Source organism: Sphaerodactylus townsendi, linkage group LG08, assembly GCF_021028975.2.
Source record: "Sphaerodactylus townsendi isolate TG3544 linkage group LG08, MPM_Stown_v2.3, whole genome shotgun sequence".
In the NCBI taxonomy this organism is placed as follows: Eukaryota; Metazoa; Chordata; class Lepidosauria; order Squamata; family Sphaerodactylidae; genus Sphaerodactylus; species Sphaerodactylus townsendi.
In genome coordinates, this window is record NC_059432.1 from 114,317,734 (window position 1) to 114,388,533 (window position 70,800).

The 70,800-nt window shown below is 55.0% G+C and overlaps 1 protein-coding gene across 1 annotated transcript; it reads left to right on the forward strand.

Annotated features, from left to right (window-relative positions):
• The first annotated feature begins 20,654 nt into the window (after positions 1-20,654).
• BCL6 (BCL6 transcription repressor) lies at positions 20,655-45,690 on the forward strand. Its single transcript, XM_048506981.1, has 9 exons — positions 20,655-20,750; positions 20,926-20,984; positions 32,408-32,629; positions 33,623-34,600; positions 36,876-37,057; positions 38,626-38,793; positions 40,702-40,832; positions 42,380-42,517; positions 44,380-45,690. The coding sequence occupies exons 1-9, from the start codon at positions 20,655-20,657 to the stop codon at positions 44,521-44,523; spliced, it is 2,118 nt and encodes a 705-aa protein (XP_048362938.1). The 3' UTR covers positions 44,524-45,690.
• The last annotated feature ends 25,110 nt before the right edge of the window (positions 45,691-70,800 follow it).

Sequence of the window (70,800 nt, forward strand, 5' to 3'; positions counted from 1 at the left end):
GCCCAGCAAAGCGTTGCGCTGCCAAACAGGCGCAGCAGCCGACGGTGCTTTGGCAAAAGCGGGCCAAGCGACTGCAGGAGGGGGGGACGGGGCCCCGCCGCGCCTGCCTCCCTCCCTCCCTGCCGCGGCTCCAGGAATTGCCCCCTTGGCCCCCTCCCTCCTCAAAGAAAAAACAGCCAAAAAGCCCCGACTTCACACTTTTTTTGTTTTGCAAAGGGGGGGGGTTGCTTGCCCACCGCCTGACGAGCCCTTCTCCCTTCCCTCTCCCCCCCCCCCGGCTGGGTCTTTTGGCTCCTTCCACCCCACCGCGCCCCCCCCCCTTTTGCAATCCCGCGGGTGCTTCGGCTTGGAAGGGGGGCGGGGGGGGGGAACTGTTTACACGGGGCAGGCAAAGCGAAGCGGCGCCGCCAGCCAGCTTTCCCAGGGCCCGAGCGCAGGCCCGGGCTGACGTCACAGCGGGCGGCCACGTGACGCCAACCCCGCGGAGCGTTCCACCTGCCGCGGGGGTGCGCGGGCCGCGCGTCTCGGCCGGAGGGGCTCTAGAGGGGGGTTTGGGGGGTCGGAGGCGCGGGGGGCGGGGGTGCTTGTGGGCAGTTTCCCCCCCCTGAGGCGGCTGGCGGGGTATGGGAGCGCGGGGGCCGCGGGGGCCGGAGGGGCGTTGCGGGTCCCCCCCCGCGCCGCTGCGGATGGTAGGGGCGGCCGCTCAAATTCCGAGAATTGCGGGGCGCTGATTCTTAGAACTGGGCTTCTTAGAAGGGCTGATGCCAGGAGTTTCTAGGAAAGCGCCGCCGAGACCAGGTGACGACGCGCGCCCGCCCGACGCCCTGCGCGGCCCCCCGGCCACACTCCGCCTCGCTCGCTCGCGCTCCCCCGGCCCCTGCCCGCCCGCCCCCCGGGCCCCTCGGCCCGACCCTGCTCGGCTGCTGCAGCCGCGCGTCGCCCCTCGGGCTGCCTCCGCCGGGCAGGTGTCGTCGGGGGGAGCCGGAGGGGCGCCGCTGCGCCGGGGAAGGGAAGGGAGCCGCGGCGGCGGCGGCGGCGGCTGCTGCTGCTTCCTTCTGCTCCTTCTCCCGGCCGGGCCTGTCCCCGCTTCCCTTGCTCGCCTCGCCTTTTTGCCTACGTGCGAACGGCCTCGACGCGTGTTGCGCGGCTCCTGCCAGGCCGAGCGGCGCCCGGCTCCGGGGATGCCGGCGGCGGGAGCGCTGCCTGCCGGTCTGCCTGCGCTTGGGAACGGGGGAGCCCCGTGAAGGGTCCCCGGCTCGGGTTTGGGGGGGGGTCTTTTTGGTTCCTGGGGGAGACCTCGGGAGGGGCTCGGAATTTCTCCCCCCCCCCCCGGTAAAAAGCTGTCCGGGTTTTTGATCGGCTTCCCGGGCAAGTTGGCTAGCGGGCAGAGGGGTCGCGGCTCTAAGGCTGTGGGGGGAGCGCGGGCGGCTCTCGGGGTCCGGGGCGAGCTGGGGTCCCCCAGCGGCGGCGGGGGGGGGGGGAGATCGGCTGTTCCCAGGCCGGCCTGGCGGAGTCTCTGCCGCGGGGGGGGGGGGACACCTTGCCCTTGCATTTGGGGGAAGCGGGGGATCGAACCGGGCATCGGCTCGATCTGGCCGCCGGAGCCGACTGCTGGCTTCCCTTGCGCCCCCCCGCCCCCCGCCCCGGCGACTGATCCGTGTCAATAAAATCGCGTGGAGCCTGTTTCGGGACGGGCGGAAAGCTGGATCGGGTTGTTTGGGGAACAATTTTTGGATTGGTGTTTTTTAGGACAATTTTTGTTTTTTTTGGGGGGGGAACGATTTTTTTGGGTTTGTTGTTGAGAACCGGGTTGCGGGGGGGGGGGGCGAGTCGGATTTCGCAACCCCGGAACGACGTCGGGACGGTGAGGTTTGGAGCTGCGGGGCTTGTTGCGGGGTGTGGGTGGGTGTTTTTTGGGGGGGGGGGTCAATCTCTCTCATGTATTCGCTTCGCGGGATGCGGAGCGACTCCTTGCGCCCCGGCTTGCTCCGGGGTAAACCAGTGCGGAGTAACGCCGCCGCGAGAACCTGCCCTGGGTTCGAGTTCGGCGCACTTAGCCCTCTCGTCCGGCGGTCTGGGAGGGGGTCCGGCTTCGGGTCACCCCAAAGCGGGGTAGTTAACCCGGATTTTGCTTTTCTCAGCTCTCTCTCTCTCTTCCCCTGCGGGGGTGTCAAGAGGCGACTGTCAGGCCGACCCCTCGGAGTCTGGCTGGAGGGCGAGTTGGCCCGGGGGGGCCGCAGCAGAGGAGGCTCTGCGGGTCGTGTGTCCCGCACCCGTGTGTCCCACTCCGGAGTAGCGGCGGAGTAGTCTTGCTCAGAGAGAGGGGCAGCTACCCGGGAGTCTTTTCGTGGCTTCCTCTACCCCTTAACGCCCTCCTTTCTAGCAGAGAAAAAATGCAAGGACTCGAACTCGGCACCCGGTCGGGAGACGGGCAGAAAAGCGAAGGCTGCTTCTGCAACAGAGTGGGGGGGGGGGGAGGAAAAGTGTGAACATCCCAGTTTTGTTTTGAAATTGAACGCTTCCCGTCTGAAGGGCAGGAGGGGCAGAGCGGCCCTTTCCAGGCACCTCCTCCTCCTCCTCCTCCTCCTCTTCTGGGAGGGAGGGGTGAGACTTTGTTGTGAAAACTTCATTTCTCCCCCCCCCCCCACCGCTCCGTTTTTGTGAATGGACCAATAGCGACCTCTGGCGGCGGACCGGGGAACAGCAACCCCCCCCCCCCTTCCCATCCCCCACTCCACTCCTTCCCTTTGCTCTTTTTGGCAGTGCTGTGAAATGACTTTGCTGGGGAGGGGGATGCTTGCTGGGGAGTGGGGGCTGTTTGCAAGATAATTTCGGGGGGGGAGAGAACAAGCCCCCCCCCCCCATCCAAAGGTGACGCTTTTGTACAACTTTGAAAACTTGCAAAATCCTTTACTGGAGTTGTTTGGTCTGCCTGCTGGGCAGCGTGGAGGCTGGAGGGGGGGAAACCGAGTCACGGATCAGGCTGTCATGAGAAAATAGGGATTTGCACCCAGGTCAGAAAGGGACTGTGCCTCTAGGCTTTCAGAACGTCTCAGGTTCCCCGCCCTTCAGGGATAGGGCGGTATACCAAATTTTATTATTATTATTATTATTATTATTATTATTATTATTATTATTATTATTATTATTATTATTATTATTATTATTATTATTATTATTATTATTCCTGGCATCTCCAGCTAAAAAGGGCCAGGTGGTAGATGATGGGGAAGGACTCAATCTGTCAGTCAGAGCAGACAATGTATTGTCAAAGGCATCTCTGAAGGTGCCAGCCACAGATGCAGGCGAAACGCCAGGAGGGGACGCTGCTAGAACACGGCCATACAGCCCGGACACCACACAGCACCCCAAAGTAGACATACTGGCCTTTACTTAGCCCTTTAGTCCGGCGGTCTAGGAGGGGGTCCGGCTTCGGCCCCCACCCCTGGGTAACCCCAAAGACTAAAGGTCTGGTTCAGTGTAAGGGAGCTGGGTGTGTTCCTATTGGGCAGGGCTGCCGTTCCGTCCCAAGTTTGGTCCTCGGCATCTCCAGTTAAAAAGGATTGGGTGGTAGTTTTCAGGGACATTTCAGGGAGCTGCTTCCAGTCAGAGTAAGCAATAGTGACTTGTATTGTCAAAGGGCTTCACGGCTGGAGTTTCAGGGCTGTATGGCCGTGTTCCAGTAGCATTTTCTCCCGACATTTCACCTGCGTCTGTGGCTGGCATCTTGAGAGGATCCTCTGAAGACGCCAGCCACGGATGCAGGCAAAACGCCAAGAGACAATCCTACTGGAACACGGCCGTACGACCCGGAAAACCCACAAGACCCTAATACCGACTTGGATCAAACGAGGGCGTAAGGTCGCTTTGTCAGTTCTCGCCGTTTCTCGGGCAAATGCGTCCTGCGAACCCCTGGGTCTGCTCTGAAGGAACGGTTTGCACAGTCGTTGCAAAAAGAGAGGAGAGATACCAGCAGTCTGCCGGAATCCAAGGAAAGAAGGAGAATTTTTGCTTTTCGGGGATCTCGGCTACTTCGTTTTGCCGTCCGGTCCGCCTGCTTTCAGAGTCCCGTCCTGAGAAGTTAAAATTTTAATTGTCGTGGGTAATATTGAACCAGATGAGCCCAGAGATGCCGGTTCCCTTTGAGCGTGCCCGGGTGGCTTTTTTCCTTTTTGCAACTGATGAACGGCTTGAAGAGTACCTTGGACTACGGATGGCTTCGCCCCTCCGTTTACCCTCCTCCCCTCCCCTCACCCATGCAATCTTCTATGCCACAGGTGTCAAACTCGTGGCTCTCCAGATGTTATGGACTACAGTTCCCATCAGCCCCTGCCGGCATGATGCTGGCAGGGAATGCTGGGAACTGTAGTACATAACACCTGGAGGGCTGCGAGTTTGACACCTATGCTCTATGCTGATTAAGTAGAAAGTTTGGGAAGAGAGCCGTTCACCTGAGAGTATTCCTGGACCAATTCTGTACACGGGTATCAACTTTACTAATTATTTACTATGCATTGCAACGATAATAATACTTTGCTGCTGTAGTTTTCCCACTGCGTGGATTAAATTTTAATTCACTGCAATTCTATAAAGTATGCATGGGCATGTATTGAAAACCCTCCTTCCTCTAAGACCAGGGATTGTGGTTTGGCTTAAAAGCACATGCAAAAGGTCCCGGCTTTAATTTTCTTTTTGGATTAAAGATAGTAGTAGTAGTAGTATTACACTGGGTAACAATTAGTTAAGTCAATATCTGTGTACAGAATGAATTACATACATTTTGAATGATTTGTTTGTATTCTTCACTGTACGTTTATGATAACTCTCAGCCTGAGTTCCATTTTTCTTATCAAAAAGTTTCCTTTCAAACATTTATTTCTGATTTTTTTTCCTTTTAGCTTTAATTTGCATTTGAACTGCTCACCGCAGGCATTCCATTTTCCCCCAAAGTCCAGTCTTGGACTGTTACGTATATATGATGTTAAACCTGTCATGATTCCATATGCTGCAGATATTATTCTTCTGTTACCATATAACTCATTATATATTTTCAGCCCGTTGCTTGGTGATGCATTTAATAGCACACTTTTAGGGTCCATCCCAAGCTTAATTTTTTAACATCTTTTGCTTCTCATCACAGATCTCTATCCAACGTTTTCTTGCTTTCTTGTATGATGACCGCATGTAACAGAAAGATACATCTCTATTTTGCTGTTGCCAACAATTGGTTTTGGTTTTTGCTATATCTTTGGGCAAAATATACCATTTATAAAATATTTTGTACCAATTCCTTCTGAGAGGTTGACGTTCTGTAAACTTGATTTCTTTCGCCTGCTTTGTTTCAGTATCATCGCAGTAAAATTTTGGTATATTTTCCTAAAAATGTCCTATATGTGTGACTATTGAATGTTCAAAGTTTGTTTTCCTTCTGCAACCGTATGTTCTTTTTACCTTGTCATCATGAGACAACACAAAAGCCATTAAATATTTTTTCTTTCAATTTTTTTTACCAACTATTTATTTTTCCGTGATTATCATGTTCTCTTTGGTTGTAAGGTCATTAGCTGGAAATATCTATGGCACTATTAGAGGTCTTGTTTTATTTCTGTACTGACACCGTATACTTAGAGAGCCAGCGTGATATACTAGTGAAGAGCAGGTGAACTCTAATCTGGAGAATCAGGTTCGATTCCCCACTCCTCCACATGAGCGATGGACTCTTATCTTGTGAACTGGATTTGTTCCCCTGTTCCTGCACATGAAGCCTGCTGGGTGACCTTGAGCTGAGCCAATCACAGTTCTCTCCGAACTCTCTCAGCCCCACCTATATCACACGATTGTTGTGGGGAGAGGAAAAGAAAAGAAGTTTGCAAGCCTCCTTAAGTCTCCTTACAAGAGAGAAAGGGGGGGTTATAAATCCAAACTCCTCTTCTTCTTAGCAAACCATGGCCCCTTCCGCACATGCAAAATAATGCGTTTTCAAACCACTTTCGCAACTGTTTGCAAGTGGGTTTTGCCATTCCGCACAGCTTCAAAGAGCACTGAAAGCAGTTTGAAGTGCATTATTCTGCATGTGCGGAAGGTGCCATAGTCTCAAATCATCGTTCCCGTCCAGATCCGAATTGTCCTTAATGAGTTCTTAATCCGTAGATAATTATGTGTCTGTTGGTTCCAGTTTTGCTCCCCTTCAGTTGGGATAAGTAATTCATCCTTTCAACCAAACTAGTGTGGCTGGTTGGTGGTGCAGCCAGATCTACATTTTTGAAGGCGGGGGGAGTACAAAATGACACCCCCATATGCTGTATACGTATACATATATAATCAACAACTCTTTTAAACGATAGCATAAATTATGTCGACCTCTCTGAACTGTTCACTCATAGTTACATTTTTCTAAAATGGCTTTATCTATAACGTTTTAACGTTCCCTTTGCACACATCAAACCCAGCCCAGGGAGAAAGTCGTTCAGCCTAACTTCTTCCTGGACATTTTTAAAAACACAGCACCCCTAATTTTGACAGGGAAAACCCTGAACAGACCTGCTCCTTCACAGCCTTATAAGGTGCTGCCCGAGAAAAGCTTTATCTGGTAATTATGCTGCTGGAAGCTAAAATGACTAAACAGAAGGTGTGCTTTGGTTAGTGGGAAAAGACTCATTGGAAAAGACAATAATGCAAGGAAATGTAGAAGATTTTAGGCAAGGAGGAAGCCCCACCATGGGATGGATTGACTCGGCCAAGGAAGCCGTGGCGCTCAGTTTGCAAGACTTGAGCAAGGCTGTTAACCTTTTCGAAGTCATTAGTTTATAAATCAGAAGCAACATGGTTCTGCAGCAGTGGCGTAGGAGGTGAAGAGCTCGTGTATCTAATCTGGAGGAACTGGGTTTGATTCCCCGCTCTGCCGCCGGAGCCGTGGAGGCTTCTCTGGGGAATTCAGATTAGCCTGTGCACTCCCACACACGCCAGCTGGGTGACCTTGGGCTAGTCACAGCTTCTTGGAGCTCTCTCAGCCCCACCTCCCTCACAGGGTGTTTGTTGTGAGGGGGGAAGGGCAAGGAGATTGTCAGCCCCTTTGAGTCTCCTGCAGGAGAGAAAGGGGGGATATAAATCCAAACTACTACTACTCCTTCTTCTCTTTCTCCTTCTTCTCCTTCTCCTTCTTCTCCTCCTCCTCCTTCTCCTCCTTCTTCTTCTCCTCCTCCTCCTCCTCCTTTTCTTCTTCTCCTGCTCCTGCTCCTCCTCCTTCTTCTCCTTCTTCTTCTCCTTCTTTTCTCCTCCTCCTTCTTCTTCTACTTCTCCTTCTTCTTTTCTCCTCCTCCTCCTCTTCCTTTTTCTTCTTCTCCCCCTCCCTTTCCCAAGGTGTATAATCAGGTTCTTTGTTGAAGGCCACGCCTATCAGACGAGTGGCAGGTCTAGTGGCCTTTGGCCAAGCCGAGCATTGCACGGCTCCCAGTTTTAAAGCGGGAGGGAGGAGCCAGAGAGGAGCCCGCCCTCTTCCCCTCTGTGCCATTCGACTTTAGGCTGCTCCATGGCTTGTAGCCCTTTAGCAGAGCCCGAGGCAGGACCGGGGTAGAAAAGAGGGGTGCATCAGGCATTGCAAACAGTTAACGGGCCCCAGTCCCCCCAATTTTTCTCCCTCTGAGCATGCAGAATGTGCCCTTCAGCGCCCCCCCCCCCCAAGAATCTTGCATGCCCAAAGCCTACTCTAGCCACGGTCAACACGGGGGCCTCGAACGAAGTGGGGGGACACAGCAGAGGGTGCCCCAGCTGGGGAGGGGTGTCTCCCTCTGCCTTGGTCGTCTTTCGCCCCCCGCCCTCACCTTCGCTCGCCAAAGGCCCCTTCCGTACATGCAGAATAACGCACATTCAGTCTACTTAATTGTTTGCAAGTGGATTTTGTTGTTCCGCACAGCTGGAAAGGGCATTGAAAGTGGATCGAAAGTGCATTATTTGGCATGTGTGGAAGGGGCCAAAGTCTCACCGAATAGCGGCAGCTGCCGACACCTGTGACTCCCCTCTGAAGCCCAAGTGGTCCACCTTCTCTCCTGTCCTCCTAGCGGCAGCCTAATTGGAAAATGGGGCACGCATGCTGCAGAAAAAGTCATTTTCTCTGTGCAGTTGAACACCCCCCAACCTCCTAGCAGCAGCCGAAGTGAGAATGGTTTGTGTTCACTGCAGAACTAGCGGTCTCTGCTGGGGAATTAAGAACATAAGAACAAGCCTGCTGGATCAGACCAGAGTCCATCTAGTCCAGCTCTCTGCTACTTGCAGTGGCCCACCAGGGGCCTTTGGGAGCTCACCTGCAGGATGTGAAAGCAATGGCCTTCTGCGGCTGCTGCTCCCGATCACCTGGTCTGCTAAGGCATTTGCAACCTCAGATCAAGGAGGATCAAGATTGGTAGCCATAGATCGACTTCTCCATAAATCTGTCCAAGCCCCTTTGAAAGCTATCCAGGTGAGTGGCCATCACCACCTCCTGTGGCAGCATATTCCAAACACCAAAGGAAGAAGTGTTTCCTTTTATTAGTCCTAATTCTTCCCCCCAGCATTTTCAATGGATGCCCCCTGGTTCTAGTATTGTGAGAAAGAGAGAAAAATAAATATTTACTCAACGCAAAGAGGATGCAGACCGTTGGGCACGCAGGCACAAAGGGAATATCTTAATTGCTGATATAACAAGTTCTTTGCTGCCTCTTGATCCTGCTCATCTTCTGAGATCTGACAAGATCGGCCTTACAGCCGGCACGGCATCTCGGTGGGACATTGAAATGGAAAAGCCTTGTCAAGAGGATGAAATAAAATCCACAAATCAAAAATTGGTACCCAGGAACCATTTTAGAAAACAACTTTATCTCAAAACCAGGTGAATGGACCCACTGAGGAAGGGGTACGATTCCACCGACGTTCGGCGACTCCAGATCCTTTTGAGTTTGCAGATTGTAATTTGTGCATACGCTTGATCGTTTCCTTGATAGAAAAGGTGCTTTGGGATCCTTTAAATCACAGGTGCCAAATTCGTGGCTTTCCAGATGTTATGGACTACAGTTCCCATCATCCCCTGCCAGCATAATGCTGGCAAGGGATGATGGGAACTGTAGTCCATAACACCTGGAGTGCCGCGAGTTGACACCTATGCTTGAAATGTAGCTAGAATGAGGCCTTCTAATGTTGGTGTTTTACACATGTCGGCCAACGTTGCGGGTCAGGAAGGAGCTTTTGTGGCGGGGAGAAACTTGGGAGTGCTGGCCGCTTATAAATCAAGCAGAGAGTTTGCTGTTGTGAAGAGAGGGAACAATCCCTCATCGGCCAAGTTACAATTTTGCAGGGATTAGAACGCAGCGACCGTGTTTGTTCAACGGTCAATCCGGACGCTGCCAGTTTATGCTTCTGCTTTTCTGTCCAAGGGGCTTGGACAGATTTATGGAGGAGAAGTCGATCTATGGCTACCAGTCTTGATCCTCTTTGATCTGAGATTGCAGATGCCTTAACAGTCCAGGTGCTCGGGAGCAACAGCTGTAGAAGGCCATTGCTTTCCCATCCTGCCTGTGAGCTCCCAAAGACACCTGGTGGGCCACTGCGAGTAGCAGAGAGCTGGACTAGATGGACTCTGGTCTGATCCAGCTGGCTTGTTTTTATGTTCTTATGTTCTCTCCCATGCATTTTCACATTGGGGTCAGTATTGTTTGTGGCGGATGGGCAGGCAGAAGGCGGGTGTCCCGGGGAAGCGGTTATGGCCACAAGAGTCTTGTTTTTACTTGCCGTGTGCCGTTCCCAAGCGTTGGTTTTGTGAAATCTCGAAGGCTTGTTTCCCTCCTGAAATGTACGTTCCCCTTGCCTCGCCACCACCTCAAACCCCTTTGATTCAGTTCGTGGACATATCAACATGAATATCTGAAACCTCTCGGGTCTTCGAGAATTGCTTTTTCGTCCTGATCAGCCTTGCAAACGATCCTCCGGTTTTTGAAGCTGCTCCGTAAACCTGTTCGCTGTGAGATGCAGCTCTTTGCGGAGATCCGTGCATTTTCTATAGAAGGTCACCCTGGTGTCAAATCATGTGTTGGGCACCGATGGCTTTCTAAACATTCTCAGTGCTAATACTGATGGCTTATGGGGGGGTTGCAAAGACCCCCTCCTGGGGCTGATTTGGAGGAAGAAGAGGCTGGAAGAGAAAGAGATGGGATAGAAGCGTGGCATATTTAAGTGGAGAGCTTAAAGCCATGGTGGCAAACCTTTGGCACTCCAGATGTTATGGACTACAATTCCCACCAGCCCCTGCCAGCATGGCCAATTGGCAATGTTGGCAGGGGCTGATGGGAATTGTAGTCCATAACATCTGGAGTGCCAAAGGTTCGCCACCACTGGCTTAAAGATACGCGTTCATGCGATTCTCCCTTGGCTCTCGGAGTCCAAATTACCGGGCCTTGCTTATGGGGCCATGCTGATGTTTAAGAAATCCCGTCTTCCTTTGGGGGGGGGGGCAGGATTTTGTTCAGACTCTGCACGTGTGAAATCAAGGGTTTTTTTAAAGTTCATTCTTCCCCTTTAGAAATGCTCATAAGCAAATATGGATTGATTAAATAGCACAGTAAAAAAAAATTCCATCCCATTGTAGTTGCTGCTTTATTTGCAAACCAGAGCTTGACCGGTTCCTCACGACATTCCAGTTCTTTGAGGTCCTGCCTCTCTGTTGATCCTCCCGAGTGTGGAATTGGGAAATGCTCATTTCAACATATAGTTAAGGCCCCTTCCGCACACGCAAAATAATGCGTTTTCAAACCACTTTCACAACTGTTGGCAAGTGGATGTTGCCATTCCGCACAGCTTCAAAGAGCATTGAAAGCAGTTTGAAAGTGCATTATTCTGCATGTGCGGAATGAGCCTAAGTTTTCAGAGGTTTTGCTGGCAAAAGGGGGCTCCTCGGGGAAGCTGGGAAAGACGTTAGAGTCGATCCCGGCCCAACGAGAGTTTGGGGTTATAAGCTTTCGGGAGTCAAAGCAGATCTGAGAGTTTGATTCTCTCAAGCAGGAGTCTTCAAACTATGGCCCTCCAGATGTTCACGGACTGCAATCCCCATCAGCCCTACCACTTGACCATGCTGGCAGGGGCTGATGGGAATTGTAGTCCATGAACATCTGGAGGGCCATAGTTTGAAGACCCCTGCTCTAAAGTTTCTATCCCAAACAACTTGTTTACAAAGTTATAAACAGATGCAACGACCCATCCAGAATCCAGAGCAAGAAACAATATCTTCGTTGGGGCTGACCAAAACGAAAACCAGTCATTCTGCGAGCTTTAAAACTCATTCCAACCCTTTTATCTATGGGGGAAAAAATTAAGGGAAAGGAGTAGATTTTTCCAGGGCTGGATTTGAAGACTCCACCTGCCTTCCCACCTGTGAATGTGGCCACAAACTGAAAGTTGCCCAGCTGTGTAGGTTTAACAGTTCTGGGTGGGGGAAATTCCTAGGGATTTGGGAGCAGAACTTTGAAAAGGGAACTCAGTTGGGAATACCCCCAGCATCCACCCTCCAAAGTAGTTATTTTTTTCAGTCTCTGTAATCCAAAGAGCTCCAGGTCCTTCTTGGAAGTTCTCTGGCCAACAGCTGTCCATGCCTGTTGGGTGCCTGCGTCTGCTTCAGGCGAGTATTCGTCTCTGGGCATCACGCCACTTGCTCCAAAGTCGCCCTCATTCTTTCTGCCCGGTTTCTACCGCCAGGGGTCAACGGCTTCCTGCCGTCGTCGCCGTGGACCAATCGGTGGCCCAGATCTGCTCACGGAAGGACAGCTCGGAGGGTGTGTCTCCTCCAGGCTGCTTAAACATCTGAAAATCAGCCCCCAAGTTTCTGGGGACACTTAAGTTAATCTTCCAGAGGTGACCGGACCTGTAGGTTTTGCCAGGGAAGAAAAGGTGGGCGGGGAAAGGTGAGTCAGCAGTTGGAATCCTTCAGATCTGTGGCCACCTTGGAAGACGAGGCGTCTCTTTACTGGCGTCGCTCTTCTTTTCCGTCAAGTCATGGACAATTTGTGGCAACCCCTCATGGGGTTTTCAAAGGAGGAGACAAACAGAGGTGGTTTGTCGTTGCCTGTCTCTAGATAGTGACCCTGTAATTCCTTGGTGGCCTCCCATCCAAGTGCTAAAATCCTGAGATGTGATGAGTTCAGGCTAGTCAGGGCTACCCAGGTCAGGGCAAAAATCATACTGAGGTGGTTTGCCATTGGCTGTCTCTAGATAGTGACCCTGTAATTCATTGGTGGCCTCCCATCCAAGTACTAAAATCCTGAGATATGATGAGTTCAGGCTAGGCAGCGCTACCCAGGTCAAGGCAAAAATCATACTGAGGTGGTTTGCCATTGCCTGTCTCTAGATAGTGACTCTGTAATTCCTTGGTGGCCTCCCATCCAGGGCCAACCCAAGGTCACCCAGCTGGCGTGTGTGGGAGTGTACAGGCTAATCTGAATTCCTCAGATAAGCCTCCACAGCTCAGGCGGCAGAGCTGGGAATCAAACCCAGTTCCTCCAGATCAGAGTGCACCTGCTCTTAGCCACTACGCCACTGCTGGCTCTTAGCCACTACGCCACTACACCACTGCTGCTCCCAGCCTGCCAGCCATGGAGAGGGGCTGTGGGTCACCGGAAGAACACCTGCTTGGAATACAGAAGGTCCCGAGTTCAATTCCCGACATCTCCAGAAAAAAAAAAAGGACCTGGCGGCAGATGATGGGGAAGACCTCAGTCTGAGACTCGGGAGAGCGTCTGCCAGTCAGAGTAGGCAATACTGAATGTGGTGACCACAGGTCTGGTTCAGCGTAAGGCAGGTTGGAAGGTATGAGCGTGAAGGACAGGTGAGAGCTTTGGGGCAGCGGACTCAAAGGTGGCCTGACCCACATCTTATGCTAACCAGACTAGAACTGGGAAATTAGGCAACTGGCTGATTCTTGCATGCCCTTCCCGTCATGGGGCGCATGATGCGTCCTCCAGCGCAGCTGAAATTGTTGGAATGGCTGGTCCGGTTTCTTTTGTAAGAATGTCCAGCCTCTCTGCCCTTTGAGAGGTTGCCTTAGATTCCAAGCGTATTTGTCCCCGCGCGTTTCCTGTTGTGGCGCAACCGCGTTTCGGTCGGTTTCTGGCACGCACTTGGCACAGCTGCACCGTTGCGCCACGTCTGCGTGGGTGGCGTCCACACACGCGCTGCATTGCGGCATCTCTCTAGCCTTTGCCCTGGGTTCCAGTCTAGCTCCACGAAGCATGTCACCTCAGTGCGTGGATGCTCCACACAAGAAGTTCTCTGTTAGTGTGCTAGAATTTCTCCTGGCTGTCTTGCAGCTGCCGGGGGGGGGGGGGGGCGGGCACTTCTTCTGGATTTCCCTCTGGATGTGATTCTAGCATTAATTTTGGGAATGGAGCCAACAGAACCACCAGCTGCAGGCAGTATAGGTGGCGAACCTTTGGCACTCCAGACGTTTTGGACTACAATTCCCATCAGCCCCTGCCAGCAAGGACCGGAACCTCTCCCATTTCTTCCATCCCAGGACTGGTTTTAACTGGAAGCACCAGTGATTACAGCTGCCAACAGGGAAGCGGGGAGGGTTTTCAAACGGCTGGGACAATGCGGGAGTTGAGAATCCGAGATCTCCATGCAAGGGAGCTTTGACTCGAAATCTTTGACCTTGGAAATCATGTTGATCTTTTAAACTGGAGTAAAATCAAGTCGTTCTACTGCAGAGTAACCCGGCTACTCCAAGCCGTTCTACTGCAGAGTAACCCGGCTACTCCAAGCTGTTCTACTGCAGAGTAACCCGGCTACTCCAAGCTGTTCTACTGCAGAGTAACCCGGCTACTCCAAGCTGTTCTACTGCACAGTAACCCGCCTACTCCAAGCCGTTCTACTGCACAGTAACCCGCCTACTCCAAGCCGTTCTACTGCACAGTAACCCGCCTACTCCAAGCCGTTCTACTGCACAGTAACCCGGCTGGCTACCCATCTGATGGCTCAGAATCGTGACACTTTAGAATGCTGGACTGGAGAGGGGGGGGGGGGCTCCTGCCAGATGAAGTCATGGAAACGGTGCGATTTTCCTGCCAAACGGGGGCTGCCGGTAATCGGCTCCCTCTGACGTTCCGCTCCGTTTCCTAGAAGCACACGTCCCTGGCAAGGAAGCGCGGCCCGCTGGGGTTTAGGACTGAATGATCCACATATATATTTATTCGTGTATCCACCCCAGCTCTGACCTAGATAGCCCAATCTCTTCACATCGTAGAAGCTAAGCAGGGTAGTCCCTGGCTAGGATAGGAAACTGCTAAGGAAGTTGATACACAGAGGCAGGAAAATGCAAACCACCTCTGATCCTCTCCAGCCTTGAAAACCTTGCAGGGCTACCGTAACTGCGGCTTCCGGGCACATTCTTAGCTGACCTGCATGAGCAGGCTAGCCTGATCTTGAAGGATTTCAGAAGATAAGCAGGGTAGTCCCTGGCTAGTCCTTGGATAGGGAACTACTAAGGAAGTTGATTCACATAGGCTCATTCCGCACATGCTAGAATAATGCACTTACAAACTGCTTTCAGTGCTCCTTGAAGCTGTGCGGAATAGCAAAATCCAGTTTCAAACAATTGTGAAAGTGGATTGAAAGTGCATCACTCTGCAAGTGCGGAAGAGGCCTGCAGGGTTTTTAAGACAATAGACAGACATTCGGGGGTGTTTTTGCCATTGCCTGCCTCCACCTCACAACCCTGGTATTCCTTGGAGGTCTCCCATCCAAATACAGGCTAGGATCAAGACTGAGGCTCATTCCGCACATGCAGAATAATGCACTTTCAAACTGCTTTCAGTTCTCTTTGAAGCTGTGCGGAATGGCAAAATCCACTTGCAAACAGTTGTGAAAGTGGTTTGAAAATGCATTATTTTGCGTGTGCGGAAGGGGCCATAGGCAGGAAAATGCAAACCACCTCTGATCCTCCCTAGCCTTGAAAACCTTGCAGGACTTCCGTAATTGCAGCTTCAGGGCACATTCTTAGCTGACCTGCATGGGCAGGCTAGCCCAATCTGTACCTGGATAGGGAACTACTAAGGAAGTTGATACACAGAGGCAGGAAAATGCAAACCACCTCTGATCCTCTCTAGCCTTGAAAACCCTGCAGGGCTATCGTAACTGCGGCTTCAAGGCACATGCTTAGCCCGATCTTGAAGGATTTCAGAACCTAAGCAGGGTGAGCCCTGGTTGGTGTTAGGATGGGAGACCACCAGAAAAATATAGGGTTGCTACCTAGACCCAGGTAGTGGCAAACCACCTCTGAATGTCTCCTGCCTTTAAAACCCTAGTACAAAGTCCCCGTAAGTTAGTCATGACTGACCACCGCTTCCCACCGCTGTGGGCCACAGGAGGGGCCGAGAAGACGTAGACTCAAAACAAGCCCAAGTCTAGTCTGTGTTGAAAGAACTTTTGAGTTTTCTCGGAGGCGTCCTCCCAAATTCTTCCTGTTCTGCACAAGACTAAAATATTAGGGCCTCACTTTGAATGGAGGGTGGTTGGAGCAGAAGAAGAAGAGTTTGGAGTTATATCCCCCCTTTCTCTGCTGTAGGAGACTCAAAGGGGCCGACAATCTCCTTGCCCTTCCCCCCTCACAACAAACACCCTGTGAGGTGGGTGGGGCTGAGAGAGCTCCGAGAAGCTGTGACTAGCCCAAGGTCACCCAGCTGGCGTGTGTGGGAGTGCACAGGCTAATCTGAATTCCCCAGAGAAGCCTCCACAGCTCAGGCGGCAGAGCTGGGAATCAAACCCGGTTCCTCCAGATTAGATACAGGAGCTCTTAACCTCCTACGCCAGATTTTGGGGGACCCTCCCCCCCCATGTGAGATGCAAACGCACTCCATAAGAGACGGCACCTCACCCGGCGCTGCCGTTCATAGTCACGGGTATCTCCCCCTTCCTGGGAATCTTCTCCAACCTTCTTGGTCTCATTTGAGGAATAACAGAGTTTGTGCTGTGGGTAGATTCACACCCGTGGCTTTCAAGTCTCTGCTCTGGGGGACCTATAAAACTAAGAACCCGCAGCCATTTTGGGGTGGCTCCTCTGAGACTAGCTTGCCCGTTTGTTGGCCTGAATAAAATATTTCTTTGATTTTGTTCATTGCCGGCTTGAGCTTTTTGGCTTAAATATTTGGAACCCGTTACCCTGCGGTAACAACCTGAAGCAGAAGCAGAACGGATCGGGCTTGGTGGGCAGCAGGAGTTAACACACACAACCAATGTTTGTGCCAAACAAGACAGGTTTATGACATTCGTGAAATATGTCCGACAGGCAGAGGTTTGTAGGTATTTGGCCGCTGCCCGGTACCAAAATCACAGAGCGCCCCATCTGGAGGACACAGAATAGAATCCGTGCCATTTCTCTCTCTCGCTGTTTTTGAGTCAGCCCATCTAGCCTGGGGCCGTGGAAAGCCATCTCTTTGCCTAAGTGAGGTTGGAGCTGGCCAGCCGTGTGCCTGAAAAATGCAGAGCGAGAACAAGCTATTTTTAACCCTCTGCTTTTCCGACAATCCCCCGAAGCGCAGAGGAGACGTTTTTCTTTTCGTTTCTCATTGCACAGTAGCTGGGGTTGGGGTTGTGCACAGACAGCCAAATAGAAAATGCTGCTATAGTTTTAAGGTTTTGTTATTGTTTTTAATTGGGGCTATTCGATTTGTTTTATTGTCTTGTCATTTGCTATTGTACACTGCCCTGAGCCCTTCGGGGGTAGGGCGGTTTATCAAATCGAATTAATAATAATAATAATATTTATTTATTCATTCATTCATTCATTCATTCATTCATTCATTCATTTATTTATTATTTTGAGGCTTTTATACCGCCCCATCCCCGAAGGGCTCTGGGTGGTGTACAACAAATAAAAGCAACAATATAGGGTAAGTAAAAACATTAAAAAGCAGCAACAATTAAACAACAGTTATCAAGAGAATGAAAATATAAATGGGGTCCAACATCTTAATTTTAAAATTCCCTCCCCACCCCCCAAAGGGAGGCATGGTGGCCTCGTTAGATAATAATAATAAAATGGAGCCTCCATGTGTAGAAGCAGTCTACATCTGAAACCCAGGTGAGGGGCAAGAGGCAGTAGTCTTTACTCCCCCCGGTTTGGTGTGTTTTTCAGAGGCATCCGGCCGGCTACTGTCAGGGTCCCAATTCTGAATGAAGTGGAGTTTGGCCTGCTGCTAGCCAGATTAACCACTTCCTGTTCAAGGCAGGGTGTGAATTGTGGCCAAGGATGTATGTGGGGCCACCTAGACCAGTGGTGGCGAGCCTATGGCACAGGTGCCAGAGGTGGCACTCAGAGCCCTCTCTGTGGGTATGCTAAACAGTACCAATATTATCTAGGCTAACCTACTACCGGGCTTGATTGTTAACTTAAGACCTAGTTTTGTGGAAGCAGTGTAGGTAACCCTGTTAAGCACTGTTAAACCCCACTGATTTTCACGCCAAGAACTAAAGCACAATCCTTTACCTGGGAGTAAGCTCAAATGCTGGCAATGGGGCTTGATTCTGAGGAAACCCGCCTAGCTCATGATTCACCCGTTAGAAAAGTTGCACGGTTGCTTCAAAGCAAAGCCACCGACTACTACCAAGCTTACTCCTGAGTAACGCACGCCTCGGAGCCACCTGTTTTTTTAAACTAAAACCTCAGTATTCGGGTTAAATTGCCCTGTTGGCACTTCGCAATAAAATAAGTGGGTTTTGGGTTTGCAGTTTGGGCACTTGGCCTCGAAAAGGTTCGCCATCACTGACCTAGACTGAGAATGCAAGAACATGCAGGTCTGGCTTCTAAAGACCACTGGCACGAAGCCTCGGTCCCTCTGGACCTTGAGATTTAAGGGGGGAGGGAGTTCAAGAGCCTTTCTAGGACCGCCTTTGATAATGGAAGGAAAAAGTAGCTGGTTGAATGAACATCAGGTTGGGGCTGAGTTTCTTATGCAGGGTGGCCACCTTGTGGACAGAACCATAATAGCATCTTGGGTGCTGTGTGGTTTCCGGGCTGCGTGGCCGTGTTCTGGCAGCATTCTCTCCTGACGTTTCGCCTGCATCTGTGGCTGGCATTTTCAGGGGATCTGATAGTAGGAATGGAAAGCAAGTGGAGTATATATACTGTGAGGTCAAAAGGTGAGGCCCTCTGAATAGAGTAGCCTGGCATGTGAGTCACAAAGAAGTATGTAGCCTGGGAGTAACAATGAAGATAGCAAGGTCAGTAGGTGAATGCATCTGAATAGAAGTATACTGATCTTTGGGGTGCTGTGTGGTTTCCGGGCTATATGGCCGTGTTTTAGCAGCATTCTCTCCTGACGTTTCGCCTGCATCTGTGGCTGGAAAGCAAGTGGAGTATATACACTGCGAGGTCAAAAGGTGAGGCCCTCTGAATAGAGTAGCCTGGCATGTGAGTCACAAAGAAGTCAGTAGCCTGGGAGTAACAATGAAGCTAGCAAGGTCAATAGGTGAATGGATCTGAATAGAAGTATCCTGGTCTTTGTTTCCTTTGATTGCTGTTGTCTATAGTTGTCCTGCGTTTGTGTGGAGCTGATTTGTCACTGTCTTGATTCTAGAGTTTTTCAACACTGGCAGCCAAATTCTGTTCATTTTCATGGTTTCTTCCTTCCGGTTGAAGTTGTCCGTGCGCTTGTGAAGCCTTCGACAATACATAATAGCATCCCTTTCACGGACTATACTTGGAAATTCAGATTTGGTTCTTCCCAAGCAAGGGTTCGATGCAGCTGGACAGCAGTTGGTGTGAAATGTGTCCTGGGCACGAACTGTCCCTGAATCCCAAGGGAGGTGTCCAAGCAAGAGTTAAGGGAGATGGCTTTCCTTTTTGGAGAGGGACTGTGACTCAGGGGCAGAGCATCCGGTTGGCACACAGAAGCCCCCATGTTCAATCCCCGGCAACTCCATCTAAAAGGAGCAGGGAGTAGGTGACCTGAGACATCCTGTACAGCCACTGAGTAGACAATGCTGACCTTGATGGATGAATGGTCTATTTCAGGGGTCTGCAGCCTTGGCCATGCTGGCAGGGGCTGATGGGATTTGTAGTCCATGGACATCTGGAAAGCTGCAGGTTGCAGACCCCTGGTCTATTTCAGTATAAGGCATATAAACATACAGTTGGGAGGGCACTCAAGGGTCATCTAGTCTGACCCTCTGCAGGGCTGATGGGATTTGTAGTCCATGAACATCTGGAGAGCCGTAGGGCTGATGGGATTTGTAGTCCATGAACATCTGGAGAGCCGCAGGTTGCAGACCCCTGGTCTATTTCAGTATAAGGCATATAAACATACAGTTAGAGGGGCAATTTGCTGGGTCATTCAGTCTGACCCTCTGCAGGGCTGATGGGATCGGTGAGTCCATGAATATCTGGAGAGCCAGAGGGTTGATGCAGGGGATTTGCAGTCCATGAACATCTGGAGAGCCGCGGAGGCTGCGGCGACCCCCACCGCTATTCTGGTATAAGGCATATAAACATACAGTTGGGAGGGCACTCAAGGGTCATCTAGTCTGACCCTCTGCAGGGCTGATGGGATTTGTAGTCCATGAACATCTGGAGAGCCGTAGGGCTGATGGGATTTGTAGTCCATGAACATCTGGAGAGCCGCAGGTTGCAGACCCCTGGTCTATTTCAGTATAAGGCATATAAACATACAGTTGGGAGGGCACTCAAGGGTCATCTAGTCTGACCCTCTGCAGAATGTCAGAAATTCACACTTCTACTCCTTCAGTGATTCCTTCTTTATATTTGGAGGAAGGCAAAAAGAAAAAGAAGAAAACCTCCAGGATCCCTGAACCAATCTGGGCTGTGGGAAAATTTCTCCTGACCCCAAAGTGGCAATCTCCTTTGACCTTTAGACCGGGTGCCTGTGTGTGTGTTTTTACACAACCTTTGTTGTTTAATCTGTATTCATTGTTTTAATTGCTGCTGAATTTTAATGAGTTAGATTTTATGTTATATTGATTTACTGTTCTGGAAACAGTCATGTTGTGAGCCGCCTCGAGCCCTTCGGGGATGAGGCAGCCTATAAATAAGTAAATAAAGAGAGAGAGAGAGAGAGAGAGATATGGGTGAGCTCAAGGTGTCCTGCACACTCCCACCTCTTTCGGGGGGTGGTTGGGGTGGGAGTTTTAGAATTAATTTTTTTTAAAGTATGAGATTTTGTTACGGTTTTTTAAAAAATTGTAGCATACCCCGAGCCTGTAGTTTAGGGCAGGGAATAAATCCAAATAACAAATAAAATAACAATAATAAATCACAGGAAGAAGAAGGAGGAGGAGGAGGAGGAGGAGGAGTTTGGATTTATATCCCCCCTTTCTCTCCTGCAGGAGACTCAAAGGGGTTTACAATCTCCTTGCCCTTCCCCCCTCACAACAAACACCTTGTGAGGTGGGTGGGGCTGAGAGAGCTCCGAGAAGCTGTGACTAGCCCAAGGTCACCCAGCTGGCGTGTGTGGGAGTGTACAGGCTAATCCGAATTCCCCAGAGAAGCCTCCACAGCTCAGGCGGCAGAGCTGGGAATCAAACCCGGTTCCTCCAGATTAGATACACGAGCTCTTAACCTCCTACCCCACTGCTGCTCTTCCTCTGTCTAGCCCCGAGGTTTGAGCCTGGCTTGTAGATTTACGGTGATGGAAAAAGTACCGTCAAGTCCCAGCTCTGCCACGACCCCGTTTGCCACCTTGTTTTTCACCTCTGCGATGGAATTTGAATGGCTTGTGTCTCAGGTTGGCCCTAGCAACGCCGTTTGGCCTTTGGGCATGGGGCTAGATCGCAAGAGCCACCTTGTTGACTTTACAATTTTTTAAAAAAAAAATGTTTTCAGCCGCAGCTGCTGAGAAGAAACGGGGTTTCTCTTCAGCTGTGGTTTAAAACGTGACGTGATTTTCCCCTCCTGCAAAGCTGCTGGACGAGTCCCCGGGCAAATCACTGACATTCCTGGCCTGCAGCTATCCTCCGAGGTGACCTTGATCATGGTTCCTGTAGTTGTGAATTTCCTGGGTTGTGTAAAGGGTTGGACTGGATGACCCCTGAGGTCCCCTCCTGCTGTGTTTCCGTGCCAAAAGATTGTTGGGGAGGTTTCAAGTTAAAAAAAAAAGGGAATAACTCCAACACCAGGAGCAGAAACCCCATATGTTGTAACTAGACCTACGTTAAGACCCAGACCTAATTTGACCAATTGGTTATGAATTTACACCTGTTTAAATTCAACAGGGCCTGTTGTGCAGGAGTAGCAGTGGCATAGGAGGTTAAGAGCTCATGTATCTAATCTGGAGGAACCGGGTTTGATTCCCAGCTCTGCCGCCTGAGCTGTGGAGGCTTCTCTGGGGAATTCAGATTAGCCTGTGCACTCCCACACACGCCAGCCAGGTGACCTGGGGCCAGTCACAGCTTCTCGGAGCTCTCTCAGCCCCACCTACCTCACAGGGTGTTTGTTGTGAGGGGGGAAGGGCAAGGAGATTGTCAGCCCCTTTGAGTCTCCTGCAGGAGAGAAAGGGGGGATATAAATCCAAATTCTTCTTCTTCTTCTTCTTCTTCTTCTTCTTCTTCTTCTTCTTCTTCTTCTTCTTCTTCTTCTTCTTCTTCTTCTTCTTCTTCTTCTTCTTCTTCTTCTTTAGTGTCCATCTCTTGTGGCCTGGACTGTTTAGGGCAGGGGTCATCAAACTATGGCCCTCCAGATGTTCATAGACTACAATTCCCATGAGCCCTACCACTTGGCCATGCTGGCAGGGGCTGATGGGAGTTGTAGTTCATGAACATCTGGAGGGCCATAGTTTGAAGACCCCTGGTTTAGGGGAATGCTTTTCTATTTTGCCTTTTTGAGGGGAGTTTTATGTTTTGCCAAGGCCTGAGAATCATGGAGAAGTGAGAAGAAGAGAAGAGCTTGGATTTATACCCCACCTTTCTCTCCTGTAAGGAGACTCAAGATGGCTTACAAGCTCCTTTCCCTTCCTCTACCTGCAACAGATACCTTGTGAGGTCAGTGGGGCTGAGAGAGTTTGGAGAGGACTGTGACTGGCCCAAGGTCACCCAGCAGGAATGTAGGAGTGGGGAAGCACATCTGGTTCACTAGATAAGCCTCGGCCACTCAGGTGGGGGAATGGGGAATCAAACCCGGTTCTCCAGATTAGAATCCACCTGCTCTTAACCACTACACCACACTGGGTAGCATCAGAGGGAGGGAAGCCAGGGTTCTGAACGGTGTTAGGGGATCTTGTCTATCCAGACCAGGGGTTGAATTCCGGCGGTTTCTCCAGATACCAGGGACTACATATTCCTATCAGTTTTACCAGCATGGCTAATCAATTGGGCTATGCTTTACCGCAGGCTGATGGGAACTGTAGTTCCTGAATGATCTGGAGAGCCGCCCCCCCCCCCCCACCCCCCCCCCCCCCCCCCCCCCCCCCCCCAACCCCCCCCCCCCCCCCCCCCCCCCCCCCCCCCCCACCCCCCCCCCCCCCCCCCCCCCCCCCCCTCCCCCCCCCCCCCCCCCCCCCCCCCCCCGTCACCCCCCCCCCCCCCCACCCCCCCCCCCCCCCCCCCCCCCCTCCCCCACCCCCCCCCCCCCCCACCCCCCCCCCCCCCCCCCCCCCCCCCCCCCCACCCCCCCCCCCCCCCACCCCCCCCCCCCCCCATCCCCCCCCCCCCCCACCCCCCCCCCCCCCCACCCCCCCCCCCCCCCACCCCCCCCCCCCCCCACCCCCCCCCCCCCCCACCCCCCCCCCCCCCCACCCCCCCCCCCCCCCACCCCCCCCCCCCCCCACCCCCCCCCCCCCCCACCCCCCCCCCCCCCCACCCCCCCCCCCCCCCACCCCCCCCCCCCCCCACCCCCCCCCCCCCCCACCCCCCCCCCCCCCCACCCCCCCCCCCCCCCACCCCCCCCCCCCCCCACCCCCCCCCCCCCCCACCCCCCCCCCCCCCCACCCCCCCCCCCCCCCACCCCCCCCCCCCCCCACCCCCCCCCCCCCCCACCCCCCCCCCCCCCCACCCCCCCCCCCCCCCACCCCCCCCCCCCCCCACCCCCCCCCCCCCCCACCCCCCCCCCCCCCCACCCCCCCCCCCCCCCACCCCCCCCCCCCCCCACCCCCCCCCCCCCCCACCCCCCCCCCCCCCCACCCCCCCCCCCCCCCACCCCCCCCCCCCCCCACCCCCCCCCCCCCCCACCCCCCCCCCCCCCCACCCCCCCCCCCCCCCACCCCCCCCCCCCCCCACCCCCCCCCCCCCCCACCCCCCCCCCCCCCCACCCCCCCCCCCCCCCACCCCCCCCCCCCCCCACCCCCCCCCCCCCCCACCCCCCCCCCCCCCCACCCCCCCCCCCCCCCACCCCCCCCCCCCCCCACCCCCCCCCCCCCCCACCCCCCCCCCCCCCCACCCCCCCCCCCCCCCACCCCCCCCCCCCCCCACCCCCCCCCCCCCCCACCCCCCCCCCCCCCCACCCCCCCCCCCCCCCACCCCCCCCCCCCCCCACCCCCCCCCCCCCCCACCCCCCCCCCCCCCCACCCCCCCCCCCCCCCACCCCCCCCCCCCCCCACCCCCCCCCCCCCCCACCCCCCCCCCCCCCCACCCCCCCCCCCCCCCACCCCCCCCCCCCCCCACCCCCCCCCCCCCCCACCCCCCCCCCCCCCCACCCCCCCCCCCCCCCACCCCCCCCCCCCCCCACCCCCCCCCCCCCCCACCCCCCCCCCCCCCCACCCCCCCCCCCCCCCACCCCCCCCCCCCCCCACCCCCCCCCCCCCCCACCCCCCCCCCCCCCCACCCCCCCCCCCCCCCACCCCCCCCCCCCCCCACCCCCCCCCCCCCCCACCCCCCCCCCCCCCCACCCCCCCCCCCCCCCACCCCCCCCCCCCCCCACCCCCCCCCCCCCCCACCCCCCCCCCCCCCCACCCCCCCCCCCCCCCACCCCCCCCCCCCCCCACCCCCCCCCCCCCCCACCCCCCCCCCCCCCCACCCCCCCCCCCCCCCACCCCCCCCCCCCCCCACCCCCCCCCCCCCCCACCCCCCCCCCCCCCCACCCCCCCCCCCCCCCACCCCCCCCCCCCCCCACCCCCCCCCCCCCCCACCCCCCCCCCCCCCCACCCCCCCCCCCCCCCACCCCCCCCCCCCCCCACCCCCCCCCCCCCCCACCCCCCCCCCCCCCCACCCCCCCCCCCCCCCACCCCCCCCCCCCCCCACCCCCCCCCCCCCCCACCCCCCCCCCCCCCCACCCCCCCCCCCCCCCACCCCCCCCCCCCCCCACCCCCCCCCCCCCCCACCCCCCCCCCCCCCCACCCCCCCCCCCCCCCACCCCCCCCCCCCCCCACCCCCCCCCCCCCCCACCCCCCCCCCCCCCCACCCCCCCCCCCCCCCACCCCCCCCCCCCCCCACCCCCCCCCCCCCCCACCCCCCCCCCCCCCCACCCCCCCCCCCCCCCACCCCCCCCCCCCCCCACCCCCCCCCCCCCCCACCCCCCCCCCCCCCCACCCCCCCCCCCCCCCACCCCCCCCCCCCCCCACCCCCCCCCCCCCCCACCCCCCCCCCCCCCCACCCCCCCCCCCCCCCACCCCCCCCCCCCCCCACCCCCCCCCCCCCCCACCCCCCCCCCCCCCCACCCCCCCCCCCCCCCACCCCCCCCCCCCCCCACCCCCCCCCCCCCCCACCCCCCCCCCCCCCCACCCCCCCCCCCCCCCACCCCCCCCCCCCCCCACCCCCCCCCCCCCCCACCCCCCCCCCCCCCCACCCCCCCCCCCCCCCACCCCCCCCCCCCCCCACCCCCCCCCCCCCCCACCCCCCCCCCCCCCCACCCCCCCCCCCCCCCACCCCCCCCCCCCCCCACCCCCCCCCCCCCCCACCCCCCCCCCCCCCCACCCCCCCCCCCCCCCACCCCCCCCCCCCCCCACCCCCCCCCCCCCCCACCCCCCCCCCCCCCCACCCCCCCCCCCCCCCACCCCCCCCCCCCCCCACCCCCCCCCCCCCCCACCCCCCCCCCCCCCCACCCCCCCCCCCCCCCACCCCCCCCCCCCCCCACCCCCCCCCCCCCCCACCCCCCCCCCCCCCCACCCCCCCCCCCCCCCACCCCCCCCCCCCCCCACCCCCCCCCCCCCCCACCCCCCCCCCCCCCCACCCCCCCCCCCCCCCACCCCCCCCCCCCCCCACCCCCCCCCCCCCCCACCCCCCCCCCCCCCCACCCCCCCCCCCCCCCACCCCCCCCCCCCCCCACCCCCCCCCCCCCCCACCCCCCCCCCCCCCCACCCCCCCCCCCCCCCACCCCCCCCCCCCCCCACCCCCCCCCCCCCCCACCCCCCCCCCCCCCCACCCCCCCCCCCCCCCACCCCCCCCCCCCCCCACCCCCCCCCCCCCCCACCCCCCCCCCCCCCCACCCCCCCCCCCCCCCACCCCCCCCCCCCCCCACCCCCCCCCCCCCCCACCCCCCCCCCCCCCCACCCCCCCCCCCCCCCACCCCCCCCCCCCCCCACCCCCCCCCCCCCCCACCCCCCCCCCCCCCCACCCCCCCCCCCCCCCACCCCCCCCCCCCCCCACCCCCCCCCCCCCCCACCCCCCCCCCCCCCCACCCCCCCCCCCCCCCACCCCCCCCCCCCCCCACCCCCCCCCCCCCCCACCCCCCCCCCCCCCCACCCCCCCCCCCCCCCACCCCCCCCCCCCCCCACCCCCCCCCCCCCCCACCCCCCCCCCCCCCCACCCCCCCCCCCCCCCACCCCCCCCCCCCCCCACCCCCCCCCCCCCCCACCCCCCCCCCCCCCCACCCCCCCCCCCCCCCACCCCCCCCCCCCCCCACCCCCCCCCCCCCCCACCCCCCCCCCCCCCCACCCCCCCCCCCCCCCACCCCCCCCCCCCCCCACCCCCCCCCCCCCCCACCCCCCCCCCCCCCCACCCCCCCCCCCCCCCACCCCCCCCCCCCCCCACCCCCCCCCCCCCCCACCCCCCCCCCCCCCCACCCCCCCCCCCCCCCACCCCCCCCCCCCCCCACCCCCCCCCCCCCCCACCCCCCCCCCCCCCCACCCCCCCCCCCCCCCACCCCCCCCCCCCCCCACCCCCCCCCCCCCCCACCCCCCCCCCCCCCCACCCCCCCCCCCCCCCACCCCCCCCCCCCCCCACCCCCCCCCCCCCCCACCCCCCCCCCCCCCCACCCCCCCCCCCCCCCACCCCCCCCCCCCCCCACCCCCCCCCCCCCCCACCCCCCCCCCCCCCCACCCCCCCCCCCCCCCACCCCCCCCCCCCCCCACCCCCCCCCCCCCCCACCCCCCCCCCCCCCCACCCCCCCCCCCCCCCACCCCCCCCCCCCCCCACCCCCCCCCCCCCCCACCCCCCCCCCCCCCCACCCCCCCCCCCCCCCACCCCCCCCCCCCCCCACCCCCCCCCCCCCCCACCCCCCCCCCCCCCCACCCCCCCCCCCCCCCACCCCCCCCCCCCCCCACCCCCCCCCCCCCCCACCCCCCCCCCCCCCCACCCCCCCCCCCCCCCACCCCCCCCCCCCCCCACCCCCCCCCCCCCCCACCCCCCCCCCCCCCCACCCCCCCCCCCCCCCACCCCCCCCCCCCCCCACCCCCCCCCCCCCCCACCCCCCCCCCCCCCCACCCCCCCCCCCCCCCACCCCCCCCCCCCCCCACCCCCCCCCCCCCCCACCCCCCCCCCCCCCCACCCCCCCCCCCCCCCACCCCCCCCCCCCCCCACCCCCCCCCCCCCCCACCCCCCCCCCCCCCCACCCCCCCCCCCCCCCACCCCCCCCCCCCCCCACCCCCCCCCCCCCCCACCCCCCCCCCCCCCCACCCCCCCCCCCCCCCACCCCCCCCCCCCCCCACCCCCCCCCCCCCCCACCCCCCCCCCCCCCCACCCCCCCCCCCCCCCACCCCCCCCCCCCCCCACCCCCCCCCCCCCCCACCCCCCCCCCCCCCCACCCCCCCCCCCCCCCACCCCCCCCCCCCCCCACCCCCCCCCCCCCCCACCCCCCCCCCCCCCCACCCCCCCCCCCCCCCACCCCCCCCCCCCCCCACCCCCCCCCCCCCCCACCCCCCCCCCCCCCCACCCCCCCCCCCCCCCACCCCCCCCCCCCCCCACCCCCCCCCCCCCCCACCCCCCCCCCCCCCCACCCCCCCCCCCCCCCACCCCCCCCCCCCCCCACCCCCCCCCCCCCCCACCCCCCCCCCCCCCCACCCCCCCCCCCCCCCACCCCCCCCCCCCCCCACCCCCCCCCCCCCCCACCCCCCCCCCCCCCCACCCCCCCCCCCCCCCACCCCCCCCCCCCCCCACCCCCCCCCCCCCCCACCCCCCCCCCCCCCCACCCCCCCCCCCCCCCACCCCCCCCCCCCCCCACCCCCCCCCCCCCCCACCCCCCCCCCCCCCCACCCCCCCCCCCCCCCACCCCCCCCCCCCCCCACCCCCCCCCCCCCCCACCCCCCCCCCCCCCCACCCCCCCCCCCCCCCACCCCCCCCCCCCCCCACCCCCCCCCCCCCCCACCCCCCCCCCCCCCCACCCCCCCCCCCCCCCACCCCCCCCCCCCCCCACCCCCCCCCCCCCCCACCCCCCCCCCCCCCCACCCCCCCCCCCCCCCACCCCCCCCCCCCCCCACCCCCCCCCCCCCCCACCCCCCCCCCCCCCCACCCCCCCCCCCCCCCACCCCCCCCCCCCCCCACCCCCCCCCCCCCCCACCCCCCCCCCCCCCCACCCCCCCCCCCCCCCACCCCCCCCCCCCCCCACCCCCCCCCCCCCCCACCCCCCCCCCCCCCCACCCCCCCCCCCCCCCACCCCCCCCCCCCCCCACCCCCCCCCCCCCCCACCCCCCCCCCCCCCCACCCCCCCCCCCCCCCACCCCCCCCCCCCCCCACCCCCCCCCCCCCCCACCCCCCCCCCCCCCCACCCCCCCCCCCCCCCACCCCCCCCCCCCCCCACCCCCCCCCCCCCCCACCCCCCCCCCCCCCCACCCCCCCCCCCCCCCACCCCCCCCCCCCCCCACCCCCCCCCCCCCCCACCCCCCCCCCCCCCCACCCCCCCCCCCCCCCACCCCCCCCCCCCCCCACCCCCCCCCCCCCCCACCCCCCCCCCCCCCCACCCCCCCCCCCCCCCACCCCCCCCCCCCCCCACCCCCCCCCCCCCCCACCCCCCCCCCCCCCCACCCCCCCCCCCCCCCACCCCCCCCCCCCCCCACCCCCCCCCCCCCCCACCCCCCCCCCCCCCCACCCCCCCCCCCCCCCACCCCCCCCCCCCCCCACCCCCCCCCCCCCCCACCCCCCCCCCCCCCCACCCCCCCCCCCCCCCACCCCCCCCCCCCCCCACCCCCCCCCCCCCCCACCCCCCCCCCCCCCCACCCCCCCCCCCCCCCACCCCCCCCCCCCCCCACCCCCCCCCCCCCCCACCCCCCCCCCCCCCCACCCCCCCCCCCCCCCACCCCCCCCCCCCCCCACCCCCCCCCCCCCCCACCCCCCCCCCCCCCCACCCCCCCCCCCCCCCACCCCCCCCCCCCCCCACCCCCCCCCCCCCCCACCCCCCCCCCCCCCCACCCCCCCCCCCCCCCACCCCCCCCCCCCCCCACCCCCCCCCCCCCCCACCCCCCCCCCCCCCCACCCCCCCCCCCCCCCACCCCCCCCCCCCCCCACCCCCCCCCCCCCCCACCCCCCCCCCCCCCCACCCCCCCCCCCCCCCACCCCCCCCCCCCCCCACCCCCCCCCCCCCCCACCCCCCCCCCCCCCCACCCCCCCCCCCCCCCACCCCCCCCCCCCCCCACCCCCCCCCCCCCCCACCCCCCCCCCCCCCCACCCCCCCCCCCCCCCACCCCCCCCCCCCCCCACCCCCCCCCCCCCCCACCCCCCCCCCCCCCCACCCCCCCCCCCCCCCACCCCCCCCCCCCCCCACCCCCCCCCCCCCCCACCCCCCCCCCCCCCCACCCCCCCCCCCCCCCACCCCCCCCCCCCCCCACCCCCCCCCCCCCCCACCCCCCCCCCCCCCCACCCCCCCCCCCCCCCACCCCCCCCCCCCCCCACCCCCCCCCCCCCCCACCCCCCCCCCCCCCCACCCCCCCCCCCCCCCACCCCCCCCCCCCCCCACCCCCCCCCCCCCCCACCCCCCCCCCCCCCCACCCCCCCCCCCCCCCACCCCCCCCCCCCCCCACCCCCCCCCCCCCCCACCCCCCCCCCCCCCCACCCCCCCCCCCCCCCACCCCCCCCCCCCCCCACCCCCCCCCCCCCCCACCCCCCCCCCCCCCCACCCCCCCCCCCCCCCACCCCCCCCCCCCCCCACCCCCCCCCCCCCCCACCCCCCCCCCCCCCCACCCCCCCCCCCCCCCACCCCCCCCCCCCCCCACCCCCCCCCCCCCCCACCCCCCCCCCCCCCCACCCCCCCCCCCCCCCACCCCCCCCCCCCCCCACCCCCCCCCCCCCCCACCCCCCCCCCCCCCCACCCCCCCCCCCCCCCACCCCCCCCCCCCCCCACCCCCCCCCCCCCCCACCCCCCCCCCCCCCCACCCCCCCCCCCCCCCACCCCCCCCCCCCCCCACCCCCCCCCCCCCCCACCCCCCCCCCCCCCCACCCCCCCCCCCCCCCACCCCCCCCCCCCCCCACCCCCCCCCCCCCCCACCCCCCCCCCCCCCCACCCCCCCCCCCCCCCACCCCCCCCCCCCCCCACCCCCCCCCCCCCCCACCCCCCCCCCCCCCCACCCCCCCCCCCCCCCACCCCCCCCCCCCCCCACCCCCCCCCCCCCCCACCCCCCCCCCCCCCCACCCCCCCCCCCCCCCACCCCCCCCCCCCCCCACCCCCCCCCCCCCCCACCCCCCCCCCCCCCCACCCCCCCCCCCCCCCACCCCCCCCCCCCCCCACCCCCCCCCCCCCCCACCCCCCCCCCCCCCCACCCCCCCCCCCCCCCACCCCCCCCCCCCCCCACCCCCCCCCCCCCCCACCCCCCCCCCCCCCCACCCCCCCCCCCCCCCACCCCCCCCCCCCCCCACCCCCCCCCCCCCCCACCCCCCCCCCCCCCCACCCCCCCCCCCCCCCACCCCCCCCCCCCCCCACCCCCCCCCCCCCCCACCCCCCCCCCCCCCCACCCCCCCCCCCCCCCACCCCCCCCCCCCCCCACCCCCCCCCCCCCCCACCCCCCCCCCCCCCCACCCCCCCCCCCCCCCACCCCCCCCCCCCCCCACCCCCCCCCCCCCCCACCCCCCCCCCCCCCCACCCCCCCCCCCCCCCACCCCCCCCCCCCCCCACCCCCCCCCCCCCCCACCCCCCCCCCCCCCCACCCCCCCCCCCCCCCACCCCCCCCCCCCCCCACCCCCCCCCCCCCCCACCCCCCCCCCCCCCCACCCCCCCCCCCCCCCACCCCCCCCCCCCCCCACCCCCCCCCCCCCCCACCCCCCCCCCCCCCCACCCCCCCCCCCCCCCACCCCCCCCCCCCCCCACCCCCCCCCCCCCCCACCCCCCCCCCCCCCCACCCCCCCCCCCCCCCACCCCCCCCCCCCCCCACCCCCCCCCCCCCCCACCCCCCCCCCCCCCCACCCCCCCCCCCCCCCACCCCCCCCCCCCCCCACCCCCCCCCCCCCCCACCCCCCCCCCCCCCCACCCCCCCCCCCCCCCACCCCCCCCCCCCCCCACCCCCCCCCCCCCCCACCCCCCCCCCCCCCCACCCCCCCCCCCCCCCACCCCCCCCCCCCCCCACCCCCCCCCCCCCCCACCCCCCCCCCCCCCCACCCCCCCCCCCCCCCACCCCCCCCCCCCCCCACCCCCCCCCCCCCCCACCCCCCCCCCCCCCCACCCCCCCCCCCCCCCACCCCCCCCCCCCCCCACCCCCCCCCCCCCCCACCCCCCCCCCCCCCCACCCCCCCCCCCCCCCACCCCCCCCCCCCCCCACCCCCCCCCCCCCCCACCCCCCCCCCCCCCCACCCCCCCCCCCCCCCACCCCCCCCCCCCCCCACCCCCCCCCCCCCCCACCCCCCCCCCCCCCCACCCCCCCCCCCCCCCACCCCCCCCCCCCCCCACCCCCCCCCCCCCCCACCCCCCCCCCCCCCCACCCCCCCCCCCCCCCACCCCCCCCCCCCCCCACCCCCCCCCCCCCCCACCCCCCCCCCCCCCCACCCCCCCCCCCCCCCACCCCCCCCCCCCCCCACCCCCCCCCCCCCCCACCCCCCCCCCCCCCCACCCCCCCCCCCCCCCACCCCCCCCCCCCCCCACCCCCCCCCCCCCCCACCCCCCCCCCCCCCCACCCCCCCCCCCCCCCACCCCCCCCCCCCCCCACCCCCCCCCCCCCCCACCCCCCCCCCCCCCCACCCCCCCCCCCCCCCACCCCCCCCCCCCCCCACCCCCCCCCCCCCCCACCCCCCCCCCCCCCCACCCCCCCCCCCCCCCACCCCCCCCCCCCCCCACCCCCCCCCCCCCCCACCCCCCCCCCCCCCCACCCCCCCCCCCCCCCACCCCCCCCCCCCCCCACCCCCCCCCCCCCCCACCCCCCCCCCCCCCCACCCCCCCCCCCCCCCACCCCCCCCCCCCCCCACCCCCCCCCCCCCCCACCCCCCCCCCCCCCCACCCCCCCCCCCCCCCACCCCCCCCCCCCCCCACCCCCCCCCCCCCCCACCCCCCCCCCCCCCCACCCCCCCCCCCCCCCACCCCCCCCCCCCCCCACCCCCCCCCCCCCCCACCCCCCCCCCCCCCCACCCCCCCCCCCCCCCACCCCCCCCCCCCCCCACCCCCCCCCCCCCCCACCCCCCCCCCCCCCCACCCCCCCCCCCCCCCACCCCCCCCCCCCCCCACCCCCCCCCCCCCCCACCCCCCCCCCCCCCCACCCCCCCCCCCCCCCACCCCCCCCCCCCCCCACCCCCCCCCCCCCCCACCCCCCCCCCCCCCCACCCCCCCCCCCCCCCACCCCCCCCCCCCCCCACCCCCCCCCCCCCCCACCCCCCCCCCCCCCCACCCCCCCCCCCCCCCACCCCCCCCCCCCCCCACCCCCCCCCCCCCCCACCCCCCCCCCCCCCCACCCCCCCCCCCCCCCACCCCCCCCCCCCCCCACCCCCCCCCCCCCCCACCCCCCCCCCCCCCCACCCCCCCCCCCCCCCACCCCCCCCCCCCCCCACCCCCCCCCCCCCCCACCCCCCCCCCCCCCCACCCCCCCCCCCCCCCACCCCCCCCCCCCCCCACCCCCCCCCCCCCCCACCCCCCCCCCCCCCCACCCCCCCCCCCCCCCACCCCCCCCCCCCCCCACCCCCCCCCCCCCCCACCCCCCCCCCCCCCCACCCCCCCCCCCCCCCACCCCCCCCCCCCCCCACCCCCCCCCCCCCCCACCCCCCCCCCCCCCCACCCCCCCCCCCCCCCACCCCCCCCCCCCCCCACCCCCCCCCCCCCCCTCCCCCCCCCCCCCCTACCCCCCCCCCCCCCCCCCCCCCCCCCCCCCCACCCCCTTTGCCTCCCTTCCAGCGGCCTTTTTTACAGCATCTTCACGGACCAACTGAAGTGCAATTTGAACATCATCAACTTGGATCCGGAGGTCAACCCCGAAGGGTTTGGCATACTTCTGGAGTTCATGTACACCTCCCGCCTCAACTTGAGGGAGAGCAACATAGTGGCTGTCATGACCACCGCCCTCTACCTGCAGATGGAACATGTAGTGGACACGTGCCGCAGACTTCTGAGCTCCAGGTGAGCCAGGCAAATGCGTGATGGGCGTGCCTTTGCCACTAGCTTGTACAGCCTCAAAATGGTATGATCTGAACGCAAGGGATAAGCTGAGCTTTCTGATGTGGTACACCACAGTGTCAAACTCGCGGCCCTCCAGATGTTATGGACTACAGTTCCCATCATCCCCTGTCAGCATGATGCTGGCAGGGGATGATGGGAACTGTAGTCCATAACATCTGGAGGGCCGCGAGTTTGACACCTGTGTGGTACACTCTCTCCTCCCTTTGTGGTAGCAAGCCTTTATCGCTGCTTTTAAAGATTTAGCCATTTTATGTTATATTATGTTTATTGTTGTACACCGCCCGGAGCCCCTCGGGGATAGGGCGGTATAAAAATCTAATAAATACATACATACATACATACATACATACATTGGCATAGACAACAATACAACAATAATAAAAAACGGATTAAAAAGCATATACAATACAGGAAATAAATGTTAGGTCGAAGGAAATCTACTGGCGTTTAGTAATTTCCAGGAGAAAGTCCGCCACTATCATACAGAGAGAAGGATCAGGATTGTCCAACAAGTAGTGTAATCTAATTAAATCGGGGAGATGGGGTAAATGAAAAAGGAGTAGTGTAATCTAATTAAATCGGGGAGATGGGGTAAATGTAAAGGAGTAAGATTCACATACTTGGATCTGATTTCCTTGAATCCGAGACAGTATAAATCCCCAAACTTTCCTCCTGAGATGTTCTTTCCTAAGGACTTCTTGAATGGTTTCCCAGTTTGCTCACATGTAATGGTTAAGAGTGGTGAACTCTAATCTAGAAAACTAGGTTTGATTCCCCACTCGTCCACATGAGCTGCGGACTTTTATCTGGTGAGCCAGATGTGTTTTCCCCCACTCCTACATTCCTGCTGTTTTTATCAATGGTGGAATCACCATCTTATGAATTAACACAGACTCTCTCTGTCTCTCTCTCTTTCTGTGTGTGTGTGTTCAGTGAAGCAGAGATGATGTCTGCTATGAAGACTCCCCGGGATGAGTTCTTGCCCAATCGGATGCTGAGTCATCCCGAGATGATGGCGTACAGGACCAGGGATATGCCGGAGAACGGCATGCCTCTTCGGAACGGGCCGATTTGTGACGGGCGGGCCTTTGCCACTAGCTTGTACAGCAGCTTGTCAGGGTCCCCCCTGTCCTACACTGGATACGGCCCCATGCCCGTCAATGGCTACCTTTTCTCAGACGAAGAACTGCGAGAGTCAAGGATGCCCTTAGGGTCGGACGTTTCGAGGGCCAACCTTTTCTCGCGGGAACGGGCGCCGCCGTGCAACATCTCGCGGGCGGGCGCCCCCGAATACACCAGGGCCATCACCGACGTCTCCCCCAACATGTGCCGCGCCACCGTCTACTCTCCGAAAGAGGCCACCGCTGAGGACGTCAAGAGCGACCCGCACTACAGCCCGGGCCCCAAGCCGGCGACCCCGCTGGCTCGGAACAACCCCTACTTCGACAAAGTGGGCAAGGAAGAAGAGAAGTCCTCCGCGGAAGAAGAATTGGGCCAGCACTTCGAGCCGATCAACGCCCTGATGAACCGCAAGGTGCTCACCAGCCCCCAGAGCCCCCAGAAGTCGGATTGCCAGCCCAACTCGCCGACCGAGTCCAGCAGCAGCAAGAACGCGCGCATCAGCCAGAGCGCCGGCTCCGCGTCGGCCAAGAGCCCCTCCGACCCCAAGGCGTGCAACTGGAAGAAGTACAAGTTCATTGTGCTCAACTCTCTCAATCAAAGCGCCAAGCAGGATGGCCCTGACCAGAATGAGGCGGGGAGCCTCTCTCCGCGTTCGTACATGCCCTCCCTGACTTGCCAGCAGTCCATGGAACCGGAGAGCCTAGACGTGCAGTCTCCCACCAAAATCAGCATGAACGGAGAGGATTCCACGATTCCCCAAGCGAGCAGGCTGAACAGCATCGTGAACAGGTCAGTGGAGGTTCTAAAATGCCGAGCTAGGACGAGGGGCCGGGGCGTGTGTGTTAAGTGTTTTCGTTGCTTACAGCCTACTGCAACCTGATGATGATGAAGAAGAGAGAATTTGGATTTGTATCTCCCCTTTGTCTCCTGTAAGGAAGAAGAAGAAGAAGACTTTGGATTTATATCCCCCCTTTCTCTCCTGCAGGAGACTCAAAGGCGCTGACAATCTCCTTGCCCTTCCCCCCTCACAACAAACACCCTGTGAGGTGGGTGGGGCTGAGAGAGCTCCGAGAAGCTGTGACTCGCCCAAGGTCACCCAGCTGGCGTGTGTGGGAGTGCCCAGGCTAATCTGAATTCCCCAGATAAGCCTCCACAGCTCAGGCGGCAGAGTGGAGAATCAAACCCGGTTCCTCCAGATTAGATACCCGAGCTCTTAACCTCCTACGCCACTACGCCACAAAGGGGCCCACAATCTCCTTTCCTTCCCCACTTATCTAGGGGCATGGCTTCCTATATTGAGTCACGCCATCTCACGTTGGGTCTTCTTTATTTCCCAATATGTTCAACTTTGTGCACTCTGACACATGCCAGCTGGGGCAAGTCACAGTTCTTTGGAGCTCTCTTAGCCATGCCTACTGCACAGGGTGTTTGTTGGGGGGGGGGAGGGAGGGAAAGGAGATTGTAAGCCTCTTTGAGTCTCCTTACAGGAGAGAAAAGGGGAATATAAATCCAAACTCCTCTTCCTCCTCCTCCTCCTCCTTCTTCCTCTTCTTCTTCTTCCTCTTCTTCTTCTTCTTCTTCTTCTTCTTCTTCTTCTTCTTCTTCTTCTTCTTCTTCTTCTTCTTCTTCTTCTTCTTCTTCTTCTTCGTTTTAAATCCCAATTTGCATTTGCAATTAGAATTTCTGGTGTCGGTCCCTGAATTCTAAATCCAAATTTTGGAAGAGTGGCTGAGATCCATGAGGAACGCTCGGTTCCTTTGCATAAGATGAGGCTGCTCAAATATTCCAAGGCACGAGTCCCCTCTTCCCCTTGGCGCCTGAAGCCTGAGTAGCTGCACCCCATTCAGATTCCAAAATGTAGGCTTAAAATTCAGAAGGCTTTTGGGTTTTTGTTTGTCATCCAGCTGTTTTGGTTTGAAAAAGAGAACTGTGAGTAGATGACTCTTTTGTTGTTGAGCAGCAGTGGCGTAGCGGTTAAGAGCAGGTGCATTCTAATCTGGAGGAACCGGGTTTGATTCCCCGCTCTGCCGCCTGAGCTGTGGAGGCTTCTCTGGGGAATTCAGATTAGCCTGGGCACTCCCACACACGCCAGCTGGGTGACCTTGGGCTAGTCACAGCTTCTCGGAGCTCTCTCAGCCCCACCCACCTCACAGGGTGTTTGTTGTGAGGGGGGAAGGGCAAGGAGATTGTCAGCCCCTTTGAGTCTCCTACAGCAGAGAAAGGGGGGATATAAATCCAAACTCTTCTTCTTCTTCTTGAGCATCAGAGGCAGTATCAGTTACTGGGCCGAATCCTACAAATGGAAGCAGGATTATTGCGGTGGGTGGGGGTGGGGTGTTCTTCTGTCTCTTCCCTCCTGCTACAAGACACCCCCCCCCCCCGGTTCCCCAGAGACGCTTCTGAAAATCTGCAGAACCACCTGCCTCACAAGGTGTCTGTTGTGGGGAGAGAAAGGAACAGGAGTTTGTCAGCCACCTTGAGTCTCCTTACAGGAGAAAAGGGTGGGGTATAAATCTAAACTCTTCTTCATCATCATCATCTTCTCTCCCCAAACTCCTCTCCCCAAACCCCTCCAGCAGTGGCATAGGAGGTTAAGTGGCGTAGGAGGTTAAGAGCTCGCATATCTAATCTGGAGGAACCGGGTTTGATTCCCCGCTCTTCCGCCTGAGCTGTGGAGGCTTATCTGGGGAATTTGGATTAGCCTGTGCGCTCCCACACACGCCAGCTGGGTGACCTTGGGCTAGTCACAGCTTCTCGGAGCTCTCTCAGCCCCATCTACCTCCCAGGGTGTTTGTTGTGAGGGGGGAAGGGCAAGGAGATTGTAAGCCCCTTTGAGTCTCCTGCAGGAGAGAAAGGGGGGATATAAATCCAAACACCACCACCACCACCTCCTCCTCCTCCTCCTCTTCTTCTTCTTCTCAGGCTCCACGTCCAAAATCTCCAGGAATTTCCCAGCCTGGAGCTGACCCCCCCCCCCCCGGCCGCCAATCCTGTTTGTAAATTACAAGTCTGTTTGCTGACATGTAACGTCACGATTGTCAAACGGTGTCTCTTCGTTGCACAGATCCTTGGACGGATCCCCACAGAGCATGGAGGGCCAGTCCCCGGTGTACCTGCACTCATCCAAGTGCAGCTCTTGCGGTTCGCAGTCGCCCCAGCGTTCAGAGATGTGCCTTCATACCCCCGGCTCAAACTTCGGAGAAGAGATGGGGGAAACGCAGTCCGAATACTCGGATTCCAGTTGTGGTGAGTCTTTCGGTCACTCTCCGCCGTTCTTCCCTCGTGCTCCGTTGCAAACATCTTCATTCCTCTTCCACAGTTCCTGTCCTTCCTTTCAGTAGGGAGGCTGGCAATGAGCCAAGCTTGGGTTTGTTTGTTTATTGATGATCTTGTTTTATTCCATTTTTATCCCGCCCTATCCCAAAAGGCTCAGGCCGGGTTGAGACACAATGCGCAGTGGAGTCCGTGTCTTCGAACCACCTCCCATTTCACGTAGAGACCGTGCTAATGGTTTCCATTTGTTTCAGCTCTTGTTTTCAATTTCTGCCATCCCAAACCTATTATACTTTCCACTGGATTATTTAATTATTTGGGGTGCTGTGTGGTTTCCAGGCTGTATGGCTGTGTTCTAGCAGCATTCTCTATTTAGTTTATTTAGTTATTTAGTTATATTTAGTTATATTTAGTTATTTGTTTGCTTATTTATTTATTTCTGGCATTTATATCCTGTCATATCTCCAAAGAGTCAAGGTGGCTCGCAGTAAAACATACATAATAAATACAATAAATATCATAAATATTGTTTAGTTATTTAGTTATATTTAGTTATTTGTTTGCTTATTTATTTATTTCTGGCATTTATATCCCGTCATATCTCCAAAGAGTCAAGGTGGCTCGCAGTAAAACATACATAATAAATACAATAAATATCATAAATATTGTTTAGTTATTTAGTTATATTTAGTTATTTGTTTGCTTATTTATTTATTTCTGGCATTTATATCCCGTCATATCTCCAAAGAGTCAAGGTGGCTCGCAGTAAAACATACATAATAAATATAATAAATATCATGAATATCTAAAACATTTAAAACATCAAAATTATATAAGTTTTAAAACCAAATACAGATAGTGTAAAAAAACCCAAAATGGGAGCACCACAGAAACAGGTTATTCTGTCGACTGTGTTGACTCGCTCTGTGTGACCTGACTTGAGTCTCAATAAGAAAAGGCAAACTGTAGTTGACATGAATAAATCAGTAACTGTGGCTCTTCTCGGCCAGACTCTGAAACTCTCGCCTAAAAATATCAAGCGTCCATTTTATCCCTGGGTTCTGATCTCTGCAGGGCTCTCCCCCAAATGTTCAAATCCAGATGTCTCAGGTGGCATACCTATTGTTTCTCGCGGGAACCCAAAATTTCAAGGTTGAATGTGCAAATTCCAGAGCTGGAGTTCTAGGGGGAAAAAAACTCTTGGACATTTTAGAATCGGACTGAAAATTTCATATTGTGATTTCGCACATTGTCTTGCTGCTTTCTAGCCAGGAGGGCAGTGCTGCTGCCCATCCTGGTAGATCACAGGGTGCTTTACAAACGGTGCTTCTGCGACTCACCGCCACGGCTGTCTGGTTTACCGCTTGCCCCGGGGCCATCGCTTTAATTTTGTTGGGTGCTAGTTTGGAGGGTTTGCTTGGGATCCCAGCTTAGGATCCTCCTCCTGGCCCCGAGAAGTGGCTCACGTGACCTTTCCGTTTGTTTCTGGGCTTGCTCATCTCACGCCCTCGTTCCCTCTTCCCCTCTCTGTCTCTTGACAGAAAACGGAACCTTTTTCTGCAACGAGTGCCACTGCCGGTTTTCCGAAGAGGCTTCTCTCAAGAGGCACGCCCTCCAAATGCACAGCGACAAACCCTACAAGTGTGACCGGTGTCAGGCCTCCTTCCGCTACAAGGGGAACCTAGCCAGCCATAAAACCGTCCACACAGGTATGGCCGCCTGGGAAAGCCACTTCAGACTGGCCTGTCAAGACGGGCTGTGGACCAGGAAGCGGTGTATGGCCAGGGACGTGTCCCTGCATTGCAGGGGGTTGGACTTGATGGCCCTTGGGGTCTCTTCCTACTCTGTGATTCTATGCTTCTTTGAAACAGAGGGCCTATCCGGGGTTTGGATCTACGGGCCTCTGTTTTCCCATCTAAATTTGGAATTGTGATGCAGAGAGCTCTCAGAAGATCCACCTTCTACCAAAATGAGACAAATAACTTTGCCAGTCCCATTCTCTGTCCCCATCTCAAACTTTCTTGGAGGCGGGGGGAAGGTTCTGAGGACCAAGAGCACGTGTTCACATGCCCACCTTTCCTTGTTCAGTTGATTCAAGGACTTTGGGTATTCAGATGAGAGCAGAGGTGGATGGTTCAGCTGGCCATTCCTGAGAGGGTTCACAAAGTGTATTGAAATGCCCTCTCCACAGGGCTAAGAATAGCCCCGCATCTGCTCATGGAGGGGAAGCTGAATCATGTTCCCACCTCTGGAAGTTTCCCCCCCGTTTTTGTGAAGCACTCTGTGATCTACGGCAATGACAAAGTCTCAAGTATCTAGTATTGCCTGGTCAAATGACCAGGTATGAATCAAGAAGTCCCTCCTCTGGCCACAACCTTCATTTCAGCCACCAACTCTCTGGGAGGCTTGTGGTAATACGCTTTCTCTCAATCCTGATAGTTTACAGTAGTTGTAAGGGTTATGGGCCCAGGCTAGAAGAGAAGAAGTTTGGATTTATACCCTGCTTTTCTCAAACTTAAGGAGTCTTAGATTGGCTTACAAACTCTTCCCCTCCCCACAACAAGAGACCTTGCGAAGTAGGTAGGGCTGAGAGAGTTTGGAGAGAACTGTGACTGGCCTAAGGTAACTCAGTAGTCTTCACATGGAGGAGTGGAGAAACAAATCCAGTTCACCAGATTGAGTCCACCACCCATGTGGAGGAGTGGGGAATCAAGCCTGATTCTCTAGATTAGAGTACACCATGCTGGCTCTCTCTCTAGCCCAATCTCATCAGATCTCAGAAGCTAAACAGGGTTGGATGGGTGGCCACTGAGTACTTGAATGTGGTGGCCACTGAGGATGTTCAGGGTTGCTTTGCAGAGGCAGACAATGGCAAACCAGCTCTGCTAGTCTCTTGTCTTGAGGACCTTACTCGCATGCCATAAGTTGGCTGTGACTCAATGGAAATTTCCATCACCATCAGGGTTAAAGAAAGAATGTGCATGAAGAAGGCTTTTAAGTCCTGAGCAGAACATTATAAAAGTCCTGTATTGTTAGATAGTAATTTAAAAGTGTCCAGCACACATAGGCAATAGAAAGACAAGTAAGGGGTGTTGGAGAACTGCCAATAAATAAGCTAGATTTTATGCAACTCCTGCAGTTTTCCTTTAAGCTGGACTTGTGTATGCATACATGAAAGATAGATATTTCCCCACATTGTATAAGGGGGAGAACATTGGACTTATAAGAAAAGGATAACCGGAAAGGAAGGGGTGCACAGAAATTTGGGAGACAGTTGGTAACAAATAAGCATAGTGAGGATCCTTCTGAGCTCAAAGAAAGTCCAAATGCTTGAGAACTAGAACCTTGGTATGACTTTTTTTTTAAAAAAGCAAATGGTGGGTTACGTATGACCCACAAATTCTGTCTAAAACATTCTGTTCCTAAATCTTTGTTGAGCAGAGGACGGAGGTGAAATCAGGGCACGTGTCCTATAAGGGCAACGGTGATAATTTTGTGTTGGTCTGTAACTCGTTGCTAAAATACCAAAATACGCGATACTTGGGCTTTGAGCTTTTGTGGAGATCCATTTCATAGGAGATCGTACTAAGCAGGCTCTGCTTTGTTTGTCACGGCAGGTGAGAAACCTTATCGCTGCGGCATTTGTGGGGCCCAGTTCAACCGGCCAGCCAATTTGAAGACTCACACACGGATCCACTCTGGAGAGAAGCCGTACAAATGCGAGACATGCGGTGCCAGATTCGTCCAGGTTTGTGTAGATAGGTTTTATACCCTGGAGAGGTGGATAAGGACTTTTGGTAAACATCCACCTTTCCAGATATGTCTGCTGAATCTGACTAGTAGGACTTCTGCTCTGCATGTAGGAAATTCATATCTTCCTACCTTCAGTTAAAAGTACCTCAAATTGAGGAACTGGGAAAGGGCCCATCTTTGCTGGATACCTCAGACAGCTGTGACCAGTAGGAATAAACTGTGCTAGATAAGATATCTTTCTCACCACACAGTGATGTCTTCCATGGAAAAGACTGACTCTCCATAGTAGAATTGTTTGTATGGCTCCTTGAATGTTTGTGCTGTGGAAATTCTGTATTATTAATCTTCATGAAATTACTTCTGATTCAGCACGCCAATCATATTGTTATAAGAAGCCCACTCTAGAGTTCAGGACAACTGCAGGAAAGGGATTTCTGTACAACACCATGCCCGTGCATTTATCTTCTAGTCTGGGCCCATAACCCTTACAACTACTCCTTGCCACTAGATGGACTGATGGCCACCAGTTCAAGTGGCTTGAAAGGGGCATTAGATGGAGATGGTCTGTTAGCACTAATGGTATCTTGGGAGGGAATATGCCAGTTGATGGTGTCAGGGCCAGCAGAATAGGAGGTCTGTTGCCTAGCTAAGGGGTTTCTCAGAAGAGTCTGTCTGATCACTGTGAGAAACTGAGGGGCACGGCTCATAAAATCACAGAGCTGGAAGAGACCACTAAGGCCACCCAGTCCAACCCCCTACCTAGCAGGAAGACACCGTCAAAGCACCCTTGACAGATGGCCATTTAACCTCTGTTTAAATGCCTCCAAAGAAGGAGACTCCACCACCCTCCGAGGCATCTCATTCCATGGTTGAACAGCCCTTACCATCAAGAAGTTCTTCCTAATGTTTTAAGTGGAATCTCTTTTCCTGCACCTTGAACCCATGACTCCTTGTTCTAGTCCCTGGAGCAGCAGAAAACAAGCTTTCTCCTTCTTCGTCATGACATCCCTTCCAATATTTCAACATGGCTGTCATGTCACCCCTTAATCTTCTCTTCAGCAGTGGCGTAGTGGCTAAGAGGAGTGGCTAAGAGCAGGTGCACTCTTATCTGGAGGAACCGGGTTTGATTCCCAGCTCTGCCGCTTGAGTTGTGGAGGCTTATCTGAGGAATTCAGATTAGCCTGTACACTCCCACACACGCCAGCTGGGTGACCTTGGGCTAATCACAGCTTCTCGGAGCTCTCTCAGCCCCACCCACCTCACAGGGTGTTTGTTGTGAGGGGGGAAGGGCGAGGAGATTGTAAGCCCCTTTGAGTCTCCTACAGGAGAGAAAGGGGGGATATAAATCCAAACTCTTCTTCTTCTTCTTCATGGTCTGAACCAGTACAGATCTTCTTGGGTCTTGCTGAAACGAGAGCTCATGCACTTGGATGCCTGAAGCTGCCATATGCCGAACCAGACTTGGATGGGTCCCTCTCAGTTAGAGAGGACCGGTCCCAACTTTTTGACAGCCTGTACCTGACAGCCCCTTTTCTCTGCCAGGTGGCACACCTCCGCGCTCACGTGTTGATCCACACCGGTGAGAAACCCTATCCGTGTGAAATCTGCGGCACGCGCTTCCGGCACCTTCAGACGCTCAAGAGCCATCTTCGGATCCATACTGGAGAGAAGCCGTACCATGTAAGTGAGCCTTTCTTCCGCTGCTTATTTTTTGTATGTGTCTTTTGCTGGGTTTGTAGTCTAACAAATACATCAGGCCTAGAGAATGGTCAATGGGTTAATGGCGCCTATCTAGAGCAGTGGTGGCGAACCTATGGCCTGGGTGCCAGAGGTGGCACTCAGAACCCTCTCTGTGGGCATGTGCAAATAGAGGGCCCCCCCCCCCCCAACGTATCTAGGCTGGCCTGGGCCACTGGGCTCGATTATTAGCATTAAACCTAAGGCCTAGTTTTGGGGAAGCAGTGTAGATTAAGTACTGTTAAACCCCACTGATTTTCATGTGAAGAACTAAAGCACGATCCTTTACCTGGGAGTAAGCTCGGTTGCTGGCAATGGGGCTTGCTTCTAAGTAAACCCTCCTAGGGTCATGATTCACCCGTTGGAAGAGTTGCACAGTTGCTTCAATGCAAAACCACCGACTACCACCAACCTTACTCCCGAGTAACGCACGCCGTGGAGCCAACCGTTTTTTCTAAACCAAAACCTCAGTATTTAGGTTTTGGCACTTTGCGTTGGCACTTTGCAATAAATAAGTGGGTTTGGGGTTGCAATTTGGGCACTCGGCCTCGAAAAGGTTCGCTATCACTGATCTCGAGCAGGGGTCTTCAAACTATGGCCCTCCAGATGTTCAGGAACTACAATTCCCATCAGCCCTGCTACTTGGCCATGCTGCAGAGGCTGATGGGAATTATAGTTCCTGAACATCTGGAGGGCCATAGTTTGAAGACCTCTGATCTAGAGGGTCAGGCCCTCCCGCCTTCCCCTTCCTGTCCTCCTCTTGCCGGATGCCTTCGTCACCACGCAAGGAGAAAAGTGCCCACCAAGGGGAGCAACACCCTCCTGCCTTTTCTCCCCCCCCCCCCCACCCCTTGGCTTTTCATCACAAGCTTCCTCCTTCTTCTAATCTTCTTCCCAGATGCCTGAATCGCTAACTTCCGTATTTTGCTGTTTTGTTTGTATTGTCTGTGTAATCCCCACCCCAAGCCATGTGTGTGTGGGGCAGTTGGTTAGAAGTGAGTCATGTGTGGTGATTGGCTGGAAGTGAGTTGTTGCCACCAGGGCTAGCCTTTCATATCATAGAATTAGAGGAGACCCCAAGGGCCATCAAGTCCAATCCTCTGCAAAGCAGGAACACACAATTAAACCACTCCCGGCAGATGGGCATCCAGCCTTTCTTTAAAAACCTCCAAAGAAGGAGACTCCATCACACCTCGAGGGAGTGCATTCCACTGTCAAACAGCCCTTACTATCAGGAAGTTTTTCCTGATGTTTAGGTGGAATCTCTTTTCCTTCACCTTGAACCCGTGACTCCTGGTCTTAGTCTCTGGAGCCGCAGAGAACAAGCTTGCTTCCTCACCAACATGGCATCCCTTCAGATATCTAAACAGGGCTATCATGTCACCTCTTGGCCTTCTCTTCACCAAACTAAACATCCCCAGCTCCTTAAGTCTCTCCTCGTAGGGCAGGGGTCTTCAAACTATGGCCCTCCAGATGTTCATGGACTACAATTCCCATCAGCCCCTGCCAGCATAGCCAAGTGGCAGGGCTGATGGGAATTGTAGTTCATGAACATCTGGGGGGCCATAGTTTGAAGACCCCTATCGTAGGGCATGGACTCCAGACCTTTGACCTTTGACCTCCTCTGAACCCATTCCAGCTTGTCAATATCCTTCTTGAATTGCGATGCCCAGAATAGGATAAAGTGCTTTGTGGGGGGGCGGAGGGGGGGGTATAATAAGATAAGGCACTTTATATCAGGCAGTTTTGGGGGATCGATTCTGTATGAATACCTAACCCCTCTTTCTCTTGCCCTTCCTCTCAAGTGTGAAAAATGCAACTTGCACTTCCGCCACAAAAGTCAGCTCCGCCTCCACCTTCGTCAGAAGCACGGCGCCATCACCAACACGAAAGTGCAGTACCGGGTCTCGACTGCGGAGGTCCCCCCTGAGCTCCCAAAGGCTTGCTGAAGATGGACGTGTTTTGGGGAGGGTCGGGATCAGCCGTGGTAGAGATTGGAGGTTGGGACGGACAGGGGTTGTGTCCAAAGGATACTTAAAACACTTTAAGGGGGGGGGGACCTTTTTTGTCACACAATGGAGTGCCTCTAGAAGCCCAGAGTGCAGATAGGCGGAAAAGAAACATAAAATAAACGGGTTTTGTTTTAATTATTTTGTTTCCCAGTTATGTGAATCTTTGGACACGTAGTCTGATCTATAGTGTGCAGGGGAGAGGTTTGAGAAAACCTTTCGTTCAGAGTCTGTGCGGCGGAGGGTTGATTTTTTTTTAACCCTTCATGGCCAGAAGATGAGGAATGTATATCATTTTACGGGAACAAATTTTTATTTCTTTTTATGCAAAAAGAGAAAGAGATTGTATATGCTATTGAAAGAGGAGAGGGCTTTAACTTTTTAACCAAAGGTGAAGGAATCTATGGCAGAGTTGTACATATATGAATAGATATAGATATATAGATATATATATATATATAAATAAATATATATATAAAATATAAACCTTTAAAAGATATATATTAAATATATATAAATGCATTAAAGTCTCACAAGGACCTCTGCTGGCAGACGGCTAATCTGAGCGTCTTTATTGCATCGGAGCACTTAAGGAGATATTTTAAAGTATTGCATCTGTATTGGTGAGAAAATATTTTGTCTAAGAGCATTGAGTGTGTATTTGTATTTTTTTGCAAGTGAAGGTTTACAATTTACAAAAAAAAAAGTGTGTATTCAACCAACCAAGCTGCAGAAGGAATTTAAAATAATATAAAGTGTAATTTTTTTTGTTTTGTTCTAATTTTCAGTCTGTATATATGTAAAATGTTTGGGGTTTTATTTTTCATTTTTTTCACAGTGCCTTTCTTTTTAATGTATGGACTAAATTCAAGCCCAGTTTGAGGTACGATCTGATCTTGCGAAGAGGTCACTGCAAACTCTCGTCGGAGAACGTCTGTCTGTTTTCTCTCCCTTTAAACATTTTTTTTTTTTTGGTCTTATTTTATACACTTGTGTTACAATCAGTCAGTTTCGGGTGACAGGGTTTGGGCTGCATCAAACTGCATTAACGCGTTCTGTAAAATATAGCTGTACAAATTCAAAAAATAAAACAGCGACAATGAACTAGCCAGTGTGTGGTGTGTTTCCTGCATGCTTAACTTCTCCTTTGGGATTGTCAAGTAGAGACGGTTGGGGAGATGGGAGGAATCTTGCTTCTGTAAGTACTATGGTAAATCCACAGAGAGCGTTTTCCCACTTACCAGTAGCCGCGCGCTACTGTAGCCAAGTAGCGCGGGGTCCCCCGGCACTCCCCACTACAGGGGCAGCGACAACACAGCCGCCCCGACGCTGCCGCTGTCGCGCCCTCTCAGCGCGCGTCATTCCTGGCGCTCTTCAAAATGGCGCCTTTTTTTTAAACAGAAAGTTTTATTATTACATTATTGCATTAAACATTACATATTAGACATTCTAATAATACACATTCAAACACAAACAAATCACATATCACATTGCACATAGCACATTATACATTACACCCTACTAATTCGACAATAAATCACCGTGGACATTCGAAATTACCCCCTCTTAAAATATACCCTGTCCCCCTTATCATCTATACCTTCTCTCCACCCTTACCAATTCTATAGCCTATTTTCTATAACATTTAATCTCTTATCACTAATCCCCTTCCTTATTTCCCTAGTCCTTTACCCCTAGTATAATTCCCTTTATTTCACTCTTATGTTCTTATTCTAACTTACCCTTTGTTTATACTTGTACTATTATTGATTTTCTCTGAATACGGCGCCTTTTGATGACCGCGGGGTCGTGGGGAAGCCCGGGCACGCGCCAGAAATGACGCACGCTGAGAGCAGCGCACGGCATAAGGGGGTCGTGGCAAGTGGGGAAACGCCCAGAGTTTCCAGTGATTCCTAGAGAGAACTGACTGCATTTCCAGGTTTTCGCAGAAGTGACATCTTTTTCTTTTCATTTCGTATTTAATTTATATTCCGCCCTCCCCCGAAGGGCTCAGGGCGGCGAACAAAAAGAGCAACAGCAAAAAGCAATAACAATATAGAATAGCAAACATCGACAGTTATAAATCAAAATATAGGAATTACAGTATCAAGCAATATAACATGCAAAATAGCAAGGTATATTAAACAATTACATATCAGTAAAATACATAATAATTTTAAACATCATTAAAATACGATGGAATACAAGCAACTCTATAAATTTGAAACCGAAAACACAAAAATCAAATACCAGAAACACTTGCAGATAGTGAACAACTTCCTTCCTCCAAACTAATTTCCTCCACACTTAACAGGTTAACAATCGCACTGGAACAAAAGAAATATAATAACCTAGCCTAGCTACTAACGCAGTGGTTCTCAACCTTCCTAATGCCGCGACCCTTTAATACAGTGCCTCATGTTGTGGTGGCCCCCAACCCTAACATTTATCCATCTTACAGATGGAGAACACTGATGCAGAGAGGCTCCCTGAAGCATCTCGCGGAAAAGGGTCGCTCTGTTGGAGAGGAACCGCTGCTTAACACTAACCCACCCTCCTAAACTTACGAAGCTAAGCCCGATACAAAATCCAAATCCAGTACTAATACTGTCAACCTACAATATCACGACACTGAGCTAGAAGCCATGTTTAAATGAGATCTGAGTAAAACTGCAAGGACTGTCATGCCCTTATATAAAACCGTGGTGCGACCGCACTTGGAGTCCTGTGTTCAGTTCTGGTCGCCGCATCTCAAAAAGGATATTGAAGAGATAGAAAAAGTGCAGAGAAGGGCAACGAGGATGATTGAGGGACTGGAGCACCTTCCTTATGAGGAGAGGCTGCAGCGTTTGGGACTCTTTAGTTTGGAGAGGAGACGGCTGAGGGGGGATAGGATTGAAGTCTATAAAATTATGCATGGGGTAGAAAATGTCAACAGAGAAATTTTTCTGTCTTTCTCAATACTAGAACCAGGGAGCATTCGTTGAAAATGCTGGGGGGAAGAATTAGGAACAAAAGGAAACACTTCTTCATGCAACGTGTGATTGGTGTTTGGAATACGCTGCCACAGGAGGTGGTGATGGCCACTCACCTGGATAGCTTTAAAAGGGGCTTGGACAGATTTATGGAGGAGAAGTTGATCTATGGCTACCAATCTTGATCCTCCTTGATCTGAGATTGCAAATGTCTTAGCAGACCAGGTGCTCAGGAGCAGCAGCAGCAGCAGAAGGCCATTGCTTTCACATCCTGCCTGTGAGCTCCCAAAGGCACCTGGTGGGCCACTGCAAGTAGCAGAGAGCTGGACTAGATGGACTCGGGTCTGATCCAGCAGGCTAGTCCTTATGTTCTTAACCACAAAGTCGCCGGTGACTCTCAGAGGGGACTGACTGCTTTCCCAGGATTTCACCAGGAGGGATGTCATTGCATTGAGCCAATGGACATTTATTTCTTATTTTCTCCTGCAGCGGTTCAAAGCAGCATTGCACGACGAGAGATCAAGGCCTGGGACGTCCCGCCCTCCTCGTGGGTTTGGGGGCTACAGGACTGCAGCGATAGCACAATCACACTAAGAAAAACACACCTTGTTGTGACTTCCCTCTGAAAACCAAGCCCTCCGTGTGCTATAAGTGTTGTTTCTGTGATCAGGTTTTTCCTTGGACCTGGGCTCAGGTTCACACCTCTGACCTTCCCAGTCCTTCAGCAAAACTGCCTTTACAGCAACGCTCTTTTCCTCAGCTTTCTGGCTGTCAGCCTTTCTGTATCTGTTCCTTATCTGTGCCCTAACTCCCTCCCGAGCACACACCCTCTGGCCTTTATAGATAACTGAAGCAGCAGCCAGCTAATCGGGTCGAGTTCTTCATGTGTAGGAGCAGGGAAACAAATCCAGTTCACCAGATAAGAGTCTGTCACTCATGTGGAACACTGGGGAATCCAAACTGTCTAAGGTCCCGCAGGGCCCTGAACATAAGAACATAAGAACAAGCCAGCTGGATCAGACCAGAGTCCATCTAGTCCAGCTCTCTGCTACTCGCAGTGGCCCACCAGGTGCCTTTGGGAGCTCACGTGCAGGAGGTGAAAGCAATGGCCTTCTGCTGCTGCTGTTGCTCCCGAGCACCTGGTCTGCTAAGGCATTTGCAATCTCAGATCAAAGAGGATGTAGATTGGGAGCCAGAGATCGACTTCTCCGTAAATCTGTCCAAGCCCCTTTTAAAGCTATCCAGGTGAGTGGCCATCACCACCTCCTGTGGCAGCATATTCCAAACACCCATCACACGTTGCGTGAAGAAGTGTTTCCTTTGATTAGTCCTAATTCTTCCCCCCAGCATTTTCAATGGATGCCCCCTGGTTCTAGTATTGTGAGAAAGAGAGAACAATTTCTCTCTGTCCACATTTTCTACCCCATGCACAATTTTATAGACTTCAATCCTATCCCCCCTCAGACGTCTCCTCTCCAAGCTAAAGAGTCCCAAACGCTGCAGCCTCTCCTCATAAGGAAGGTGCTCCAATCCCTCAATCGTCCGCATTGCCCTTCTCTGCACTTTTTCTATCTCTTCGACATCCTTTTTGAGATGTGGCGACCAGAACTGAACACAGCACCCCAAGTGCGGTCGCACCACGGCTTTATATAAGGGCATGACAATCCTTGCAGTTTTATTCTCAATTCCTTTCCTAATTATCCCTCAGCTAACAGAGCTTTCAATCAGGCTGGAGCCAGGGTTGAAAAAGCCCTGGTTCTGGTTGAGGCCAACCTGACGTCTTTGGGTCAGAGACCACCAGAAGATTGTTATTGGATGAACGAGGTATCCCCAGGAGCAATATGGGGAAACATCGTCCCAAAGATATGAGGGCTCTGGGCAAGACTGGATGAAAAAGACCTGCCGATCCAAACTAGCAACCACAATGTTAATCACAGTGGAAAATGGTCCTTTCTTATAATGCTTGGACCCAGGATAATCCAACAGAAGCTGACGGGAGATTCAAAACAGATTCAGGCTAGTTAATATGCGGAACCCACTACTGGGATGAGGTGGGAGCTGCCAACTTGAAAGGCTTTTAAAGGGGAGCAGATTCATGGAGGACAGGCTATCAAGTCAAAAAACCTTTAATGGCATATTATAAATAATTAGCAAAATCATAGAATCGTAGAGTTGGAAGAGACCCCAAGGGTCATCAAGTCCAACCCCCTGCAATGCAGAAACCAGTGGCGTACCTAGGCAAACTGGAGCCCTGGGCAAAACCTGAGTTTGATGCCCCCCCAACAACAAGAAAGAAAGAAAGAAAGAAAGAAAGAAAGAAAGAAAGAAAGAAAGAAAGAAAGAAAGAAAGAAAGAAAGAAAGAAAGAAAGAAAGAAAGAAAGAAAGAAGCAAGCATTGGCAGGCAGGAAGGGGGTGGATTTAAAAGGAGAATCTGGGGAAATTTAGGGTGTGCCTGCTGTCAGGGGTGCAATTATTAAGATAGCAGCACCAAAATTTCAGAGTATCTTCATGAGCCTTTACTGATGATACTACCCAAGTTTGGTGAAGTTTGGTTCAGGGGGTCCAAAGTTATGGACCCTCAAAAGTGCAGCCCCCATCTCCTATTAGCTCCCATTGGAAACAATGGGGGATGGGGACACTCCCTATGGGAATCCATAACTTTGGACTCCCTAAACCAAACCTCACCAAACCTGGGTGATATCATCAGGAGAGTCTTCTGAAAAATCCCTGAAATGTTGGTGCTGCTAGCCTAAAAACTGCTCCCCCTGCAGGCCAAAAACTGAAAAAAAACACTGAAATTTTTTTTAAAAAAACCACCTGCATTTTTGGCACCCCCCACAAGGTGGCGCCCTGGGCAACAGCCCACTTTGCCCCATGGGAGGAACGCCTCTGGCAGGAACACACAATCAAAGCACTCCTGACATAAGTTCATCCAACCACTGTTTAAAAACCTCCAAAGACGGAGACTCCACAACTCTCCGAGCCAGTGAATTTCACCTTCGAACCGCCCTGATGGTCAGGAAGTCCTTCCTAATATCTAGGTGGAACCTCTTTTCCTACACCTTGAACCCATGACTCCATGTCCTAGTCTCTGAAGCAGCAGAAAACAAGCTTTCTCCTTCTTCAGCATGACATCCGTTCAAATATTTAAACATAGCTATCATGTCCTCTCTTCACCTTCGCTTTTCCACACTAAATATCCCCAGCTCCCCAAGCCTCTCTTCGTAGGACATGAGCAGTGTAAGGACATAGTTATTCTCATCACACAATTTTGAAAGTTTTTAGGGCATGGTTCGGTCCTTGTCCGAAAGTTCTTTCCGATCATCAGGCAATTGTCGAAGGACAATTGGACAGGGCTCTTCGTGAGCATATCTTGTTCGTTAAAATCACAAATTTTAACGAACAAGATATGCTCAGCAGAGGCCAATTTACTGGAGATCCCTGGCCCCTCAATGATGCGGCTGGCCTCCACTCGGGCCAGGGCCTTTACGGCTCTGGCCCCTGCCTGGTGGAACACTCTACCACCAGCTGTCCGGGCCCTGCGGGACCTTGGAGAGTTCCGTAGGGCCTGCAAGACCGAATTGTTCCACCGGGCCTTCGGAGAGACCAGCCGCTGAGGGTGCCCTGCTTTCATCCTCCCCCTGCTGTATAGGGTCCCTAACATCATCGGGACCCATCACTCTTCTTGGGAGGGTTGCATATGGGTTCGTGGGATACTGTTTTAGAATGAAAATTTTAAACTTTTATATATTTATGTTTATATATGCTTTTATATTGTTCACCGCCCTGAGCCCTTTGGGGATAGGGCGGTATACGAAATCAAATAATAAATAAATAAATAATAAATACATACATAGACAAGCAGAGTATGGAGTTTCAATATCAATTCAATTTATTACAGTCAAAGACCAGCAAATTACAGTCAAGGATCAACAAATTCCATACACACTCTCAACCTTGTAATTCCCAGTGTAATTGTAATATATAAAATACCCTAAAATCAACACTGAGGCCTAATTTGTTTCACTTATCCCATACATACGGTAACTTAGCATTAAAATACATCCAGTCCATAATTTAGCATTAAAAAAATCCAATCCATAACTTAGCATTAAAATGAGTCACTCAAGTTAAAATTATTCGTATATGCGTGGGCTTGCCTGCTTATTGTCTTTCGGCCTGTCTGCACTCCCATTTGTTCAATCCTAGATTAAAATAATAACAGTAATAATATTAATAATTAATAATGATTGTGAGCCATATATTCATATATCTGTGTCTCTAATACAATATCAGTTGCCTGCTCACTGGTTTGACCAGTTTGGATTTTTGTCTTCCAGGAGCTTCCTTATACATACATTTTCTGGATAGCCCCTGAAGTTATTTAGTATTGGGTCTAGTATTTTGGCTCTTATTTCTCTGAAGTGAAGGCAGCGGAGGAGGATGTGGCCTGTAGTGTCCAGAGTATGGAGTTTGCAAAAAGGGCTATCAATAGTTACTAGTCATTGATGGAGATCCACTCCCCACCACAAGAACTCAGGTAGGAGGATCCTAGAGCAGTGGTGGCGAACCTATGGCACGGGTGCCAGAGGTGGCACTCGGAGCCCTCTCTGTGGGCACGCACAAACAGAGTCCCCCCCGCCCCACATCTAGGCTGGCCTGGGCCACTGGGCTCGATTATTAGCATTAAACCTAAGACCTAGTTTTGGGGAAGCAGTGTAGGTAACCGTGTTAAGCGCTGTTAAACCCCACTGATTTTCATGCGAAGAATTAAAGCTCGATCCTTTACCTGGGAGTAAGCTCAGTTGCTGGTAATGGGGCTTGCTTCTGAGTAAACCCTCCTAGAGTCATGATTCAGCCATTGGAAGAGTTGCTTGGTTGCTTCAAAGCCAAGCCACAGACTACCACCAAGCTTACTCCCGAGTAACGCACGCCTCGGAAGCAACCATTTTTTTCCAGACTAAAACCTCAGTATTCTGGTTAAATTGCCGTGTTGGCACTTTCCGATAAATAAGCAGGTTGGGGGTTGCAATTTGGGCACTTGGTCTCGAAAAGTTTCCCCATCACTGTCCTAGAGGCAGCTGGTTGGATCCTGTGTAAACAGAATGCTGAGCTTATTGGGGCTTCGGTCCAATCCAGCTCGGCTCTTGACACGTTCTCCAAAATAAATCTATTTTACACATACTGCGGAATGAAAGGATCGCAATGCGCGGGCACATATTTCTCAGGCTGTGCTCTTCTGCAAGCAGGCACGGTCACGCGCTTCAAAAGAATCCAGTGCCCGGCAATCACTTTTATTTAATATTATTTATAGTCTGCTTTTCCCACCAGGACTAAAGGTGGATTACGCAGAGTCAATAAAATTGATAGGATGGAGCCCAGTGGTGGGATCCAAAAATTTTAGTAACAGGTTCCCATGGTGGTGGGATTCAAACAGTGGCGAAGCGCCAATGGGGCTGGGCGTGGCACGACAGGGGGCGTGGCCGGGCATTCGGGGGCGGGGCATTAATAATTTCTCTGTTACTGTAAAAAACTCTTACTGTAAAAAAAAAGTTCCTAATTTCCAGCTGGTATCTTTCTGTCCATAATTTAAACTCATTATAGCAAGTCCTATCGTCTACTGCCAACAGAAAATTGACTGCCTGTCAAATAATACTTTCAAATACTTAATTTTGTTTCTAGAAATCAAAAGAAGGATACTTTCCTTAAACAAAGAACTTTACCATATTTCTAAAACATGTTTTTAAAACAGTCCAACAGGGAGAATTATCCCGTTTTCTACCTTTGCTAACCAGCCACAGAGGAAATGACAGGACTTCATGATTTTTGGACCTAATGGAATTTCTAATGGAAAAGCAGACCCAATTAGTAACCCGCTCTCAGCACACACAAATAATTATACCCCCTCTCGGCACACACAAATAATTAGTAACCCACTCTCGGGAACTGGTGAGAACCTGCTGGATCCCACCTCTGATGGAGACGTTCAATAAAGGATGGAATAGGATTTGCGTTTATATAGAAATATAAAAACAGAACTGTTATGACACATTCACTGATGCAGAATTACGTAGCTACTTTTGGTCCTAACTGGGGAAAAAGTGTTTTGTGTGTTGTGGCAGTGGGGGGAGGTGTGTGTATATATGTGTGTAAGAACATAAGAACATAAGAACTAGCCTGCTGGATCAGACCAGAGTCCATCTAGTCCAGCACTCTGCTACTCGCAGTGGCCCACCAGGTGCCTTCCTTTGGAGCCCATAAGCAGGATGTGAAAGCAAGGGCCTTCTGCTGCTGCTGCTGCTCCTGAGCACCTGGTCTGCTAAGGCATTTGCAATCTCAGATCAAGGAGGATCAAGATTGGGAGCCAGAGATCGACTTCTCCTCCATAAATCTGTCCAAGCCCCTTTTTAAAGCTATCCAGGTGAGTGGCCATCACCACCTCCTGGGGCAGCATATTCCAAACACCAATCACACGTTGCGTGAAGAAGTGTTTCCTTTTATTAGTCCTAATTCTTCCCCCCCAGCATTTTCAATGAATGCCCCCTGGTTCTAGTATTGTGAGAAAGAGAGAAAAATTTCTCTGTCCACATTTTCTACCCCATGCATAATTTTATAGACTTCAATCCTATCCCCCCTCAGACGTCTCCTCTCCAAACTAAAGAGTCCCAAACGCTGCAGCCTGTGGTGGGTTATAAAATAAATTTTGCTGAATCTTATTCTGTTAAATAATCATGCCTACCTCTATAAGGAGTCATAGTCCAAAACTAGTTAATAGTTTCACTATTTATAATTTTGGGCACCTGATAAAGCAGGTGTGAACATGAAACTTTCCAACAATCTTGACCTGAAAAAGTTAATAAAACAGCCTTATTGCAAGTGTGAATTCTACAATAACCACACGGTGGCAGTTCAGGGCAGCTTTTAAGCAGGCAAAGTCTAGTGATTGCAAATTTTTTTTTAATTTACATTATTTATAGTTTCCCTTTCTTGCTGAGACTCAAGGCACAACCAGCAAGATGGTATGTCCAACAAACATTGCTCACTGTAGTAGTATTTATTGCATTAGCCATAGGCCGTCACAATCAACATGTAAAATAAAAATTAAGAAGAAGAAGAAGAAGAAGAAGAAGAAGAAGAAGAAGAAGAAGAAGAAGAAGAGGAGGAGGAGGAGGAGGAGGAGGAGGAGGAGGTGGAGGAGGTGGAGGAGGAGGAGGAGGAGGAGGAGGATTTTGGATTATCTTCCCCCCTCACAACAAACACCCTGTGAGGTAGTTAAAAGACATATACCGTAATGACAGATAAACGACATACCAAGGATAAAATCTTACGAATTAAAATTGTCCAGAATAAAATCGAAACTATTATAACACCCATTAAAAGACATACCAAGGATAAAATTTTCTGAATTAAAATTGTCCAGAATAAAACCGAAACGATTATAACATCCATTAAAAGACATATACTGTAACTACAAATAGACTACATACCAAGGATAAAATCTTCTGAATTAAAATTGTCCAGAATAAAACTGAAACGATTATAACACCCGTTTCTGTTAAATATTGTATAATACAATAAGCATATCTCATTACCAATTGCCTATATCAACGTATTAACGGGAAATGTAAAAGCACAAAGTACAATCTCCAACCCAAAATAGAAAAAGCAATACAATCCCTATAGCCTGGTATATTTGAACACCAAAGGGAAATGGGCTACAATTTAGCTTTGTTCAGAGTCATTAGGGCCATTCTCTTCTTTATTAATACTGATAAAAAGATGAAAGTGGCCACTTTTAGTGTGACTATTGGGAACACATCCGCCAGAAGATAATTAACTTTGCCCTCATCTATCTTTTTAATATCTGTCAAAATATCTGTGAGATATTTATCATGTATATGCTCATAAAATGAGCAGTTCAGGAGACAGTGGCAGTGGCGTAGCTCCAACGGGACAGGGGGACGCGACGCCCCAGTCAGAGCAGTGGCAGAGGTATGGTGGAGCATTTTCAATGGATGCCCCCTGGTTCTAGTGTTGTGAGAAAGAGAGATAATTTTCTCTGTGTCAACATTTTCTACCCCATGCATAATTTTATAGACTTCAATCATATCCCCCCCTCAGACGTCTCCTCTCCAAACTAGAGAGTCCCAAACGCTGCAGCCTCTCCTCATAAGGAAGGTGCTCCAGTCCCTCAATCGTCCTCGTTGCCCTTCTCTGCACTTTTTCTATCTCTTCAATATCCTTTTTGAGATGTGGCGACCAGAACTGAACACAGGACTCCAAGTGCGGTCGCACCACAGCTTTATACAAGGGCATGACAATCCTTGCAGTTTTATTCTCAACTCCTTCCCAAAGGATCCCCAGCATAGAGTTTGCCTTTTTCACAGAAGCCATGTACTCATTTCCAGGAGAGGGCAGTACAATACTGGCATAAAGCTCTGTAACAAATGTGTTCTCAAACTGCAGGACTGCTCGCCGCATTCAACTTTAAGAAAGGACCTTGTTTCCAAAGTGACCAGATTAAGTAGAACACTGTAGGAGAGATACTCTTGATTTAAGATGTGGTCACCCGGACCAAAAAGGGGCCCACTAAGCTGGGCAATCTTGCCACCAAAATTGAAGCCTATGTTGCTCAGAGCAGCAATGAATGACCCCTCTGGGCTGGGCCTCTTGGATCAGATCCAGTGAAGGCAATGCCTGCTGCAACACAAAAATTCTGGACAGCTTTATAACAATACTATGTATTTAAGTTGCAAGTCATGAACCAAAGTACTAGTTAGAATGTTTCCATGCCTTGAATGCATATAACCAGAGACGTATCTAGGGAAAATTTGGGGCTCTTTAGTTTGGAGAGGAGACATTTGAGGGGGGATAGGATTGAAGTCTATAAAATTATGCCTGGGGTAGAAAATGTGGACAGAGAGAACTTTTTCTCTCTTTCTCCCAATACTAGAACCAGGGGGCATCCATTGAAAATGCTGGGGGGAAGAATTAGGACTAATCAAAGGAAACACTTCTTCACGCAACGTGTGATTGGTGTTTGGAATATGCTGCCCCGGGAGGTGGTGATGGCCACTCACCTGGATAGCTTTAAAAGGGGCTTGGACAGATTTATGGAGGAGAAGTCGATCTGTGGCTACCAATCTTGATCCTCCTTGATCTGAGATTGCAAATGCCTTAACAGACCAGTTGATCGGGAGCAACAGCCGCAGAAGGCCCTTGCTTTCACCTCCTGCAGGTGAGCTCCCAAAGGCACCTGGTGGGCCACTGTGAGTAGCAGAGAGCTGGACAAGATGGACTCTGGTCTGATCCAGCTGGCTTGTTCTTATGTTCTTATGAAAATGTAGCCCGGTGAAAAATCTGAGTTTTCCGCTCCCCCCCTCCCCACATTACCACACACACACACCAAAACATTTTTTGCACTAGGTCATCTCAAAGTCACCATCACATTATAGATCCAGGGGAAGAAGGAGGGGTGTGATAGGCGATTTTCCACCCCCCCCCCATGTGACTTAATGGCCATAGCCCAGGGACATTTGTCCCCATATGTCCCCCTGGGCAGTACACCCCTGCATATAAACCTGTCCTGCAGAATCCAGGCTAGCCTCATCTCATAAGATCTCTAAGCTAAGCAGGGTCAGCCCTGGTTAGTACCTGGTTGGGAGACCACCAAAGAAGTTCAGGGTCACTGCCTAGAGGCAAGCAATGGCCACCTCTGAATGTCACCATAATTTCACAGTCACTTGACAGTACTTTCCCCCACTGTGTTCTGAAGGCTGACCCCCGTGATGCTCCGTGCCTCTGCCAAAGGGGAGTTCACCCCCTACGTTAGTCTTTCCGTCGCCTCATGATGCACGAGATGTTTTTCACACCACAGATTCACACAGCCAGTCAGTCGCCCAGGGCTGTCTGCAGAAGGATTGTCTATGGGTTTCCTTCCTGCTTTACACACCAAGGCAGGGGCGCAGCAAGGGGGAACTGCACCTGGGGCACGTGTGCACTCTGCGCCCCTGCCGTGCTGCCATCCAACCCCGCCCAACCCTGGAATGCCCTGGAACACCCCGGCCATCCCACGTCCACACCCTGGGCCATGCCTGGGGCATTATGTACCCCCTGTCCCATGGAAGCTACACCACTGAACCAAGGCCAATGGGTGTGATCAGAGGTGGGATCCAGCAGGTTCTCACAGGTTCCCCAGAGTAGGTTACTAATTATTTGTGTGTGCCAAGAGGGGGTGACTAATGGGTGATTTTGCCAAGTGATTTGTGCCTTAGTTACGCCCCTCCTCTCAGCAGTAGCACGCAGAGAACTTGAAGCAGTCTAGCAGGAGGTGCACCGGCGTGCGTGGCAGCCTGCGCCTGCGTGCATTCATTTTCTACCCAAGGATCGGTGCATGCTGTGTCCCGCCACAGCCCCGCCCCAGGGAATGCCCCGCCCCTCGCCATGCCAATGCCCAGCTCCCATTGGCTTAATACCACAGTTTGAATCCCACCACCATGGGAACCTGTTATTAAAAATTTTTGGATCCCACCACTGGGTGTGATTATTCCACCCACCCAAACACCCACATAATCACCTCAGTGGCAGCAGCTGCTTGCCTCTGAGATGATTTCACACTTGTCTGAGCAGCTGGGGGTGGGGGCAGCCAAAATGTCTTTGCTTGTTTCCAAGACCCCTGTGCAGAGGTTGTTGGATCCCCCCCCCTCCACACACACAAACTATTGTTGTGTTGAAAATTAAATTTGACAATCACAAAGTCTTGTGTGGATTTAACTGGATTCAAAACGGATTCTCTTTGGCGTCCATTCCGGGGGCATCTGGCATCCTCTCAACAGATGTTCTATGCACTCTTCTGTTGCTCTGAACAACTGTTGTGGACAAGCAAACAGCGCAGTTTTTAATTCCTGTTTTAGTCCTGATGAATTGTTAGCCACCGGCGGAGGGAACCGTGACTCTCACCAGCTCGTATCCTGGACATTCTGTCAGCGTAAGGTGCACACTGTATCCTATTCTAGTCCTTCTGCTGTAGGCCAACACAGCTCCCCTTGGAAACTCGGTCAGAAGTCCGAAATCCTTTGACCACCACCAGATACACGCACCTGCAGCAAATACGCCGACCTGCCTTTGAGGTTGATCCGGAAACTGAAGCTGTTGCAGCACGCAGACTCTAGGCCCGTGGTGGCGAACCTTTTCGAGACCGAGTGCCCAAACTGCAACCCCAAACCCACTTATTTATCGCCAAGTGCCAACACGGCCATTGAACCTGAATACTGAGGTTTTCGTTTAGGAAAAAAACGGTTGGCTCCGAGGCGCGCGTTACTCAGGAGTAAGGTTGGTGGTAGTCGGTGGCTTTGCTTTGAAGCAACCGTGCAACTCTTCCAATGGGTGAGTCACGACCCTAGGAGGATTTACTTAGAAGCAAGCCCCATTGCCAACAACTGAGCTTACTCCCAGGTAAAGGATTGCGCTTTCGTTCTTCGCTTGAAAATCAGTGGGGTTTAACAGCACTTAACAGGCTTACCTATGCTGCTTCCCCAAAACTAGGTCTTAGGTTTAATGCTAATAATCGAGCCCAGCAGCCCAGGCCAGCCTGGATGTGTGTGTGTGGGGGAGGACTCTGTTTGCGTATGCCCACAGAGAGGGCTCTGAGTGCCACCTCTGGCACCCGTGCCATAGGTTCACCACCACTGCTCTAGGCTCTTAACTGGAGCTTCAAGCAGGGACCATATTACACCTGTCTGTCCTGAAAGAGTTACCCTGGCTGCACGTTTCCTTTGCCAGTTCACCTAGCTAGGTGTGCACCGGATTGCAGCCTGGACTGGCAACTCTGAGTTGGGGAATCCTTGGGTATTTTGGTGCAGGGGAGTGTTTAAAGGAGGGAGCTCAGTCAGTTGGATCTAATGCCATACAGTCCACACCCCACACCCAAGCACCCATTTTCTCCATAAGAACATAAGAACAAGCCAGCTGGATCAGACCAGAGTCCGTCTAGTCCAGCTCTCTGCTACTCGCAGTGGCCCACCAGGTGCCTTTGGGAGCTCACATGCAGGAGGTGAAAGCAATGGCCTTCTGCGGCTTTTGCTCCCGAGCACCTGGTCTGCTAAGGCATTTGCAATCTCAGATCAAGGAGGATCTCGATTGGTAGCCATAAACTGACTTCTCCTCCATAAATCTATCCAAGCCCTTTTTAAAGCTATCCAGGTTAGTGGCCATCACCACCTCCTGTGGCAGCATATTCCAAACACCCATCACACGTTGCGTGAAGAAGTGTTTCCTTTTATTAGTCCTAATTCTTCCCCCCAGCATTTTCAATGAATGCCCCCTGGTTCTAGTATTGTGAGAAAGAGAGAGAAAAATTTCTCTCTGTCAACATTTTCTACCCCATGCATAATTTTACAGACTTCAATCATATCCCCCCTCAGACATCCCCTCTCCAAACTAAAGAGACCCAAACGCTGCAGCCTCTCCTCATAAGGAAGGGGCTCCAGTCCCTCAATCATCCTCGTTGCCCTTCTCTGCACTTTTTCTATCTCTTCAATATCCTTTTTGAGATGTGGCAGCCAGAACTGAACACAGGACTCCAAGTGCGGTCGCACCACGGCTTTATATAAGGGCATGACAATCCTTGCAGTTTTATTATCAGCTCCTTTCCTAATTATCCCCAGCATAGAGTTTGCCTTTTTCACAGCTGCCATGCATTGAGTTGACATTCCCATGGAACTAACAACTAAGACGCCCAAATCCCTCTCCTGGTCTGTGACTGATAGCACTGACTCCAGGTGAAGCAACCTCTGCATTCTGGGGAAGAACTGTGATTCTTGCAGATCTTCCGTCCACACCTGGAGGCTGGAACCTTAACAGCGCCTTTAATGAGGTTATGGGATAGCATTTCTAGTCACGGAAGCTCCCGCGTCACGGTGGTGTCGGGGTGTCCGGGCATCAGAGCGTTCCACCGCCGGAAGGTTCAGAGCAGAGATCAAGCGACAGACGGAGCAACGGGCGGTCCCAATTTGGGCGCTCATTAATATCACCTCACTCACCCACCGGAGTGAAAATGTTACATTTCAGACACTCTAATGAGCTCGACTAATGTCTTCATAATGAGGAAGAACAGTTGTAAAAAGGCCAAAATTAAAGAGGGGGGGGAGAGAAAGAGAGGGACCAACAAGCCTCATCTTGTTTGCTGGCTCTTTCCCAAAGGTGGACTAATTACATTCGGTGCCAAAATCCCACACCATGGAGAGATGTCGCCCCAGGAGTCCCCAAAGACCAGGCTCAAAGTCTAGGGTGATTCTAATAACTCAAAATATAAATCCAATGTATTAAAATACCATTTATTAAAATACAATAAATCAGTTTTATTAAAATACAACCTACCGTGCTCTACTTTTTTAGGCACTGGTTCAAAACTTAAAGGCCGGAGGCAACACTAGCTCTGCCAATCTCCAGGGGTACATGGACATCTGGGATGACCACGGATCTCCTGTTGAGGCTCAGCCTGGTCTGAATGGGAACCACCATAAGAACATCTGGCCTTTCGTGGGTACATAAAGGGGGAAGGAGGGGTTGAAGCCATCTGTTGTTTTAGTATTTTATATATTATTTTATTGTAAATTATGTATTTGATGTTTTAAATTGTTTTAGTGTGGATGGACACCGCCCTGAGCCTTTGGGGAGGGCGGTATATAAATATAAATAATATAAATAATAAATAAATAAATAAACTCCTGCGGGGGAGACTCAGGGCGATTCCGCACACGAGTAAAATAGGTTCGACCCAGTTTCCTGAGAAGGGTACCGACCTAGGTCGAAGCCATTGTTGTTCCCCACTGCAACCAGCTTGATCCCAGCTCGGAGGGCAGAATCATCCTGTGCTCTGTTCCGATTGGCTACTGTTCTACGGCCATGTTCCGTCTATCCCCACACACATTATAAAAAAAAAACTGCCACAGGAATGGAGGGACGAAGGTGGCGTTTTTTGATTGGCCAGCTGTACGCATGCCCGAAACACTCCGCTGTGATTGGCTGGATGGGGGACTCCTGGTACCAGAGATTCCACCCTTTACTGGAATCGAGCTGAGTTCGAGCCTGGTTCCCTGGAAAAGTAGCAGTTCCCAACTGGAGTCAGAAATTGGCTTCGCCGTTACATGCGGCGAAGCTGGTACACTAAACTCCACGATACGATCCCAGTAGTTTGTCGCGAGACACCGTTCGGCTTGCCAGCTCGAACTTAGACCGATGCGCGGCAAGTGCGGAATCGACCTCAGATAGAGAAGAGGGGACAGTGTCGGTTCCAGATTCTCAGGCACCACCTGTAGATGCAGAGACTGAGCAGCCAGAAGTTCCTGCAGGACCAGGTCCCCAGGCTCAGGAAGAGCATTCAAGCAGGGATCCACAGCCAGGTCCAAGCTCTGAGATTCCCCAGCAGGAGCTGAGCTCTGAGACTCTTCAGTTCCTTGATGCAGTGCCAGAGGGGACCCTGACAGCTCCCTCACACACACCCCACCCCTGTCTCCAGACCCCAAGAAGCAACGCCGGAGGAGACAGTGTGCTAGCTTGCAGCAAAGGAGACACAGAAGCAGGTCAATAGCTATGGGGCGAGCTAGTGCAGATGCAGAGTTTTTTCAGGAGCCACACTAGAGTGACCCAGCTGCAAGAGGTTATTTCACAAGGGAATGGGAGGCTGGCTATAAAAGAGAGGCTGCAGCTGAGCTAGCGTGTGGCAGCAATGTTGTGGTTTAGCTTGCAGGTTACTATTTCTGTTTTTTTGTCTGGATTCCTTGCTCTGTACACATTAAATGTCTGAGCCCAGTGGAGTACCTAGGCAAATTGGAGCCCTGGGCAAAACCTGAGTTTGGTGCCCCCCATGGGCGGCCACCCTCCACGATAAAACAATGCTGGAGAATCTCAGACCAGAGTCCATCTAGTCCAGCTCTCTGCTACTCGCAGTGGCCCACCAGGTGTGGGTGTGGGACCTGGCTGTGGATCCCCGCTTGAATGCTCTTCCTGAGGCTGGGAACCTGGTCCTGCAGGAACTTCTGGCTGCTCAGTCTCTGCATCTACAGGTGGTGCCTGAGAATCTGGAACCACATAGGGCAGTGGTGGCGAACCTATGGCACGGGTGCCAGAGGTGGCACTCAGAGCCCTCTCTGTGGGCACGCGTGCACAGAGTTCGTCATATAGGGGGAGCAGAAAATCACACACACCACACACACACATATATCTAGGCTGGCCTTGCTTCTGAGTAAACCCTCCTAGGGTCATGATTCACCCATTCGAAGCGTTGCACGGTTGCTTCACCAAGCTTACTCCCGAGTAACACGCGCTGCGGAGCAAACCATTTCCCTTAAACTAAAACCTCAGTATTCAGGTTAAATTGCTGTGTTGGCACTTTGCAATAAGTAAGTTGGTTTTGGGTTGCAATTTGGGCACTCAGTCTCAAAAAGGTTCGCCATCACTGACATAGGGGCAAAAAATCCAAACTTCACATACGCGCTACAGGGGTCGGTGCTATCAGTCACAGACCAGGAAAGGGATTTGGGCGTCTCAGTTGATAGTTCCATGGGAATGTCAGCTCAATGCATGGCAGCTGTGAAAAAGGCAAACTCTATGCTGGGGATCATTAGGAAAGGAGTTGTGAATAAAACTGCAAGGATGGTCATGCCCTTATATAAAGCCGTGGTGCAACCGCACTTGGAGTCCTGTGTTCAGTTCTGGTTGCCGCATCTCAAAAAGGTTATTGAAGAGATAGAAAAAGTGCAGAGAAGGGCAACGAGGATGATTGAGGGACTGGAGCACCTTCCTTATGAGGAGAGGCTGCAGCGTTTGGGACTCTTTAGTTTGGAGTGGAGATGTCTGGGGGGGGGATATGATTGAAGTCTATAAAATTATGCATGGGGTAGAAAATGTTGACAGAGAGACATTTTTCTCTCTTTCTCACAATACTAGAACCAGGGGGCATCCATTGAAAATGCTGGGGGGAAGAATTAGGACTAATAAAAGGAAACACTTCTTCACGCAACGCGTGATTGGTGTTTGGAATATGCTGCCACAGGAGGTGGTGATGGCCACTAGCCTGGATAGCTTTAAAAAGGGCTTGGATAGATTTATGAAGTCGATTTCTGGCTCCCAATCTTGATCCTTCTTGATCTGAGGTTGCAAATGCCTTAGCAGACCAGGTGCTCAGGAGCAGCAGCAGCAGAAGGCCATTGCTATCACCTCCTGCCTGTGAGCTCCCAAAGGCACCTGGTGGGCCACTGCGAGTAGCAGAGAGCTGGACTAGATGGACTCTGGTCTGATCCAGCAGGCTCTTTCTTATGTTCTTATGTACAGGAAGATTTCAAATAATGTACAAAGCGATCCTGAACAGGTGAGTCCCTCACAATTGGGATGGGAAATTTGGTTGGCGAACCTCAACATTTGATTTGGTTTCTGCTCGCATGGCCTGCCCCTTCAGAAGCGATTCCACTTACAAAATGTTTGGCAGTTCTGCAACGCCATGCCCTGTTCGCTCTTCCTTTAATGAATATTGAAATAGTGTTTATCTCTAATTGATCTCCATTATGGCAGAGAAATGGCATCCGTTCACTTTTAATTACATCCTCTGTTGGTAAACAATCAACACTCCCTGTTCTGGCTCCCTCCAAGACGAGTCAAAGCCAAATGTGCTATCCTGGAAACAATTAACTGGAATAAATGGGTCTCAATTTGCCCCATGGGAATGGATGGCAACTGTCAATAGCAGCAATGTGTTAGTTTAGAAACTGTTAGAAGTCCCACGGTTCAGAATATATACACGCACGCACACAAAGCCTGTGCATAATCAGGGATAAACTCTTCCAAAGTTCAAGCCCAGTTCAGAAGTGGTTTTCCCAATCCAATCCAAAAACCTTTATTAGGCATAAAACCAGAAGTCCCATACATTCCAAGTACAACAACAGGATCATTGTTACACATCATGTAGAACACGGGTAAAAAATGTGGCAACTGCTTCAGAAATGTCTACATGAGGGCTGTTCAATAGCTTAGACATTTTCAGTTTGTCTGAGAAAAACATAAATTCTAGAGGTAGTAAAGCTCCCAGATCGGTTCTAATATCATTATACCTCGAACAGTGACGTCGGTATAGATTTTTTATGGGGAGGTTCGGGGGCGAGGCCACGCCCCCACCAACCCCTGGGGGTGTGGCCACGCTTCCCCAAGCCACGCCCATGGCCTCAGTGCTTATAAAAAGCAGCTCTCCGAGGCAAGGGATGGCAGACTCCTGTGACCTGCCCCCCCCCCCCACCGGCTGGGCTCCCCAGCTGTCAGCCGGCAGTCCCTTCTCTCTCCCCTCCAGGCAGAGCGGTAGCTAGGGAAAATGGAGCCCAGTGCAAAATCTGAGGTTTGTGCACCCCTCCCCCCCCCCCACTATGGGCAGCTGCTGTGATGCTGGAATCCACCCCCAAACTTTCAATGGTGTTTAAATTAGGGAGCCCAGATTCTCCTTTTAAATCCACCTTAAAGGGAGAATCTGCGGTCCCCAGATAAAAAACAATATTGAAGGTGATGCTGGGCTGGGATGGATTCTCCTCCTCCCTAGAGGAAACAACTATCACTTTCAACGTTCGAATGGGGGACCTCAGATTCCCCCTTTAAATCCATGCCGAAGGGGGTGGATTTAAAAAGAGAATCTGGGGAAATTTGGGAGGTGCCTGCTGTCAGGGGTACAATTGTTAAGCTAGCAGCACCAAACTTTCAGGGTATCTTTAGGAGACTCTCCTGATGAGTATTACCACCCAGGTTTAATTGAAGTTTATTCAAGAACGTCCAAAGTTATAGTTCTCAAAAAAGTAGCAGCCCATATCCTATTGGCTCCCATTGGAAACAATGGGGGATGGAGACACACTGCCCCCAGGAGTCCATAACTTTGGACCCCATGAACCCCTTCTTCACCAAACCTGGGTGGTATCAGCAGCAGACTATCCTGATGATACCACCTAGGTTTAGTGAAGTTTGATTTAGGAGGTCCAAAGATATGGACCCTCAAAAGGGTAGCCCCATCTACTAGTAGCTCCCATTGGAAACAATGGGGGATGGGGCACCCCATTTGGGGGTCCATAACTTTGGACACCCTGAACGAAACTTCACCCAACTTGGCTGGTATCATCAGGAGTGTCACCTGACAATAGCCTGAAATTTTGGTGCCATTAGCCTAAAAACTGCGCTCCCTGCAGGCCCAAAACAAAAAAACCACTTTAAAATGCAAAAACCCACAAACGGGGGGTGGGGTGCGGAGCTTCGGACATGCAATTGCAGGGGGGGTTGAACTTGAGAACCCCCCCTTACCTACATCCCTGACCTCGAACAGTAAAGCAGGACATGAGGGATGGAGTCCATAGCGTTGGGACAGGACCGACAACAACGCTCACTTTGTGGGATGTTTAGGAAACGACCTGGAAGATAGGCAGAGGGGAATGAGTTGCACCTTGCTCTGGTCATGACCCATCTGCACTTATAGTTCACAAGCTGTTCTAAATATACAGCAGGGCTAGATTTCTGGGGTGTGATCCCAAAGTAGAGAGGGGAACAAGAGCTTTGCGCAGCACTCAGGAGAGATTGGGATTCCTGGTCATACAGTCTGGTCTTCAGACGATGGTAAATTTCCGTGGCGGTAAGCATATGAAGAGACTCCCGTGAGAAACCCAAGGAGAAGATTTTTTTTCAATATGAAGCTACTGCTTGTGGCTTTCCCATTAAGCCCACATCTCTACAGACAGCCTCTCCTTTTCATTCGCATCCATGAGCCCTTCGGGGATGGGGCGGTATATAAGTCCAATAAAATAATAATAATAATAATAATAATGATGGCTCCACATATCAGTAGTTACTGCAGAATGCATGGTGTGATGGTTAAGAGCAGGTGCACTCTAATCTGGCGAACCAGATTTGATTCCCTGCTTTGCCACTTGAGCTGTAGACTACACCTGCTCTTAACCACTACGCCACTGCTGCTCTTCATACCCAGTGATTATGAAGGCACCAGCTGAACATTTGGCAGCTATGATTTCATAGAATAATGAAGAAGAAGGAGGAAGAGGAGAAGAAGAAGGAGGAGGAGGAAGAGGAGAAGGAGGAAGAAGAGGAAGAGGAGGAGGAGGAGGAGGAGGAGAAGGAGAAGGAGAAGGAGAAGGAGGAGGAGGAGGAGGAGGAGAAGGAGGAGAAGGAGGAGGAGAAGGAGGAGGAGAAGGAGAAGGAGAAGGAGAAGGAGGAGGAGAAGGAGGAGGAGAAGGAGAAGAAGAAGAAGAAGAAGAAGAAGAAGAAGAAGAAGAAGAAGAAGAAGAAGAAGAAGAAGAAGAAGAAGAAGAAGAAGAAGAAGAAGAAGAAGAAGAAGAAGAAGAAGAAATCACACCGGTGTAGGGGCTTAGACCTCCTTGAGAAATTATTGTTCCTCTTGAACCAGATTCCTTATTGAACCAGGTGTGTTTGCGCACTCCTACATTCTGGCTGGGTGACCTTGGGCTTGTCACAGTTCTCTTAGAACTCTCTCAGCTACACTGGTCAGTCAAGCATGACAAGGGGTCTGTTGTGGGGAGGGGAAGAGAAAGGAGCTTGAGTCTCCTTACAGGAGAGAAAGATGGGGGTATAAATCCAAACTCCTCTCTTCTTATCTTGCCGGGTGGGGGGTATATATTGGCTGTCCACAAAGGAAGAAGAGTGGGTGGGCAGGTATATGCCCTGGATCCATCAATTAACCCTTTCACAGCTTGTCAAATGGAGATCAACCAATATTATTATTATTATTATTATTATTATTATTATTATTATTATTATTAATGTGTATTAGTATTATTATTATTATTATGTGTGGCTCTCTCTCTCTCTCTCTCTCTCTCTCTCTCTCTCTCTCTCTCTCTCTCTCTCTCTCTTCATGGTGACAACAGCTAGTAAATCTCCAGTACTCCCGTTGTTCCTACTGTTACCGCTGCTGCTCGGGTAACAATAAGCGATTTCAACTCAGCTCAGCAACATAATGAGGTGCAGGAAGCCGGCGTTCTTCAAAGCAAAGGATTTTATTTGGAAGTGATGGTCACAGCTCGGGCAGGAGAATCGCACTCTTGCAACCCAGTGCAAGAACTGTTATTCCCAAACTTCAAAGGGGCAAAGGGGCAGGTAAAAGGGGAGGTGAGGGGGCAAGTCCCTCACCAAGCACCAATAAGAAAACAACAATACAAAGAAACAGGATACGGTTACAACTTCTGAATGGGATTACAAAATCCTGCTGTCAAAGCGTCTTCGCGCGGGATCACGCATAGTGGTGCTGAAGGGAGAGCAGATGGCAGTCCATTCAGAGGAAATCCAATTCAGGCTCGCTACCGCACGCAGCCATCTTCTTTGCTCGGATGGGCCTGTTTCCTTCGGTAATACCCTGAGGCTCTCGCCTCTCATCCTTGCAACAAAGAAAAGTTCAAACTGTCCAATGGTGGTCCCTGCACGTCTTCCAACGACTGGGGACCTCTGGGTGCTGACCACAGATTTGATTTGCAAGTCCAAAGAGGGTCTTTCTCTTTGCTAAGGAGTCGGCTGGGTGTTGGTCTAAGCTGTATTCCAGAGCCAACTTTCCTGTCCCTTAATATCAGCCTCTACAGGCTACTGCTTTTGCTGACAGACACAAATTTCAAAAATATTTCTAAACTTAAACATTAGGGAAACCTTAAGGCAGTGATGGTGAACCTTTTCGAGACCGAGTGCCCAAATTGCAACCCAACACCCACTTATTTATCGCAAAGTGCCAACACGGCAATTTAACCCGAATACTGAGGTTTCAGTTAGAAAAAAATGGTTTGCTCCGAGGCACGCATTACTCAGGAGTAAGCTTGGTGAAGCAACCGTGCAATGCTTCGAACGGGTGAATCACGACCCTAGGAGGGTTTACTCAGAAGCAGGAGCCAATTACTTATGTGTATTATTGTGGGGATGTTCCACTCCCCCACATGACGAACTCTGCGTGCGTGCCCACAGAGAGGGCTCTGAGTGCCACCTCTGGCACACGTGCCGTAGGTTCGCCACCACTGCCTTAAGGGATAAACACATATACTTATAGGCAGAACTCTCCTAAATTAACAATAACAAAACCTTAACCTAACTGGAAAACCCAGTCAAACTAAAATCCTAAACAGCGGGCACATCATAAATTCAACTAAAGAGGGGCTTAATACATCTTAAAAGGGCATAAGCAAGAGGGGAACCATATAGCATTGGCACACATTCTCTGTGAGTCTTATGGAGGCTTCTGAGCCAGTGTAGTCAGGTAACTTGACTCAGGAAAATATTCTGTTTATTTTCCTGGGCGGTAACACTCCCCAAAGCATTTCCATGGATGAGATTATTCTTTAAATTTCTTGATTGGTGCATTTTGCCTTCTCGTGGATTGACATGCAGAACAATGCAGCCTTCCCTGATGTTTGTGGGGTTTCCATCCGGGGATAATTTAGTGCCGCCGAGTCTTTTCCTTCCGCCACGAATGCTGCTTCCAGAGACTGCCTTACAACAATAAAAATTAATTCTGCGCAGTTTGCTGTGAAAGCGCCAAGTGACCTTTTCACAAAACAGGAGATGTGTGGAGAAGCCTGCTTTCTTTTCAGTTGCCGCCCAGATGTGCCAAGATGAGCGAACAAAACCCAGGCCCTGGCAGGGGTGGAAGCTTAGGAAGTTGTAACAAGAAAAACCTGACCTGCCCTCGTGCCGGAAGTCATCCTGGGATGAGCTGATGTTCACCCTGCCGATCCTGAAGTGGATACGGCAGGCCTTAGTAAGAAGACGAGACGCATGGCGGTAACATCCCGATTGAGAGAAGCCAGTGAGGGCTAATCTGCCATACCATGGTCTCTGGCACCTTTTATTAGGGTTTGGGGAAGGCGGGAGAGCGGGAGAAAGTTGCGCAATTCATGGCCTGCGGGGGCAGTGTATGTGCAGGAAGAAAGCGATCTCCAGTAAGGTCAATTCCACATCTGCCAGAGTCTTGGAGAGGCCCATGACTCAGGCATCTGGTGACCTGTGAGTCAGGGGGATCTCGTGATGTGCGTACGTGGGAGCCAAGGAGGGCACAGATGGCACAGGCATTCCTGTGCACTTTCTGAGGCTCTACTGGGTCCGCCGATGCACCCCTACACCCGTCTTCTGAGGAACTTGGACCAACATAAACAGCGGTCAACCCATTTTATCCTCACAACCAGAGTTTCCAGCCTCCAGGGGGTGACTGAAGATCTGAGATTGCAACGGCTCTCCAGGTGACAGAGATCAGATCACCTGAAGAAAATGGCGGCTTTAGAAGGTGTTGGGGCCCAGCCTGGTCTGAACGGGAACCCCTGGGAGGAAGACTCAGATAGAGAGGAGGGGACAGTGTTGGGTCCAGATTCTCAGGCACTACCTGGAGATGCAGAGACTGAGCAGCCAGGATCAAGACCTCAGGCTCAGGCAGAATATTCAGGCTGGGATCCATAGCCAGGTCCAAGCTCTGAGATTCCCCAGCAAGAGCTCAGCCCCTGGATACAGAGCCAGATGGGACCCTGACAGCTCCCTCACCCCTCCCTTGAGCCCCAGGAGTAACGCAGGAGGAGACTATGCAGAGGTGGGATCCAGCAGGTTCTCACAGGTTCCCGAGAGTAGGTTACTAATTATTTGTGTGTGCCGAGAGGGGGTTACTAATGGGTGATTTTGCCACGTGATTTTTGCCTTAGTTATGCCCCTCCTCTCAGCCAGTGGCAGCATGGAGAACTTGAAACCAGTCCCTGGCAGGAGGTGCACCGGCAGTGCGTGGCAACCCTGAGCCTCACGTGCACTTTCGTTTCCCGCCCATGGGACCCGCGCCTTGACTGCATCCTTGCCACAGCCCCGCCCAGGAATGCCCCGCCCCCGGGATGCCCGGCCACGCCCCCGTCATGCCCTGCCCAGCCCCGTTGATGCTACGCCACAGTTTGAATCCCACCACCATGGGGACCTGTGGTGGTCAGCAGACTGTTTTGGAAATCTTGACAAAACTGAGAAGCTGTTATCATGCCCGGATCATTAAAAGTTTCATGTCTTTCTTCGCCCACCTCAACTTGTGGGGAGGGGTTATTAATTTGAACAAGCTGGCGTCTGGATTGCTCTGTTGATTCCGTGGTAATTTTGAGCCAGAGACCCGGCAGGCATTATTTCGACATGCACGGATCATTTAACTGAATCTAATTGCTGCTGTGAAGCAATTAATCACCTGTGCCT

Excerpts from the sequence above, each read along its gene's own strand:
- BCL6 (XM_048506981.1), top strand. The coding sequence starts at position 20,655 with ATGGAAAAAGTACCGTCAAGTCCCAGCTCTGCCACGACCCCGTTTGCC. Across the intron at positions 34,601-36,875 it reads CTGAACAGCATCGTGAACAG|ATCCTTGGACGGATCCCCAC; the intron begins GTCAGTGGAGGT and ends TTCGTTGCACAG. Across the intron at positions 42,518-44,379 it reads CTGGAGAGAAGCCGTACCAT|TGTGAAAAATGCAACTTGCA; the intron begins GTAAGTGAGCCT and ends CTTCCTCTCAAG.